Genomic DNA, 72089 nt, shown 5'->3' with positions numbered 1-72089 from the left:
GATGGATGGACGTGCCGCAAATCCCTGGCGTCTCCGGCCACTTCAGACAGAGCCATTGAGCGGGCGGAGAGGCTGCGCATTGTGCCCCTTCCCAGAGGGCTGCCTCCTCTCCATTTGTTTACCACACATCCTGTCTTCTTTTCTGTTTGCTTCACACATCATCGCCTTCATTAATCGTCCTCCCCGCTCCCCATTTGGGCCTTTGGATTTTCGGCTCGCCATGGGTAATTCTAATTACCTCAGACATAAAAAAAATAAAATAAAATAGGAGCTTAAGTAGGTGCACTTCATTCTTTAACTGCCTTTTACAAGCAGTTCAGTGCTGGCTACCAAGGGAATCTGATTAAACTAATTACCCTGATTGGCTTGTTTAATCAACTGCTTGGTTTAATTGGGCCTCGCTAATGCGGAGTGGTGAAGTCCGTGGTGCGTAATGTGAGAACCAGGAGACCCGTAACACCGGCGGTGACACCACTACAGAAACCAGCCCGCATTCCCAGCCTAACGGGGGGACTTTAATAAATGCAGACCTCAGCTGAGAGCCCAACTGTATTCTCAAGAGCCTGAATGGGCTGGAGGTTTTAGTGATAATTAAAATTGCTAGGGAAAAAAAAAAAAAAAAAGGAGAAAACCCTCAACCCTTTCTCATTAAAGGACTTGTCCTTTTCCCTTCCCCCTCCCAGCCTCCAAACTCGAAGCAATATCGGGAATCCTGTCTGCCTCTTTCAAACAACACTTCAATTCATCAGGGCAAAGAATCCCTCCTCCTTCGTCTCCCCCCATCCCTGAGATTTTTCACTCCCATTTACAGTGTGCATGGCCCAAAGTAAATACACAGACAACAGGGTTACAAATTACCTTGCACTAGGTAAATCCACCCTGAGTACCTAGGGAGTTTGTGGAGTACAAACAGCTTCTGTGTAAGCATCCTAGCAATAATGGGCATTGCTATAGCTCTAATTACTAGAACAATAACAACCTGCAGAGCGTCCTTTTCCTCCTCCCATCTCAGTGCTGACTCTCCTTCCCTGCCCTCCACTTGCTCTCACAGTGGGGAGGGATGAGGACGAAGAGCCAAACACACGGCTGGCTTAGCAAAGCTCCACTCATCTGGGTCCAGTATGTTTTATGGTGACATGCAAACTGAATTTGCTACTTCCTGAGGATTTTCTTAAAGCCAACGACAGCCTGGCAGACCAGTGAGTGCTGGCATGAGTGTGACACCCCTGCAATCCGCGCTATATTCCAGCACAGGTATTCCCTGTGCCATAGTGCATGCTACTTGGGCAAAAATCAGTGGCATACTCCATTGTCATAAATCTCCAATTGCCATCTGTAAAATGGAGACTGTAGCAGGAAAATACACCTAACTTTAGCCATGGAAAATATAAATGCATATACGTGATGTAAGAACTTTAGGCTGCCTCTGTACTTGATGAAGAGAAATGGGCATTTATGCCTATTTCAGATGTCCACCTTATCCTAGGACTGCTTTTTTCTTCTGCTTTGAGTGCTAAGAGACCTTCAGGTGATCTTGGAGTTACACCATGGCCGAATGACTCCTGCTGTGGCTGTTGGATGAGGACCTTAGGGAAGGCACCAGCGCTCCTTGCAGAGCCCATCCTGTGCTAGTGAGGTTGTTGGGGACCTGACATCTTGCCAGCCTGGCATCCTCCCCCTGCAAGCCAGCAGAGCAAACCTGGCCTGCTTCCCACTGTGGTCACTGCCTTATCTCTGAGCTCTGCCCACATGTTAGCCCAGCCTCCCCACTTGCGATGGGCAAGGGACTACCCACAGGCATGAACAGATTTACAGAAAGGGTCTGGTCTTACTTATGATCACAAACTGTGAGGAGAAGAAAAGACAGCTCCTCCAGAAGTGGTTAGGTGGACTCCTGTGTTGGCCCACATATCCCCTGCTTGCTGCCACCTCGTACCTCAGCACCATACACAGTGGGTTGCTTTCAAATGGTCCCCAATTGTCACATTTTTTTCTGAACAAAACACTGTAATGTTCTGCAGATTAGTAAAATATGTTCTTGAATTCTGTAAAAATTCAAATGTGCTGGGGTTTTTTTGTAAATCATATATTGTGGAAGTTTCCTTTTCACTGTCTCCCCCATAACCCACAGGAAATGAACACCATGGTTCTCAAACCCTGCTCTAATTGCTGTGGAGAGGTCTCTCCTTCTAATGTTTGATCTGAGCTGAAATATGTCTATATATAAGTGAGTAACCAGAGGGAAGCCCAATGTTGAGCTGGAAAGCAAATGAAAAATTTTCTTCATGGATGGGTTGTGGTTTTTTATCCCAGCTGACCATGCAGGAAAGGTCACCAGACGCTGCTCAACTGGGGTTATCTCATTGATCATCCCAAAAGTACTAGCTGCAGCATGCCTATGTTAAAGTCACAGCAAAAATCATTACCATTTTTATGAGGGACAGTGTGGCATTTTTCACCAGAATATACCCAGTCAGATATGCAGCAAACAGGGGGAAAAAAGCAATAACCATTTGCTAATATTTCAGCTCTTTTAGGGTCACTCAGGGTAGTGCTGTGGAGATCTCCCTCCCCGTCCTTCTGCCCGGCGGCATCCATCTGGGACACCTAATGAATGATTGGTAAACATAACTTTTCCCAGCAAGACAAAATCTGTTTCTAACTCATGACCTGCTGACACTCGTTCATTATGTAGCCTTCTTCTGAGAGACAGGCTGTTTAGGAAAACCATTGACCGGCTGCATGCCCCGTGCAGCCATCCCTTAATTACAGGACAGACCCTCTTAGTAACAGGGTGATACTGAAGGGCTGCTGAGCGGATGTTATAGAAAGGGTATCACGGCCACTTAGTGCTCCGCCGAGACGCTGCGGGGCCGTGGGACCCAGTGCAGAGCCTGTGGGGCTGGAGGAGACGTCCTGGCTGGCCCTCAGTGCTGCTGAAACAGGGCCATATTTCACCAACACTCTCCCACAGCCGCCCCTCACCTTGTGTGGGGATTTCACCTAACGCCTATGAAGATCGGTGCACAATTTTTACTGCTTTTCGTCGGCTTTGAGTGAGGCATTATTTGAAATTTTGGGATATGTATGAGTTCTTGTAAAATCCTTCATGTTCACAGCCCCTGCACTGTCCTTCATCCAGAGGCACTGGTTTTGTCAGGGACCTCCCTCTCCTGTAGGTAATGTCCCAGCCTCAGCTAAACATGGCATGCAGCAGTCTGTGGTGTTGCTCTCCTATTCCTTGGGGACAAGAAAAATTCTTCTAAAGCCTATCACTCCAGCCAGCTATTTCTTGCTGATGAATGAATTAATGGCATTGCAGAGAGAACTGATACTTAACAAACACTTCCCACTCTTCCCACTGACCTCTTAGGAATTGATGTGAGCTACAGAGAGTGCTGGTTTTTTCCTTCCTCACAGAGTCTTTGAGTTGTTCACCTGGCAAAGTAAACAACCTCATTGATCTTATGAGGGTTAGCTAAAGATCAGAGTAATTTGGGGATGCTCCAAGCTTTAGCATTTTGTTTTGTTGGGTTTTTTTAACTCTTGCCAGTTACATACCAGTTTTTTATCTTTTCTTCAATTCCAAAGAGCTGCATTAAAACACCTTATTGCCATTAGGAGGGTAATATCTCCGTTCCACCGAACTATGCCAAGTTATCATTACGTTCAAACTGCTTTTAACAGCCTGCACATTTTCAGGGCTTTTCACCTTTGCATTAGTCAACACTCAAAATCCAAGAGCTGTTGAGCTTCATACCTTTCCCTATATCCTCTGTGTGTTTCCTAGAGGCGTGACAGTGAGAGGGATTTGATCAAGGTCGAATTGAATCAAAACAATGGAAAGCCAGACAGTTGGCTCTGGAGCCTTGGCAGTGCCAGAAGCAAATAAAGCCGCTCTGTGTTTATCACTTCATTCAGTCCAGATGGGCCGTTTTCCCCATCCTGCAGTCATCATCCTGTATCCATACAAAGCTCTGAGTGGTATTTCTATAGCATGTTGCTTCAATGAAGCTGTCCTAGAGTGGCTGTACCAGTGGTTTTGAAGTTGCCTCTGTGTCTCTCATGTGGTTAGGCTTACAGATGTCTTCTGTGGTCTCTCTTTCTCTATCAGTCATCGTTTCATTCTCATGCCTTCCAGATTTCCAGAAACCTCCTGCCTGTGTCTGCTTGAAGAAAGGCACCCTGTAAAGCCTTCCCATGTATTACAAAAAGATCTGCTTCTGGTTTTGCTTCGCATAACGCAATGTATGTTTTGCAAAAACCTAGGAACTGACAATCAGATTATTGATCACAGCCAACAATTCTGGCTCCTCTGTGTCTAATCCTACACTCCCCCCTGGAAAGTGGGGTTAGATTTGTTAAATGAATTTGCAGCTGATGAAAAGCTAAGGTCAGACGTATGGGCCTTAAGGAGACGGAGTACAGGGAGGAACATCTTATGTCATTTGCCCTTTTAATTAGACTCAGTCGCATACTGTACCATTCCTCCAGCTCAGGCTATCAGTCTTCCTTGGAAGAAAGCTTTTATCTGCCCAACATTCTGCACCAAATCAAGTCAGATTTAGCTTATTTGCAAACCTGGCCCATATTTTGCACAGGAGAATTTCAAGGCATGGAGCACTCCTGCCCATCCATCGCTCCCATCTGCCAGCTGGAAAGGGTGTTCAGCAGAATAACTGCTGTCAGTTGTGTTGGCTCCCTCTGAAAACAGACTGCAAGAATGGGACAAGAAGGAAAGATTCAGGCAAGGTGCTGGGATTGGAAGACTCGAAGTTGAAGCTTACGTTCAGACATTCAGCCACAGTCCTCAGGATGAAATATGTGGGGCACATGCAAACCACAGAGTAGAAAATAATATACATACACCTCGAATCCATGAGTCTGGACCTACTAGAGTGAATCCAAGAAGCTCAGATCATGTAGAGAAGATAAGGTGCACCCATTTGGGGAGCTTTCAAGCTCAGCTGGCTCTGCTCCCAGGTATTGTGTCTCTGCATTAGCAATAAGACTCCTAACAATCGGCTTCGCTGCTTTTAACATAGACACAGCACTGCCCAGGTGTGTCCAGAGACCAGCTGAAACCAAGCAAGAACATGTATCTTCACTCGATTCCTGACACAAGCCCTTAGTGTTTCCCTAGCTTTACCCCTCTAACAGTACAGGCTTTGCAGGCACTTTTTGAAGCAGACCTGATTATTTGACCACTCCAAAAATCTAGCAGAAGACAAAACCACTGGGCAAAATCAGAAAAAACCCCAGTAGCATCACCATCCTCAAACCCCTGATACCACAAGGGAACCTATATCACAGGCTGGGTTCAAGGTGTTTCCTCTCCAAAACCCTTTTTAAAGAGCTGAGTAACCTCATGGGCTTTGCACTGGGCTCTGAGCTGGTGTGAGCAGGGCTGCAGAGGTATAACCAAGCACAAAATATGACCCTGGCTCAGCCCAGCCTGACTCTAGCAGGACTGTATGCAAAGCCACAGAGCCTGTGTGAGAATGCCCTCAGTCAGGCTCATAAAATGTTGTAGTTTGCAGCTGAGAAGGGATAAATTAAACTAACAAGCATGACAGCTATTTAAAAATAAGAAATCATGTTTCATGGGGTAAAACAACATCTGAGGCCCCAGAGAGTCTGTACTTTGTATTTTTAACAGTCCTCTCACTGCAACAACACTCTCCCCTCCACTTAGCCGGGCTGAAGACCCCAAGTGCAAACATTTCCCCACTGCTCTCTCCCTGGTTTACTGCAGCTCTCATCTTTACTATCACTCTGGATAACTCTCTTTTTGTGAGGACAAGGGCTCATTAGCCAGGAATTGATAAACAAAGAGGAGGGTGGAAGCAGAGGTCCCTGCTCCCCAAAGCAGGCTCCCCTGGGGTGGTGGTGGCCTCCCACCCAGGACGGCTCTGTGCAGACCCCAGCTGCAGCCTGTCTGAAACGTGCTGGAGGACAGGCTGTCAGGGGGCTGAGCCATCCCACGCTGGCCCTCTGGAGGAATCATGTGCTGAGGGTATGAAAAATCTGTGTCTCAGAAGACTCTGCAAAGGCAGAGCGAGGCTGGTTGCCTTGGGCCTGTGTGTGGCGGGTTCTGGCACCCAGGGAGTGGGCGGGTGCTGGTGGCTTTGGGTTACAGAGGTAGCAGAAGCTCATCCCCATTGCAGGGGAATTGAGGACTTGCCTTCAAAAGTCTGTTGCTTTTTTTTTTTTAAAACCATGACACCCATACTCATTGGTGTTGCCTACAGGCTCCTAGCACTCTGCTGCTTTAAGGGGAGCTAAAGACAATTGAATGAGAATGTAAATGCAGTTAAAAGTAGCTTTGAGGCAATTTGGCAATGATTGCTAATGGCCAGCTTCTTCAAAGGAGGATAAATTTCAGGATAAATTCCCCGTGAGAACAGATAATCTGTGACAAGATTACATTAATGAAAAGGATCATCGTGTAACAAACCAACTTCTTATACACAATCATTCGGTTGCCAGTTCTCCAGATGACAAAATAATACTGTTCTCTGTGGTCATTAAAATTGGCAAAGACAAAGACAGTGTGTTAAATTTACTTAAGGAAAAGCAGAACATTTTTCAACTTGACTTTTCACATGGTGACTGCTATATGAATGGGGAAGATGAGTCAGGGAAGTGCAGGGCTGGTTACAGGTAAGACCACAATTTATGCTTATGCCTGAAACTCTCAGAGGCTGTTATGATTTAAAACTCTCTGGAGAAGAGCTGGTCATCTTTTCCAAAGTTCTAACAGACCTTCAAAGAAGAGTATTTCTCTGTGAGACTTTTAACCAGGGCAGATAATGATGGGACAAGGAGGAAAGGTTTTAAACTGAAAGAGGAGAGATTTAGATAGATGTTAGTGAACAGTTCTCTGTTGTGAGGATAGTGAGCCACTGGCACAGGTTGCACTGAGAAGCTGTGGCTGCTCCATCCCTGGAAGTGTTCAAGGCCAGGTTGGATGGAGCTCTGAGCAACCTGGTCTAGTGGAAGGTGTCCCTGCCCATAACAGGGGGGTGAGAATGAGATGATTTTTAAGGTCCCTTCCAACCCAAACCATTCTGTGATTCTGCGATTCTGTGATCTGCCTTTTGAAAGCAATTCACAGAGACCCAAAGACATGGTTAAAATAAAAGTCTGGATGAGTATACAGCATTTACCTTGCCTGGTTCTCCAAGTGGTAGGAAAGAAGGGTGTTTGACTATATCTAAAGAAGACCTTAAGATGAGGAGTTCAACACCCTGTTTGCTATTACAGTTTTGTCCTCCAAAAGGACAAGAGGAACAGCAGGTCCCGAGTGCTCAGAATTGTCAGATTTGGCCTCAATATGGAGCAGGCAAGTTTTTCAGAAATGATCACTTGGTGAAGCTGAGCAGAAACAGAGCTATCCACAGCCAGCTGCTTTCAGCAAACACCCTCGCTCTTCCCATGGATTAAGAAATCACTTTTTGTGGGCAAAACCTGATTTTTGGGCTGATGACAATCTGCATGTGATCTGAAATAGAGATAAGCTGTGTGCTGTAAGTGTAAGCCAACTACAGAATGCCTTTCTGCAGAACTTGCTGGAACATTTGTCATTAACGATGTCTGCTTTCGATGAAAAATAGCTTCACAATTGTGATAGAATTTTTCACGGGAAATTTATCTCTTTTTTTCTATTTCTTGGATAAAAAGACTGAAAATAATGTGAAAGCCAAAGCTTTCTTCTGTAGCATTCTCAAATTTAAATGCTGACTTTCATTTTCCTTTCTTCAATTTTTTCTTTTTTTCTCCTTTCTTGCAAAGAAAATACACATTTCTTTTTTTCTTTTATACCTTTGTATAACTGTCCTTTTTCATTCTCTTAATTGAGAAAAGGCAAAAGAGAGGATAACAGTGGAGAAAAAGAAGACAAACTAGATCAAACACAAATATTTTAATTTTCTAAGAAACTGAAATCAAGCAAAATGTTCTATTCACAGCACGAGCATTTTCAAAGAACTACCACCATGTCCATCTTATTTAAAGGCTAAAAAGCTTTATTTCCTCATGCATGTCGATGACATTTGTTTCTTCTGTTTTTCTTTTTAGGACTGGTCTGACCCCTAACCCTTATCTTTTTCTTCACTTCTCCCACTTTGCACTGGATTTTCAAAAGTTTCCATGGGACTTGGAATAGTAAATCCTATTTTGAAGAGTAACACAGGCACTGGGGAGCTGCATCAGACCCAGCTGGTCTCTTCACTCACAGCTTGTGCCCATGTGCCAGGGCTGTGACCCACTGTCGTGTCACTGGACATTTCCCCATGGCATTAATCTAATGAACTGGGTTAACAGTAACAGTAAAGGACAAGAAATGAGGAATTAGGGGTGGCATCCCTTTACAGCTCTCCTCTCCCAGGCACATTAGAGGCAGCCAGAGGGTCACTTTGTCCATTCCAGGCAGGACCAGCAGCAGTGCAGATGATGACTCTGTAAAGGCTTTACTAATCCAGGATTCTGATCCACGGGACCAAAAATGGCCTTTGTTCCAAACAGAGAAGTCCATGAAAAATGGTCACAAGAAATAATTGGATCTAATGGGAAACAGCTCCATCAGAATCAGCTGTAGAAGCTTGTATGCCACGTAAGGCATGTGCAGCAAGCAAAGCACCTCTTGAAGGGAAAAAAAAAGGCAACTAATTCAAGCACTGACAAATACTTTCAGAACAAAGGAATAAAGAAGACTGTGTCTTGCAATATCTGGACACCCATTTAAACATCCCTTTTTGCAGAAACATTAGGCTTCTAGCTGCTCTCTTAGTGAGTGTGGATTTGGATATTTGTATCCATGTCGGTTCACCACAGCCTTGTGATGTGATGAGAAACAAATGTGCCTGAGCTGTGTGGACACTCACACATCACATTAAGCAGTGCTTGCTTTACACCTGCAGCCTTGCTGCCAAGAGGGATGTCTGCCAGGGGCCTGGATGTGCAGGTCTGGCTCAGAATTGTTCCTCTGCCCTCACTGTGCCTTTAAGTAGGGACCCTCAGGATGTGTATAAAATTTAGTACATACTTGCCTTAAGATACATTTCTGTACAGCAATGGTCAAATCTCAAGGAATAAAAGTATTTTTTAGCTTTACTTCATTCTTTTAGATGAAGTTTATAACATTTCTTTCCTTCTATGTTTTAAGATTTTTCTCTGCCTTGGTAGAGTGTGTGCATGATTTTCTTTTTGCTAAATGGAAGACTTTCTTTTGAATTAGGAATAAACAGACTCCTCCAAAGCTAAGGAAGTTGTAGTAGGTTTCATACTCATGTTGACACATGTTGCATTGTATGATGGGAATATTTATTTTTATGCTCATTTTTCTCTCTTCTCCATCTTCCAACCCTTTTTTGTAATTTTTCTTTACTCTTTATTTTTAATCCCTTCAAGGTAAAATGCTCCCCAGCATCTCATCCCCTAGTTTTCATGTGGGCTTGAATTTAGTCAAATTAATTCATGCATCCCAGCAAGAGGGAACATGCTCAAGTGGCTTTTGGGAATGCCATTGAACCCCTAGACTTTATCAGTCATCACTTTCAGTGATAGAAGCTGTTGGTTTCTTTAGTAAAACAGATGCAGGTCATGGAGGGTTACACCAAACATTGTGAGTTTGTCAGCCAAAAAACAGGTAAATACCCAAATGATGCAGCTCACCAAACACACCTGCCCTTTCATTTGAATTGCTTCATCAGATGTCACCAGCCAGTCAGTCTATAGCTTTGCCTCCTTTTCCTGCAGACCTCAATAAACACCAGGCATGGACAACATGAATCCCTCACTATATCAGTAAGTAATTAATTCATAAGAATGGCAGAGAGGGATGCATTTAGTCTGGCTCTGACATTCCTCTTCCTGTTTTAATACAGAACAGTACCCCCTTCTCAGAAATACAGTGGTAACACTTGGTATCAAAATGAACTGTCTCGGTTGTGCAGACAACTCCAAAAGCTGCTAAAAGCCAGCACTCAGGAATATGATCCCACAGCACTTTCACAATGAGAATTGCTGTTCTGTTTGTGAGACAGGGGTGTGGGAATTCCCCTTATCAAAATGAGTTAACAAGCTTTTACCGAAAGTTGGCCAGCTTGAATGATAAAAAGAATGGGGGAAAAAAAGGCCGATTCTTCTGTTATTAAGCATTAGAAAATGAATTCTGACCCAAAGAAAAACCTGATACTCATATAAGTGATGGCAGCTTTATATTATCCCAGTTTTTCATAGCTGTCCTAAATTTCCTGGGGAATCCACGTTGCACTGAAGAAGTCTCAATGCTCAGGAGTCTCTGAGCCTTTTCCCATCCTACAGGGCAAGGCCAGGGTATCCTTCTGTCTTAGAAAACATTGTGCTTTGTTAACTTTTGAAGGACTTTTGCATTCAGGGCCTGTTAGAGCACCTCTTGATCTACTCTATTTCATGCCCACAAATTAAAGCATTATGGGAAAAATCCCAGGATCTACAAAAGCATGAGATTATCTTTTGGCCACTAAAGTGAGTGGTGAATACGCCTCTGGATCTGGCCCTGAAATTTCAATGTGCTTGGTGTTTGGGCTTTCATTTTACCCTTCATGTCTGGAACAAGACCTGTCAGAAACATCATGAAATAATTTTTTTATTTCTAGAGGCTCCTGGAACCATTTTAGTTCACACAGACACCTCACCCTTCAGTGTATACTCAACCATGCCCCCAAAGCTTTGCAGATTGCAGATTCACCGTCACTGGTGCCATAGAGAAGGCAGGACCCCAAGCAACATAGCTAAAAGTGGTTTTAAGTCGAGTGTTCATATGTGTCATGTAACTTCAGCTGAGGAGGGGACAGTGGATGCTGCTGAGAATGCAATGAGTTTACAAAAAAACAGTGCTGAGGTGGCCTGTCCCACATGGTCTGCTGCAGGTCAGCCCTTCCTCCTCAGTGTGGTTGCTGAGCAAGCCATGAATCCTGAGGGCCATGGCAGAGCCACCTCTCCAGGGCTCCCCTTGGGAGTGCTCAGCTCATGCTGCCACCCAGACAGACCCACGGAGAGCTTGGAAAGTCAAAGTGTGAGACACGTGCGCGCAGGCACACGCACACTCTGCAGGCATCTGTGAATTACGAGGTGCTAAACCCCGCACAGAGCCCTGCTGACTTCATAAACCACAAAAATGATGAAATTATTGCCACATTATGAGAAGTGATCCCATCTTTTAGTTTTATACCCTATGTGAGGCAGGACCCCTGACTATTTCTCATGTGCTCTTTAGAGGTTTCCAGGAGTTTCTCTGCTTTCTGAAGTGCAGGTTGTCTCACACTTTCTGCTGGCAATTTTTCTTGCAGCAGGACCCCTCTCTGTTGCCACCAGTACAGTCATATATACCCTGTGGCTGTTCCTGAACAAGTCCCTCCAGGAAGAAAGTTGCAGCCAAGTGAGAATATGATTCCCTTATATTGCCTCTGGCATTTCCTCATCTTGTAGTAATATTCATGCAGAAGACTTGCACGTTAAACTGAAATCAAAACAGAAGAGAAGCAGCACTAACAGAAAGAGATCCAGTCATGAGAGGAGAGAGGTTACTTCCATCCTCAGGGACTGTTCCAATATCTAATTATGCTCAGGATAATAAATTTACTTTTTATTTCCTATTCAGCTTTTTCCTGACTTCAGCTTGCAACCACTAGACCCTGTCGTGCTTATGTCTGTGTAATTAAAGGGGACTGAACCTTCACTACCCATTGCCTTTACAGGCAGCCATGGCCCATGACCAAGACACCTCTTTATCTCATCCTGACCAGCTAACTAAAAAAATTTAAAATATCCTAGAAATGCATGCTTTAAGTAGAGCAAAATCAAACCATAGGGAATTTGGAGCTGTATTGCTGAGGTAGCATAACATTGGATCTCAATTTGTACATAAATATGTACATTTTAAAGCTTCAGCAATTAAAGTACCATGCACACAGAAACTGTGGAGTAAATGTAATAGCAGAGACTTTTGTTTTGTTATGCTATGACTCATTTCACTTTATGTTACTTTATGTTGCTTTATGTTGTTATGGTATATGTTACTTTATGGTACTTTATGTTGCTTCATTTTGTTTTGTTTGAGTATTTCCTTAAACCTTAAAAACTTAATTTTGGTCAGTGCTGTCAAACAAACCAGCACCACGCACAGTCTGGGTTCTCAGGTAGCACCCTGCTCCTGCATGGTTCAGGAAAAGGAAAGGGCTGCAGAAAAAATACAATTTTCCCCTTCTGCTTGTTATTTCTGAGGGCAGTGGTCTGTAACCTGAGCATCGGCACATGAAAGCTGTTGGTGTTCCACTCCCTCCTTACTGAAAATCCATAATGGCTCATGAAAACTTCACAGGAGGTATCAAGAGCTGTCCGTAATGAATAACTCTGCTTTCATGTAAACTACTTAAAGACAAGATTTCTCTGCCAAGATCAACAGATTACAAAAAAAAAAAAAAAAAAAAAGATGTTTACAGAACATATTGTTTCAAAGAGATAAAGAGCCAGAAGAAACACAGATCTTGTTTAAGAACCAAGGCCCGTTTAATTTCAGACTGCTCCACAGTCATTCTCTCCCCTCTTCTCTACTCTTACCAAAACCCCTCTGTGATTTTTTCAGTTTACAGTCTGCTTTTCTTTTATGCTGCTTCCACCTAAACGTGCCTGTTCTAAAGGTCCAGTTTGAATTGCACAAAGCAAGGAATGCCTCTGAAGGCTAAAGTGCTAAAAGGGCTTCCATCAGCCACAAACTGACCAGGCTGCACCTTGGCATAGAGTGATACCCATCCTTTAGCTTTGATGGCCTTTCAAAAATATCAGCTTTCAACCAAAAAGAAAAAAAGTGGCTAGAAATGCAAATGTCAAGGACCAGTTCTAGATCTACTGCTTTCAGAACTAGAAATTCCCAGAAGCGAGCATATTGCTCATATATTACTTCTTAGTATTATCATGAGGGTTGAGGTTTCTTACTTGATTTGCCATGTGTTCAACTCTGTAATTGGTTAATTGCATTTCTTTATTGGTTATTCCACAAACCACATCTAAAAATCCTAATGCCAGAAGCGGTAAGGTAATTTCCAAGTAAATTCTGGGAAGGAAAAGCAAAAAATTGGATAAAAATACTAGTACCAATCTAGTCCTATGTATTTTCAAGTACTACAGCTTCCCCTAGAGCCACTGCTATGACTGAAAAATTCATTAGGACACTGTAAGTCTTCTCTATGTGGCAGAATTCCTGTTTCTGACAGCATGGAAATATACAAAATACAGTGAAAGACATTCGTATCCAAGTTATGCAATTGTCAACGTGTTCATATTTTAGTCAAAATTCACTAAGTGACAGGAATGTGACATCCCTTTGAACTGATTTCCAGTTATTTTTGTTTGCAAATAGTTTGAGGTCATTAATCAACAGAACTTCCTTGAACCATTAACAGAACCGCTGCTTTGCTTGGTTGTTTCTCTTTGAAGGGGATTACAAAACCATTTGCTGTAGTTTCAATCCACATTGGTTCCTGCTCTGAATTGCATGTTAAGTTTTGGGATGGAGCAAATTCTTCATCTGGTTTCATGTCAAAACCATCTGAAGTCAGAGAATTCTGCACAGAACTGATGCAGAGCCATAAATTGTCTGAGTTCTCTGTGGATTGGCCCAACTGTGTTTTTTCAAGAAAGGGTGGGAACTGGAGCAAATCCTTGAGGGAAAATGAGCTGTTTAAAACAAAACTCAAGACTGTGCAAATTTTACATCATTTCAGGTTTCACAGCCAGCATATTTAGAACTCTTTCCCTATCCTTTTGTCCAGAAAATGGGACTTGGCCCACAGTGGTCAGAAAGGCTAGCAGGAGGTCAGCGGAGGAAAGAAAATTTGCCAAGTTGCTCTTGCACAAAGTTCCACGTATTTTTACTCCAAAGTATTCATACTTCTGTTAGGTTCACTTCCCTAAATGGACACATGTGCAAACTGGTGGACCTGACGTGTCATTTCCCACATTCAAATGTACAATCTACATTCAGTCACAAGTGGACACAGAAAACAAAGGATGCCATCATTTGTTTGGGCAAATGCAAAGCTAGCCAGCATGCATTGGGTGTTGAGGATCAAAGACTGAGAAAAAAAAATCCTCTGATATTTAAAAAAAGTATACACCTGAGGAAACCACAGTCTGATTCTGGTAGCAGGAAAAAAAATCCATACATTCTTGTAGGATAAATAAGCTTTGCCAGATTCTCAGTTAGCAAACCAGAGCACAGCTTGGTTGGAGCTAGCACTTTATAATACTAAAATTATTTTAAGAAAAATGTATTCTCAAAAATTATTTATTTCATGTTCTTTATGAGTTCCTTCTTCTCTTTCAGATGTTTTGTTGCAAAGCAGGAGCTGAAAGTTTTAGAGAGAATATTTAAATTCTATCTCATCTTCCTGAGCTGCTTCATGTGTGCAAAGCATCAATTTCAACTCAGCACAAGAAGCAAAACAAAGTTTTTAGTAGTACCTCCTGCGAGAATAATTGGTATAACTGGAAAAAATAGATAAGCTTTGGGGTGTACAAGAGGACCTTTAAGTGCCAAAAAGCATGTTTAACATTTTCCATTGATAAAAGCCATTAGTCACCAAAGTGTGTCCTTCTGCTTGATCAAAGCACCATAAATCTAAAAAAATAAATCCAGCTAACACTGTCTGGGAACAGACATGTTCAAACGCTGTTTGTTGTCCCTTCAAGGATGACAGAGCAACCCTGAAAACTGTGTCCGTGATTTGATTTTCCAAACATAATAATCCCGTGCTGACTGAGAGAGCCTCAGAGCTGTAAGACACCCACATGGGCTGGGGCTGTGTCACACAGGACCTACAAAGGGTCTGATGGGGACCAGGTGAGCAACAAGAGGTATCTCAAAGGCACTGGGTAACCACATTTAAGCAACTGAGTTCCATCTTGTGTGTCACAAGAAAAAACCATTGAAGCTGAAACCAGAGTTTATAAGAGAAGAGGCCTGCAGTGGTGGTCATTTACATTTTTTTACCTAGATTGATTTCATCTGGAATTAAGTTTTAAAATGGCATGAGAGAATGCATATAAGTCAAACGCCTCTCCCTTTTTCACAAACTTTCAATAATGGAAGATGTTACTGAGGTATTGGAAATATGATAGTTAAGGTTCCTAGAGAGAGACTTGTACAAGGCTGTGCATAAACCTGGCTATTGCTCTATCAAAAATAGCTGGAAATTAATTTGAAAGAAAACAGATCTCTTCTGAGTGCTGAGATCCAAACCCAATAGAGTACTTAGGCTCCCAGTGCTTATTTGGGCACCTGACTTGTATTGAGACCAAGAGGAATGAGCTGTTGGTCCCGTGCCCATGTGCTCTCTGGACAGCACCAGTGCACCTGGATATCTTCACTCAGTGGGAATGGCAACACAAAAAGTGTCAGTTCCATTTGGTTTTGGTGTTTTTTCAAAACCTCCTCTAAGACCTGACACTTCCAGGACTAGAAAATACAATCAACATTCTCCTGAAGTTTATAACTGTCCATGTTGAGTAGTCATGCCACTAGTGATGACCATCCTAAGCTTCTCCAGAGCTGATCCATGGCTCTGGGGGGCTTCTCCAGAGCATGAAATCTCATGGGTTCTTGTGGATTTGCAACTGTTTGAGCTTGAGGTGGAGAGTTTGATCTGAAGTGAGCTTCTGTTCAGCTTCATCTGCAGCTGCTGTCAAAATTGTGCAAAAGCACATAAGTTTTTGCATGATATTCATGGACACGGAAAAGGTACGTGTTACCTGCTTGAGCCTTAGCAACCCAAAGGGATGTTTTGGACTTAGGACAAATTCATTTTTGCAGGGTTTTTCTTTAAATTTCTGCTGCAACCAAGTCAGATCTTCTTGCACATCTGCAGGTCTCCCACTGAGCGGCTGTCAGGATTACACAGTATTAAACCAATCTTGGCATTTCACGGTGTCCACTAATTATAAGCACATCTGTTGAAGAGCAGTTAGAGGAATGAAAATCCCAGCATCAACGTGTTTGATGCATATGTTTGTATACCCTTGCAGTCAGGGTGGGAACACACTACTTTAAAAATCTGTAATCTTCGTTTCTCTTCCAAACAAATGTAAACGCTCCCTCAGCTCCCCTGGGGAACATCGCTGGAATATGGAAGATTCTTAGGGAAGATGAGCAAGCCTGAGGGCAAACTTTTTTTGTAAATGTCTTCGTGCCTGTTAAAACTGATTTAAGATGAAAATAAAATTTGGAGAAAGCAACCAAACTCAGGTCTGGCACCTGGGATCAGTGGGAAATAGCAGTCGCTGCAGCATCAGCAACTTTTGGATCATGGAGTCATAAAATATCCTAAGTTGGAAAGGACTCACAAGGATCATCAAGTCCAACTCCTGCCCTGCCTACAGCCACCCCAAGTATCCACCATGTACCTAAGACCATGTGCACATCCCTTGGCACTTTGTCCAGTTGAGAGCCATATGTGACTGTAGATGGTGCCTCCTCTCACCTCTTGAGCCCTGACTTGGGTCCAGCCTCATGTTTCTGGCATTGTGAGTTAACTGTCTTGCTCAGAAACAAGTTTGTGAGCTGAAATATTCTATTGTTTATCTATTTTAGCAAAGAAAGCAGTGACAGCAAAAAGGTTACCATTTCATTTACACAATTTTCCTCATTCACAGTAGATGATCTTGGCAACAAGACCTCTTATGTTATAAGACCGGTTTTCACATTCAAACAAATATCACATTACTACAGACAAAAGCATATTACTACTTGGTGGTCTGAAATCCTGTGTCCTGAACCTTTTGTATTAATGTGGATAAGGAATAATGATCCTGGAGTCAGTAGTGTCAGTCGGTGTCACAGTCAACTGAGAAGGGGATGCTTTGTCTCTGTTTTTGTTTGAACTTCCAGCTCTCACGGGAACTTTGCTCACACCAGGCCCTCCTTGACCCAAATACTTCTTGTCTCCCTTCACATGTCCCTTGTAGCCAGGAAAAAGCTATCAGCAAAAGAGTGGGCTCTCCAGACATAACGCTGTCTGTCAGCTTTTGGTCCTGTGAGCAACATCAGCCCAAATTGCATCCCACTGATCTGTCACTTTTTATCTTGCATTTAAATGTATTTAACAATCAACAGAAAGTGTTTCAGCCTGTGGTGTCCAGCAGCTATTTTTTGGGAGAGGATACAGCTGGTGCAGAGCAGGCAGTGGTTTTGCACCACGGATGGGTGAGCTGCAGAGTCCCAGCAGCCCATTCATCAGAGACATCAGCCCGCTGATGGCTCCAGTGCAACATCCAGCACTCAGTCAGACACTCTGGAGTCATCCTGTCTGCCTCACAGTGCCGAGAGTCCTGGCAAGCCAGTTTATCTCTCTGCATAGATACTTGCAGCTCTGCTTGGACTGAAGCTGTGGGGCACATCAGCACATTAGCAAAGCTGAGAAGGAAATCTTAAATCCTTCATGACCAGAGTCTGGTACTTGGGATGACCCGCGTGGGAGATGGGGGCAGAGGAGTCTGACCTTTGTGAGTCACCACCAGTATCAGCAGCATATTGCTCAATCCAGGGGATTTTGCCTGGCACCACTCATACTCCCCAGCTCTGCAGTGCTCACACTTTCCTGGGGAAGAAACCCAAGGTGGACTGACTGTATTTTACCATGCCCCTGAAGAAAGGCCTTGCACAGTTCAGGGACACAGCTGAAGTGAAATTCAAGCTGACCCCCACTGTGCAGGATAACCAAACCTTGGGCTTGGCTACCTGACAGCATAGACAGCAAAGACTGTTTATTTGCAGGGTTGTGATGAATATGTGGACAATGAAGTTTCCTGGGAAGTGGCACCAAGCCTGCCAGAGTTCGACAAACTTTTGGATAATGCTCTCAGGCACATGGTGTGATTCCTTGGTTTGACCTGGGTAGGGTCAGGAGTTAGACTCAATGATCCTTGTGGGTCTCTTCCAACTCAGGATATTCTATGATTCTACAAATCAAGGGCACTCTTGGCAGCAGCTGCCATGGTGGCAGAGGAGAGGAAAGGGAACAGGCTGCAAAGCTGGCACTGTTTCATACGCCATAAAACCAGCAGAATATCCTTCCCTGGGTCACTGCATTGAAATCAGCAGAGGGACAAACTGTCCTGCTAATGACTCAGGTGATGCCTCTGAGCAAGGAATGCTCTGCTCCTATGCTGAGACCATGAAGTTGGATGTGAGCAAAATTCCTGTCTGGTTAAAATAGGGTGAGCTAAAGGACAAAGAAACAGCTCTGTTATTGTCTAGACCTCCAGATCATATCCTTAGAGGCTATGATGCAGCTAATTCAGCAGAGGAAATAAAAATTACTTGGATAAAATCTTCTTGCACATTCCCATGCTCTACTCTCTTGTGGAAGTGTTTTTAGTGTAGAACTACACCACTTTAATAATATGCACTCCTTCAATAAAAAAGCATGACTCACACCTCTGCACAAGAGATAAAAGATGTGTGGAAACCGTAAAAACACTAATCCAGCATGTAAAGCCAGCAAAGCCACTTATCTTCATAGAATATTTTAATGTCTGTGTTGTTCTTCCAGGAGAGCTGTGGGACAATTTACACCTTCAAAAAGCCTCAGCTTGTAAATATATATCTAAAATATCTTTTCTAAAGCTGGTTCTGTAAAAGAGTTTTTAAAGGACTGATAGGGGGTTTAACAGGGCATTCTAGGTTTTAGCACCCTGAAGGTTATATTAGCCATACCCCTTTCATATATAAATATAATGGAAAGGAGGAAGAAGAGCCTCCAACAGAGATGGCAAACAGAGAGGTGCTGACAGGGTGTCTTGCTCAGCATGAATCCTAAATGATTAGTGGTGCCATAAGCAGAGCAATTAGACCCCAGCTCCCTGCTCCCACCTGCCTTGTCTCACCTTGCATGGAGGTCATGCCTGTTCCTTTGGGCCACCTTTCCCTCTGGTCACTAGCTGCACCCCAGCAAATCTTGTCTCCTACCCCAGGTGCTGTGGAGCCTCGTGGTTAGGGCTCAGCTTGGCAGACCCTGGGAAGCCTTTACCGCAAGCCCAGCAAGCAAAGTGAGACACATGTCACCATCTATCTTTGGTCTAAACTTGGTGCAAAGACAATCACAGTCACTTGAGCCCATCTTTGGGCTGCCTCCCAAGGCAGATACCTCCTTCCTCATCCTCAAGTCCCAGTGAGTTGGGGCTCCCGGAGCAGACACCTCAGTGGTAACCATTTTTGGTACTACTTGACATGATAAAAATTACCTGGGAGAATCATCAGAGTCTGCAGTGGACAGAGAGGAGCCTTTGTGGTCTGTCTGTCTGACAACACCACAGTTAGAGCATTTTGGGCTCTAACTGTCCAAAAGTTTGAGCTTCATTTCACGTATACACACACACACACACACACACACTCACAACAGTTGTTATATAGTCCATGCTCTGTGGCTGTGCTGAGGGTGACCTCAATTAAAATGTGTCTTTGTAGGCAAAGCGTGGTGATGCACAGAGGTCTACAGGTCAGGAACAGTTCCTGGACTCCCATGAGGTTCTTTACAGGCATCCATGCAGCTGACACAGAGTTTGTTATTAATCTTTGGCTGTAGCACTCTTAATTGCACATCCCACCAAACTGAGATTTAGTAGACATCATATCATCTAAGTTTAGTCTAATTTAAACTGCTTTAGAAATACCTGGTATATTTTACTGGTATCACCCCAAATCTGAGCAGGCAGCTGAGTCTGCAGACAAGGAGGGGAGGGTGATTTGCTGTGGCAGGACTCCTGTCCTGGCCAGCAGCAAATCAGTAGCCATGTGGAGCACGAGCATTTAATGGGGATATCACAAATTCCCTGAATGTTCTGATGGAACATAAAAATCATAGGCAGCCACCCAAGCTTGTGTGTGTAAATATCTTCTCGTTATGGAGCTGCTCCAGATCTGGGATCGCATAAGGAGATGTATGCACCACTGGTCAGAGGTGCCCAATTTGGATGCAAAAATTAGGATTTTATGCCAATGGTGGGAAGCAAGAATCTTCAGGAGGTCATTTAGGATGCTGAATTAGGAGGCTGAGAGGGACTGTAGCCAAAGTGGAGAAATTAGAGTCTCCAGACTGAGGTAAGCAGCCCCCATGAGGTCCCTACCCAGCTGATAAAAACCCTACAAGCCTCTAATAATCAGTGTTTGATAAGAGCTGTCAGGGAGGCAAGGCCACACAACTAAATCACTGTAGGATATTCACACTTTCATGGTTCATCAGCAGTGTAAATCCAAGCTAATTTTTGTTTTTGGAATAGCTAAAAAGTGGAGACTAAAATACATTTTTAAGATATTAAAGTAATAAATATCTCTTCAATTTGTCAAATGTCCATACTTTTCTGTCCTCTCTTGGTCAGTAAGTTCAGCTCTGCTCAGCTCCCACCCACCACCCCTTTATGGTGCATAGAAAAGGGAATTAATTGAGATTGTCATATAATTTTGTGCTTAAAAATTGCTTCTACTACTTGCTGCACTTTTCCACCTCGCTGCCAGACATGTGACCACTACTTTACACATCCCAAGAGATTCAAGCATGTTTCTAACTCCTTTTAAGTAAAGAGCAAGCAATGAAAAGCTTCCCCCTGCTCTGGATCATGCTATGGATCACGTCAGAGTGACTTCTGTGCATCTGGTGGTACACTGGAGAAGAGCTAGGAGCTCCTTTATGAGATTTTGTAAAGGCAACACAGAGGGATTAGCATGCTGTTGGTAATGCTGTTTGTTGCAGTATAATTTATTGAGGATCACTGGTAATTTCATCAGTCATTGCTGTTTTGCAACACTTAAAAATTTGCAGCATTACATGGAGAAGGCAGTTCAATGGGCCACAATATTTAGCAAGGGTAAAAGCAAGGGTAAAACTGTGTAAAATTGTGGGGCAGTTCTTGTCAGCATTAGAGAACAAGTGTGATTAAAAGCCATCTCTGCTGGTGAGGGTGCTGAAACACACTAAGAAACTTGAGCACATATTCTTGGTGAGCACAATACTGCCCTGTGCAGGAAAAAGGGAAAAATCACATGAGGGGAGTCGGAGTCAGGCCATGCAGGGAGGGGAAGTTTTTTGAAGGCTGCTTGCTGGTACTTGGTTCTCCAGCAGAAAGGCTGCTATGAAAATTTACTCACAGGAATAGTAATGGCACCTGTATTGGGATACTTCTTGAAATTAGCTATTTATTCTCTGCTCCCCCCTGCCTCCCCACAACCCTACTGGTATAACAAACCTCAGCTTCTTTCCAAAAGTATTTTAAGCTGCTCAATTTTCAAGCCTCAGAGGCTATGTGAGATAAGGATTTTATACTTGATGCCATAACTCTGAAGAAACTACCTTTCATGCACTGAGGAAATGATTAATCCCTGTCAGACTGCAGCTCACTGAGTTGTTCTTCTGCAAACGGTGTCATTGTGCCCAGAACATGGATACAGGAGAAGGAGGTGAAACCCACGAATAATGGCCTGGGGAATGGTCTGGCACCTCCCAGAATCTGTCAAAACTTTTAATATCTTGGCAGATTTTCCCCTTATAACAGATATCTTTCCATTTTTCTTTCTATCTTTCTTTTATCTTTTTCTCTTTTTGCTTTTTCCTTGTTTGTTTCCTTCTTTCTTCTGCCTCAGCACCTTGCCTTGCCTAGCCACCTTCCTAATTCAAACACACCCAGATTACAAAGTTTATATCTGTGAACAACATCTTCACATGCAGAAATAAAGCCAATTCCAAGATTTGGCATTTGCAGGAGTTGAGCCTGAAGTGTTAAAGTACAAACACTTTCTGATCAGTCATTCCCTTGATAACAGATGGCCCAATCTATGCTCCAAGATTGTCTTTAACTCTGTCTGACCCAACATAAAACCAAATGTTCATAAACTGCAGTTCTCCATACCCCAAGATGTCCATTTTTGGCTGTAAATCTGGAGCACATGCTGTTATCTGAGATTTGTAAGTCATGTGCGATACAGGGAGGTGCATTATCTTACTTGGGGGGTGTCTGATCAACACAGGCAGAGCAGTGCTTCCGCCAACAGCTCCGGCTTCTCCAGGGAAACTTTCTCTGCCAGTGTTCTCAGTGTGAGAAAGTCATTTGCTTATTTCCCTGGGTAATACCTCACCTTATACCTTGGGTAAATGTACCAAGCCTAAGCCACAGGAATCACACTGCGCTTGGATGGGAAGGGACCCCCTTGTACCTCACTAGAATTTTGGTACAAGATCTGCAAGGATGAGAGCTGCTTCTTTCCATTGGTATTAGTGTTGCCTCAAGGGCTGGAGAGCAGAGAAAAAAATGCCAGATGTAGAGCCCATGGAGGGGCTGAAATAACACCTTGAGGTTAATGAATTGTGAGGAATCAAATCATAGCTCAGATGTCTGGCTGGAAACATTCTTCCCCAGCATTCGTTCAGCTACTAATGGGTTGTGCCACACAGTGCTGCTGAGAAAGGAACTGGGAGATATCTCCAACTGGATGCTTGGCACACCCTCATTTAAGGAGGAAAAGGGTTGGATCTGCTGTTTCTGATAAAGTCACAAATTCTGTTAATCAAATGGATGCACAAGAAGTATCACCTTTCTTACAACACATTGAACTTTTGTCTCAGGCTTCAAAACAAGAAAATAAGAGAGAATTTGTTTTTAAGGTGTTCATAAAATAGACAAATGTTCAGGTTTCACTGATGCAAAAAAATGTGGTTTTTCACAGGCATTATTTTTTGCAGAGCAGGGGGAAGGGGAGCTCCTAATCTGTTTATACTAGGATTAATATTAGGAGCGAGTTAGTTTTTCCAAGGTTCAGCAGAGCATGAGGGGGAAAACAAAACAAAACTTATTTTCAGGAATGTTTACCAATGGGTTCTGGTCATGATTTGTGTTTTGAAACTTGGGAGGCCAGTTTTTGAGCTTCACTGTTAGTGTTTAACTTAAGGATTAGGAATTATTGAGTTAGGTTCATTAAAATAGCTGGGTTTTGTCCTTCGAAAATTTAAGAAAACACAGTGTAAGCCTTGGAAAGAAGATCTCTTTCTGGGTAACAACAGCCTCATTCAACTCTAAGCATATGGCTGTCTTTGTTTTAGAAACCTGTGTTAAAATAAGGGTAAGGCTCCCCATTCCAGCAGAATCATCAGCTCTGTTCTCAGGGATTTACGTAGCTCTCAATAATACTGGTTTAAGCCTTGAGAAATCTACTGAGATTCCAGCATATTAAAACTACTGTAAGTGTGATGGGAGTAATTTCTTCCCTAAATTTCATGTTCAGTTCCCGGTTTGAAGAAAGTGTGAAGCACCAACATCATAGACAGGATAAGACTGGCAACAGGCAGTTCTTAACTCTCTGTGTGAGTAGAGGATGAAGATACTGAAATATTAAAAGAAAACCCAAACCAAACCTTGAGGAGGGACTAGTTCCAGAACTCAGTATGAGGACATCCCCTTGGGAATGCATGAAGAGGCCAAAGGTGCTTGTCCTATTGCAATGGGCTATTCCACAAAGGGCAGAATGAATTCCCATGCCCTGGTGAAGGAGGAGGACAAGGCTCCTCCAGGGGCAAACCTCACTCCCTGAGCTTCACAAATGATTTACAGCAGTCTGTGTGGCTTTGTGCCTATGCGTGGCAGGATCTCTGCACTGCCATTCTCAGCAGGTCCAGTTCTGCCTTCAGCCACTTTAATGTACCAGAATTCAAAGCAGCTGTCCCCTTACAGCATGGACTAGGATCAGCCCCAACTTGTCTACGTGTGGTTGTGCTCACAAATGTCCCATTAATTGAGAACAGTCCTTAGTGGGTTCTCATTTCAAGAAGAGTTTTAGAAGTTTGGGTCACTGTAAACAGAATTGTGCTCTCCTCTGTTTTGGGTGTTTTACAGCAACTCGGCTCTTTTTTTCTGCAGCCCAACCAGCTGACTGTAGCTGGCAGGAAGACAGTGAATCCATTTTACAATGACGTTCAAAGTTTCAAAATGTGTTTTGGATCTGCCTTGGAGTGAAAACAAAACCTTTTGAACTTTTTTGTGCTGTGAAGTCATGGCAAGACCATTTTTGCCTGGGAAGACTCTAAGCTTCCCTCTGTGATGCAGTCTGCGAAGACAACCTTGGCATTGCTGCTGGGTGTCAGGTGGCAGCTCAGAGCTCTGGAAACAGCAGCTCAACAATGTATAGAAAAACCTGGAAACCTTCAGATATGGCTACAGATCTAGCTGATTCCTAGACCAGAGAAGTTGTGGATGCCCCTTCCTTGAAAGTGCTCAAAGCCAGGTTGGATGGGGACCTGAGCCACCTGTTTCAGTGGAAGGTGTCTCTGCCCATGGCACAGGGGCTGGAATGAGATGACCTTTAAGATTAATTCTGTGATTCTGTGATTCTGTGATTCTACTCTGGACAGCTTCTCCTAAGTGGGATGGTGCTGTGACTTTTCTCAGGAATGCTACAGCTCTTCCTAATGGTGTAAGATCACAGTGACATTGAATTTCTGTGACAACAAGCCAGCCACGGGCAAAGTGGATCTGAATCCCGATTCCCAGCTGCACCTTTCACTTTTACACATACCACCAGCTTGCTGATGTAGATACCACTCTGCTCATCTTTCCATGCTTAGCAGGGGGAGATACACTGTGCAATAACTAAATAAAAAAGAAGAACCAAAAAAAAGCCTTTTCAGACTTGAAACCACCTCTTTTCCTTCCTTGTGTTTTTATATTCTTCCAACATCTCTGCTTCTTTTGTTGTTTAAGTGCGATAAACTTACTGAAAAATGCAAGCCCTTGTCCAGAAAATACCAATTCTAAGTTGATTTTTCCAGGCAGAGACCCTGACTATGCCTTATTTGTACTCAGTGGTGTATGTCAGCTGTCACATACTTTCAGACCTGTGAGGAATTACACCAGCATTGGATTATAGTGTACTTGATTTTGAAGAGAGGAGAAGCTGTACTACTGTAATCATTATTTAAACCAAATCCTTTTGATTTCTTGGATGCCAGGCTCCCATTCACACGTAGCATATCATGCAGTCAAAAATAAGGGGCCTGCCTTTGAGGGGAAAAAAATAAACAACACTTTTTTTTCATACAAATTACTCACTCTTTGCATAAAAACATGATTTCAGCCAGAGAGGGGGAGAAAGAAAATTTGAAAATGTGATCTTTCAAACACAGGGGCTTCCTGTGAAACATGACTCCATGTGTCAGGTGCTGTGATAGCACAAAGCTTCTCCCTGAAGAACTTTCAATCTGAATAGAAAACAGTTAGAAAAACAACATATTTTTAGTATATAGCCTTGTATACTCCAAGTGGAGAAATAAACCAGTGAGAGAGTGGATATTTTATCAGAAACATGTCAGTTTGAAAAGGAAGCCTCTCTGGGAAGGCAGTCAGATGCACTAACCACAAGATTATCATTCTTAGTTATCATCTTTTCAAAAGATTTCACATCATAATTTCTGCCATTCTGGTTAATACCACATTAAATGGAAAAAGCAACCTACTTGTCACATAAATTACTAGAGCAGACCTGCCACCAGTTACCCATAAGTGTGCACTGCCTGTTTTACGTCCTTGATGATGCTGTGAGGCTTATGAAATCCACGTGGTTCACCCAGGTGTTACCTCCACACAACCTTTGCTATCTCTTTCTGCCTCACATACCAATTATTTCCACACATTGTTGTAGAGCTCATCTTACATGCTAGGATTAACTGAGAGTCAGATTCAAACACAGTACCCAATCAACTGGACATCAAGGCATTGTCCAAAGAGCTGGCAAACACCAAATGCCCAGCAGCCCTTCCAGATGGAGATTAGCTATTTTCCCCTTGCCCATCCATCTCCCTTTTCCCCCATCAAACATAACTGGGCACCTATGATTTCTTACCCCAAAGTACATGGTTTATATTTGAAGAAAGGCATTTGTAGAAGGATGACAGATTCACGTAAGCATCCAGTGAACTCATACTGTCTTCTTCAATGTTTATATTAACTTATTATGCTCTACTGTTCTCAAATAATTACATAACTCTTCACAGTCATTTCAAACAGCCCTTCAACCCACATCAGCCTCGTGTATAAACATCAGTGCTTTACACAGTCATTTTGTATGAAATTTGTCTGCAGGGCAGCAGTTTGCTGCACTGTATGCCTTTTGTGAGATGACTCAGGCAGCAGTTAAGACTCAAAGTGCTTTTGATTCCCTTGCAAACAATCTGTCTGCCTTCCCTTCTATCTGAAGCCCAAGATCTAAGAAGGGGTTGCCCAGTATAATCTGTGTCCAGAGTCCTGCTGATAAATCACTGAGCTGCAAATAACAGACACAAACAGATCCCAGGCATCTGGACCCCTTGCTCCACAACTGCAGGCACAAAGTCTTCCATTGTTTCTTCTAAACAGGTCCAATTTCAGCTCAAGCACCCATTGTTAATGGGTCAGATGCTGCAAGGTTGCAAGAATATGATTCTGTGCCCAAGCAGCATTAATTTGTGTCTCATTTGGGGTCATTAGCTTGGGCTCAGCCCTGCCCCAACCATAAATGAAGGAAAACACAGCCTATCTGGAAAGATTTGGTGGCTTTCTGCCCTTTGAGGAGCAGTCCCATGCAGTACGATAAAAAAGACTTGAAACTCCAGAAAATGATGCAAAACAACATAACTCTCAAAGAGACAAAGCTGCCTCTTTGGAAAAACTTCAGGCACTCTTAAAAGCAAGAGTGCATAGGATGAGTCACCGTCTGACTTCCCACCCTGCTTTTGAACAGAGAGGTGGTGAAACAGTCCAGCAGAAAAAAATGTGTCATCATGACAAGCCTGTTCTTCTCACAGTGTAAAAAGTGCTCAGGAGGCAGTGAATCCCAGCACCAGGAGCAATTAGGCACTGGGTGTAAGGACTGGCAGAAGGCATAAGCGTCATGTAATTCCAGTTTAAGACCTTTTTAAACACATAGGAGAAACCTGAGCCAACATCTTTGGCCTTGGGACAGATTGACATCCCTCCGCCTTCATCCTTAAGCATTGCAGTTTTCTCTCAAAGGGAAGGGGATTTTGCACAGCACTAGCCCTTTATTACTTGAAAAGAAAACAAGGAAGAAGAAAATTTCAGGAAATTTTCCTGATTTCCCTCCAAATTTGAAGAAATGGACACTTCTGCCTTTCCTCTCACTGGCAGGAGGGGTTGTGATCTTTGTTCTTTGAAAGGGAGAAAGATGAAAACCTCTGGGCTGAGTAAAAAATATTTTTCAGTTGTCTCTTTCTCAGTGACACATCCTCTTATTGTATGTACACACAAACACACATGAACACACAGACACACATTTTCTATTTCATTAAAAAACATTCTGGTAACAATCAGAGGCAGCTCATAAATGTCATATTTTGAAAAGCATAATGCACGATTCCCTCCTTAGAGCAGTTTTTATGACAAACAGTATACCAATGTTTGTGTATAATTTCTAGGACTATAAAATAACTTTTTATGGCTCTTGGGCTAATATCTGAAAAGTTGAGTACATTTTCGTATGAAATTCTTTCACAGTATTTAAAGAACAATATCCTCTGCCAGTCCACCCTCCCTCTCCTCGTTTCTCTTTCTGTGCAAAACCATGTGACAAAAAGCAAAGTGCTTTTAAGAAACATACCTCTGGCCTGGAGCCAGCCCCTCTTTTTCTTTTTTTTTTCTTTCTCTTTTTTTTGGTTTTGCCAGTTGAAGCTGACAGATATCTATAGCAAACAGTTAACATATATAAACATGTCAGCTGTAAAACAAATACACTTTGAAAGAAAACAGAGAGCTGGAGTGGTTCATGCTGCAAGACAATGTTGGTGCAATTATCAGAGGCAGGGTGTGGGGTCTTCAGGGCACGTTTGCCAGGTCTATTCAAGGTGGAAGTACCTTTCTTCTTCACTCTGTCAAGTCCTGTGTGGATGGCATGGAAAAAAGACAGGCCCCTGATGTCACGGCCACCATCTGGTGCAGATGAAAGGAAGACATAAGCAGTTTTTGATGCTGAGGAGGTGTGCGTGAGAGACAGCTGCAAGCACGCGTTCCAGGGATACATTTTGCAGGTCAAATGAGCTAAATCGTCACTGAATTGCAACCACTTAGAGGCTTGATCCTGCAAAGCTTCTGCCTGATGCTGAGCCCTCTGCCCCAGCAAGGCTTTCCTCTGCTGCTTATTATCGCCTGGCACTTAATGTGATCGTAAATGAGCGGGACTGAATTAGTTACAGATAGGAAAGAAAACCAGTTAGGAAAAGCAATTAGCACTGTGGGCTGCTGCAGTGCACTGTGGGCAGGCTCAGAGCATCCCACCAGTGAGCAGTCACCTCAGCACCAGAGTCACCTTTAAGGTCATGGGATGTTGACCACAGAGGGATACATGAGGATTGGGCAAAACCCGAAGGGTAATGAGCAGAGAGGGGGAGAAGGGTGTCTTGCTTGGATCTGCTCCCTGCTCTGCTGAAGGGCACATCCCCTCACTAAGCACTGCCTTCTATTGGGGCAGAGGTGTTCATGGGCCCAGACTTGTAATTTTTGGCACTGCTGTTATCAGACTGAATGAGGAAAATAACCATTTTAGCCTGCCTGTCAGTCAGTGAGTGGGACTGGCATCCTTCAACAGTAGTTCAGGGTGGGCTTTGGTGTCCAAGATGCCACGAGATAAATCCAGCCTCTGCTGAGCTCATGTCCAGAGGTTCTCCTTCCTGGTGGGCCCTACAAAGCAGTCTAGCACAGACCAGACACCAGGGTGGCTCCAGGCCATGAAACCCTAACAATAGGTTAAGAATAGACTAAACAGATAATTAAACAGATAATTAATTCAGCTCTCAAACAGGATAGGAGTGCAATTAAATGGACTCAGATTACCCAGGCTGGGAAAGACACCACCGAAGGGGATATGATAGAGATCGCAAGACTGGAAAATATGAATAGAAGATGACTGTTTGCTGTGTCTTCTAATACAAGAGCCAGGGGACATCAGATGAAACTAGTTAGTGGCAAGTTCAGAGAAAAAAAAAACAAAAGAAGAGCCATTTTCCCCAGTGTGTAGTTAAGAGGGGGAGCTCTTTGACATAGGGCTACCACATACAATCATGGAAAGAAAATCATTTAAAGGCTATTGAAGCCAGAAATGCCTCTGCTGGCTCAGGGCAGAGCTAAGACTGACAGGGTCTGGTGAGTGTGGTGCAGGACATCACCGGGCACTGGCCCTGCCCATGCCTCAGCATCTGTGGGGGCACAGGCCAGGTCTGCCTTGGGTGGAAGATCAGTGTAGGACCGGTGTCTGTGTGCCACTGAAACAGCGTGAAATTCGCATTTCAAATCGCAGCCCAAAAGGTTATTACCAGCGCAGATGCTGCCTGCAGCTGGAGGGGAAGGTACACACCTCAGAGTCCTTTGCACAGTCCAGCCAGCGATACCTGAGCGTCCTGGGAGCTGAATCTTCTCGAAAAATTAAATCGGGGGTAAGGAGGGGCTTCGTCTTTCGGATGCCTCCCAGGGACACAGATGAAACCTTTCTTCTTTTGTGATGGGAAGAAAAGAAGGATTAACAGCAGTGATGGGTGAAATTCAAACAGGTTTCGTTCAATTTGGGTAAGTCTGAAACAGATCTGGGATGGAATTTAAGCAATACACAGATTTCAGAAAATGCCTTCCATCAAAGTGATTTCCCACATCTCAGCTTGCTTTTATTTAATGCAGAAATAAATAAGGATGAAACCAAATGTTTTTGACTGCAAGAATACTTAAGATGTGATTCACCAATAAGGAAATATTTTGCAGAAAAGTAATTTTTAATTACCTTTTAATTTTTACCAGAAAGGTGAGGTTTTTGAAAAGCCATTTTAAATGAGTTAGATTTTTAATTCCCTTTTTTCTTTCCTTCCTTCCTTCCTCCCTTCCTTCCTTTCTAATGCACATTTTTATGCTCATTACTCCCTCACCCTACTCCCTCTACTGCTAAAAAAAGAATGAAGAAGATTTCTGAACCCTTTGAGAAAACTGTAGTTCACTTAAACCTACTGGAAAAAAAGTAGGAGAAAATATTTTAAATTTTGAAACTGCATGGAAAACAAAGCTTCTTTTTAAATGTCTTTCTACCTGAAATATGGGGGGAAAAAACATGTGCAGAAATACCTTGAAAAGTGGGATGCCTCTACTTTTGCCTTTCCCACTGCAGGCACAGGAGATTTGATAGGTCTCACCTCACTCATGGAGGGGCAAGTGAGATGTCACCTGCTAAAGGATAATATCAGAGGTGCCATGGTCCCTGGTTAGATCTGCTTTTACAGACACACAGGAAGTCTGCAGCAGAAAAGGGATTAAGAACGAGCCTTAAATGAGTGACCTCTCCCACCCCCAAACCAGCCTCTCTCATTTCTTTCTCTTTCCCAACAGAAAACACACGCTGCTGATGGGGACAGTGAAAGGGAAGGTGACCCCTGAGACCAGTGAGCTGTTCTGGGGAGATGAAGCAGACAATGCCATGCAAAGCTGAAGCAGCATTGTGATTTTCCTTTTCTTTTTGTTCCCCCCCCCCCCCTTTTTTTTTTTTGGCTCCTCAAATATCTTCAGCAATAAAAATGCACCTGATTTCCACCCAGCTCCAGTCTATCATGGGACCTGCTAATCCCCCCAGTAGCTCAGAGAGTCCCCATGGGAGCAGTGTCTCCTTTTCTGGGTCCTTTTCTGGTCCCTGCTGCACAGCAGTCTCCTCATCCTGGGGCCAAATCCTGAGCCAGCACACGGTGAGGTGATGCCGACTGACACTGGCTGAAGATTAGTCCCCTGAGATTAACTGCTAACTTTATAGCTCTGGTTTCAGGGTGGGATTTTCCAAAGCACCTGTGTGGTACATATATATGTAACAGAGCAGGAGAAACTGCATGGATGGCTTTATCCCCCTCCATGATGTAACATAAACAAGTTGAGTCTTTTATTTCAATTCATGAGAAAATCATCCTCCAAATAATAAAAATATCCAGAGAAGCTTTCTGCCAGTTCAGCAAAGCAGCATGCTGCTTGCACTAAGCTGCTTGAGAAAAAGCTTCAACCCCAAGGCAAACATCTGTGGAAGTTTTATGAGAGCCTAGACCAAGAGCCAGCAGTGGACATCTGTGGGCTTCTTTTGGGCCAAGCACAAGAGATCCCAGTATCTATTGTATGAGGAAGGATTGCTGGATGTCATGAGCTTCATAGCTAGAGGTGAGGAAACCCTCGGAGCTCCCTTAGCTGGAACACAACTGCCTGAGCTTTCTGACTTCTTCCAGATTTATCTTCTGTATGAAAACTCCTTAAAGAAGAAAATAAAGGGATGGTCAATTTATAGATAGATGAACTTGGCATGATTTTCAATAACCTGCCTCTATCTTAATGCCTTAAGCCTTAGCAATCCTGGACTGGTAATAGCAGTTTGGACTGGCCATTTGACACCTTCAATAAAGCAGGGCACTATTTGGAATTGCATCTCAACTGCTCTCAGACTTCCCTGACTTAATAGAATCATAGAATTACAGAATGGCTTGGGTTGCAAGGCACCTTAAAGGTCATCTTGTTCCATCTCCCTGTCATGGGCAGGGACACCTTTCCCTAGGCCACTGTTAACTGGAGGAGATGTCATACAGCCTCTGGGTCGTGGGCAGCTACAGCCCTGCCCCTAAATGTGTGGTACTTGCATGGGTTGTTGTAGGATTTTTTCAGGAAGATACTGGTTTGTTTTCTCTCGGGGCAAATCCATTGCCTTTTAGGATTGAGTTCTGAGACTCTGAGATTAGAATCTCACTTGGGGCCACCAGCGTAATAATTTGTCCATGAGCTTGTGGGTGATATTGACAACATGCTGTAAGACACTGGGATGGTTCAGAAAGCTGAAGGGTGAGTGCAAGAGAGAAGAGGGACATGTAGCTGTTTGGTACCTCTGGGTCCACCAAGCATGATAGCTTGGGCAGCTGAGGAGCCATCATTCCCAAGAAACCCTGGAGAAACCCAGCTGACATTGTCTCCCCGGCGCCAGTCGCTGTGCCTGGGCCAAAATATAAAGTGGGCTAGGACAAGAAGACAAACCATTCTGTGTTCTTGTTTACTTTACAAGCAGAGATGTGACCAACATGTCTCACCACAGCCCTGAACTCCAGTTCAGCTGAACTGGAGACTGCGACAGCTGTGGAGAGGAAATGAGCTTGCACGAGTATTCGGCTGCCAGTGTCCCCTTTCAGCTGAAATTAGTGTCAATGTTTGTTGATGCTACAGGTCATTTCCTGTCTCTCCTGTTAAATCTGGAACTTCAGTGGATTTCCCAATGGTAAAGAGAGTTCTGGCCAGCTTTCCAGCCAGTTTTTTAGGCTTAGAAGTGTTCTCACGAGCACTGGAGAGTAATTATGAAGCAGGATGTGACCCATGTCCCACAGAAGTTCATAGCAGAGATTGACAGAGGTAGGAAAACATGCTGCTGTTTGTGTGGGGCTCTCCCTGCATAGCAAGCAGCAAATGTCACGTACAGATAGGCAAACAGATATACAGCAAAACTCTGTCAGCTGGAAATCTTAATGCCAGGGATCATAATCCCGGATTGCTGCCAAAGAGTTATTCCAATGCCATTACCTTAGAGGCTGGACTTTGTCCTCTGGGTTATCTTTCAAAGCTGTTCAGGCACCTATGGACACAGTCACCACCACTACAAGGTGAGCCATGCCTTCAGTTTGTGGGTGTCAGCTCTGGCCTTGATGCACATGTTTTGTCTCAGTGCAAGCAGCAGAACAGTGAGTGGCCATGGAAGAACTCATGGTAGCTTGGCTTCTTTTTGTAGTCAATTACCTGTTTTCTGGGACTGTCTCCTCATTCAAAACAGGTGGGCCTTTGAAGCATCAGCTGTCATCCTGGGATCTCCAAATACTGCACTCAGGAGTTAACTGAAGATCTCATAAGACAGCCAGGATGCTGGGGCTGGGAGCTCTCTGCAGGAGTGCCCAGTGTTGCATGGAGGTTGTCTGCTGGTGTGGGGCACTAAGCTGTAGTTTTGGGGTAGGAAGACCAAAGGCTGCATCCCAGCACCCCCATAAATGTGGAGTGGCCACTCACTGAGCACATGAGCAGCCATGGAGCTACTCACTGCCTGAAGACTCAGCTAGTCCAACTGGATATTAACCTTTGCTTAGTTCAACTTTCATGATTTTGCTCCATGCAAATTTGAGGCATGTTCTCTTCTCACTGCTTTTCTGCTGCCTTCTTCCTCTTTTTTCAAAATAAAATTTCCTCTGTGTTAGGGGAAAGTGTCCATGGGTGTATTTGGAAATACAACCTGAGGCACTTAACTGCAGGAAGACCAATCCTGTGGCTCTCAGGCTTGCTGGGGAGAAGGTTTGTGGTTTCTGCTCTGAATTTTCTCTCGTATCTCTAGACGAGCCCATTTCTCCCAGGTTTCTGTGAAGAAGCCCTCTGAGAGCAGCTGGCTAAATTTGGTTCCTAAATTTGGGTGGGGTGAAAACTGTTTCCCTGCAGGTGTGACAGGGAATTCAGTTTGCCTGGGACAGGGAGGCACTTGTGAAAGAACAACACTTTCTGCTGAATTCTTTCTTTGCTGTGCCATGGCCCCACAATGAAGGCTGGGTCTCTCTGTGCCAGGCACCACATAAAAAAACAGAGGGAGAAACTTTTCTCACCCCAGAGTTTGCAGTCTAAACAGATGAATACTGCAGAAGAGTGAGCAGAGTTTGGCTTGCAAATATTATGTTAGCTCCCTGATTTCTTCATGGATGGCTGGGCGGCAGATGTATTGCTTTCTTTGAATGGTTTGGAGGGGTATCCATGCAAGCCTGGGAGTGGAACAGGATCTTGTCTTTATGGCAAATTTGGCATGAGGAGATGTTTCCAATTAAATTTGGGCATAATCAGATGAGCATTTGGTAAATCCTAGCAGAAGGATTTCAAACGGAGCTTGTTTAATTTGCTGCATACAAAGCATTGTGTTCATTTGAAAATGCTTTTATTCCAGAATTAGGGCATCTCTGTGTGGAGTTTTTAAGGGAGAACTATTCTTTCTTAAATCTATCCCTTCCCTTAATCTAAATTAACTTCCTTGGATAGAAAAGTGTGTGTATGTAACACAGAAGGGGCCAGGGGAAAAGCAGGAAGGGATTAGCTGAAAGGAAAAACAAAGGAAAGGGCAGAGACTTGAAGCAGGGGAGATAAACTGACAGTGAGAGGGAAGGAAAATGAAGAGCAGCTGAAGGGACAAACCCATTGGACCAGGACCTGAGCTGGGGGATCCCCCAGCATGTAGAGTGCCAGGCAGCCTCCCATGCCAGGCAGGGAGCAAGGGCTGTGGGGTCCCCCAGGATTTGCATCATGGAGCCCTCAGCTTCTGGAGACGCCATTTGCTGGGGACCTCAGCTCTGGATTTGTTGTTTGTTTTCTTCAAGGAAAGGAAGTGTTTGCATTGAAGGAAAACATTTTTTCCATAGAAGTTGTAAGGAACCACAGCATATTTGATGCACTAGTGCAAGTTGTTGCTTATTACAAATTGTTGCTCATCACACTTTTGGAATCAAAGGCAGTGAAGCCAAAACCTTCTTAAGGCTTAAGTTACTGAAAGAAAAAATTTAAAAAAGAAAAAAGAAAGAAAAAAAGAAAGACGTAAAGAAAAAAGGACAAATTTCTTCCTTGTTAAGCCAAGTTTGTCATTACTACTAAATAGGGCAGGGGAGAGGAAATTCTCCACATTTTGCCCACAACAAGCTGACAATGCCATATGAAACCTGTATCTCATGAGCAAGAGCCATCCTTCCCCCAACAGTGATGGAGGGGTGATTATATCACCTGCACATATTTATCTGTCTAAATAAACAATACTGCTTGCCAGACTGAATTTCTTATGAGCAGGAATTGTGTTTGGTGTGATGCAAAAGCACAGCCAAAGTTCAGTTAAAAAAAGAAAAAAAATAGATGGTAAGGAATAATAACATTTTATGCATGAATTCACTGAGAAATACAACAAGAACACTGAGGGCACCAGTCTTCTCCAAAAGCTTTACAACACCCTCTTCCCAATAACATGCTCTATGGCTCCTGAATCCTTCAATTTGTTTATGTCCCAAGCCATAAGGGTGAGTCTGGTGAAATTCCTTATTGGCAGGAATTTCACCATTAATCTTAATAAAACCAGGCTTGAAAAGGGAGAAACCCGTCCGGGTGCATGTCATACAGTAAGAGCTGTCATACACAGAATCATAGAAAGACTTGGATTGGAAGGGACCTTACAGGTCACCTGGTTTCAACCACCCTGCCTTGGGCCACCCACAAGACCTTGTTGTTCCAAGCCCCATCCAGCCTGGCCTCGAACACTTCCAGGGATGGGGCATCCACAGCTTCTCTGGGCAGCAGTTTCAGTCCCCACCACCCTTTGAGGAATGCATTTCACCCACATTTAAGCGAATTTAAATCTCCCCTCTTTTAGTTTGAAATCATTTCCCCCTGTCCTATCACTGTCTGCCCATGCAAGGAGTCACTCTCCCTCTTTTTAATTAGCCTCCTTCAAGTACTGGAATGCCTCAGTGGGCAGGGAAGTCTCCCAGTACTTAAAGTACATATAGGGTCTCCATTTCTTTAAGCGTAAATTAGGTGAGGAAAATCTCAGAGGTTGTTGTGATTCCCTGTACAGTTTGACTGGAAGGAAGGGTGATACTTTAGATCTGTTCCAGGAATGCAGTTCCTCCTCGTTGGTGCTGCACATCCATGACCAGGACTTGATCCCAGGGCCACAGGAGCTGTTACAGCTGTGGAACTTCTCTTTCCAGGTACAGAAGGTTTGTATTCCTCTATGGAGTGGCTCATTCTCCTGCACTGTCAGGTAGCACGTGGTCTCCTGGGGCTCCTAATTCATGTTATGTGCAACCATTCAGACGAGGCTCTTTGAACTTGATCTTGCACTTGGCAAACCCGGGTCTGCTCCAGCTCTCCTGCAGGCTTCCTGTGTGGCATTTGGAAATGTGTTTATCCATCCTACACTTCAGTTCTCCCCACTGAAAAAAAAAAAAAAGGAATTGTGTTCTTACCTCCCAAGGGACCGGGAGGTGAAATTGTTACGGACTGGGAAATGCTGGATCTGAGGGGCAGTGAGGTATAGAGATGTCCTCTTGGTCTGTCTGTGATTAGAGTGAGCTGCATGGATTCAGGTGCTGTTGTCAGCCTAATACAAAAGCAGATGTGTAAGATGTGCAGCTACATTTTTTTAATGTTACTTTTTACCCTGCCTGCATTTTTCTTTTCTTTGTGTAAAATTATGACCTTTTAAATATCAAATGGACTGTATATTATTACAGAACAGTTGCTCAGTTTTGTGAGGGTAACAAATACATTTTCCATTATATTCTCCAGGTGCATTCTATAAAAGGGGCGTTTATGGTAGAATCATATATATTTCAATAAAGGCTTAGTAGTTTTATGTCAGAGAGAGGCAGCCCTGAAACCAAAACCATACATTTCAACTTCACTGAGATTGCTTTTTTGTTTGAAATAATGTAAACCCTCAAATAGGAACAAAACATATTGGGTATTACACAGGGTTTTGAGAGAGTCACTTAGGAGTTAGGGCTGAAAAAAAATATCGATCATTTAGATGGGAAAGTTGGAAAACGTAATAAAACCCCACAGAAGTAGGCAGATGGTTACATAATACTACAAAACCTGGAAACTGATATCCATAGCCTTCACTTTTACTATTTGGAATCTTACTTGGGAAAATGGTTAATTAAAACTAAGCCATTGAAATGGTAATTTACAGCCCCATTTGGAGCAGAAGCCTGGAACAGTGAATTCTGGAACAAGGCTGTGCATCACAGAGTTTCAGCACAAAACTGCTGTATAGACATTGCTGGAAAAGCTTAGCTTTTGCTGTCTTGTGTCCATTAATCAGCATCTCTGTGTATACACAATAGTTTGAACCGTTTTACAAATATTTGTCATTTGTAGGAGGAGATGGTGCCAAGACTTATCTTGATACTGCAACCACAAATAAAGTGTCTCAACACAGAGCTCTGAATTTAAAACAAACTGCTTGAAGAAGGTGAGGACAAACATTTTTTATTAAATATGAACAAGCCTTCAATCTTAAGCCAAACACAGAAGGAGTCTTTGATACTGAGAAATCTAAAGAACAAGTGGAGATTTTGGGTTCTATCCATCTTCTGTGACTCCTGCAAGTGTTTCCACTATCACAGATTTATTCAAGTGTGTTTCATCATTTTATTAAATCTGCCTCATCCTCAGTATCCCAGAGATTTCCAGGACAATGTTAAAAAAGTGGTTAAGTTCTGTCAGGGCTGTTTTGTTCTCAGATCCTCTCCCATCAGGGGAAACAAGTGAAACTGCCTTTTTTCAGGCAAATTTTTTTAAAAAGTCATATCCATTGCTTATTCAGAACATCCCCAGCAGGTAAGACCAAAAACATTCCTTTTCAGAGAAGATTCAAACTCCTACAAATCTGAGAAAGAAAATTCCACTAGCAAAGAGACTTGAAGCCTTTCCTGTGCATCAATTATTTCATGTGCATATGCTGTGTGTTCATTGCATTTTCCCCTGCAGCTCCTGGAAGGGGCTGTTGTCAGACATGAGAGAACTCCAGAGGTATGATCAGGCACAGTGAATGTCTCTGGGTTCATTGATAGACAGACTCTTCAGGATGATCAAGCCAGTGAGCACACAGCATCAGTCTTGAAACAACTTAAGATACCGTCTTAGACTCGTGCCAAGTGGGAGATGAAGTGACCGCAGCAGTCACTACCTTACACGATTACCTCACCCTGGAGAATGAAAACCAGTGTCCCTACTGTTTATAAACCAGAGCCAGCCCTGGCACATCTGCACTGTCTGTAAGGAGCAGATCCTGAAATAAATTATTCCCTCAGTCACACTAAGCCTTTTTTTTTTTTTTTTTTTTTTAATTATTATTACGAAAAGTGCTGAGATCCTCTCCAAACAGAAGCCCAGGAGCAAGCCACAATGGATTTGGTGACAGTGAGAGCAAAGACCTGGAGGCAAATGAAACCAAGGCCATAAAAGTATATTTCTTAGCATACTGGCTTCTGATGCTTCCCTGTGCTCGTTCTCTCTCCTGATTTTGCTCTCTGCTGATCTGAGCACTGGCTTTCGGAATAGTTTGCTTTCCACATCTGCAGAAATCTTGCACAACATTAACTTTCAGCAGCCTTGAGCCAGCATGTCCTTTGTGTGCCTGGTGCGTTCTGCTGGCCTTGAACCGTGACAGCAAATAATGAAGTTCTGTTGACTCACTGTTTATTCCTGATAAATCTCAGCCCCCCTCCCCTGCTTTTCTTCATGCTGAATACCTAAATGTGTTCCCAAAACCTTTAGCCAAGTGACATCCAAACAAAACATCTCTTGCTGTCACAGTTGCCCCAATTCTCTGTGTATTTCTATGAGAGCAGCCACAAGTGTGTATGATTGCAAAAGGTAGGACATCTGCTCTGCTGGGTATCTTTCAGCACTGGACACACACCTGTGTGTCTCATCTTTGCCTTTTTCTTGATTTCCTCAAACACTGTTGAAATTGGCAGAACTTTCACTTCAAAGCTAGGGAAGTTACTCCGTCATTCAGTTCCTACTGAATTCACCTTCTGTATAGCTCTGAGTGATGAAAACGGGCGTTTTAGCATAAAAATCTATATTGCTAGATGATAAGGGTGGTCTTTGAAAGGGAGAGGCTGGGAGTCCTTGTGCTGCCTTGAGGCAGCTGGGGTGGGCTGCACAGCAGCAGGGCTGAAGGTGGGGGCAAGGGAGGAACACCCCGTGCTCACACCAGTGTAACTGGGACCAGTCTGGCCACCAGCAACCACTGAGACACAGGAACAGGGAAGTTCACATCTTATCTAAAGGATAAAAATAAGGATCAAAAGCCTTTCCTGGATTTTAGGCTTCGTGCTGGAGGTGCTGCACAAACCTGGTGACTTGGTCTGCTGGGGCTGCTTCAAAAATGTGACTTGAATAAGAAACGAGAACGGTCTGATGAGAGCTGATTCAAATTTCTGCACTATTTGACCATGACCAGCATTTTCTTCTGGGATCACCCCAAGTTAGGCAGGGCATGGATTAATCCTGATTCTCCACATTCCTTGTCAGCCTTTAATAGTTGAGTTCCTATCTGTCAGTCTGCCCCAAGCACTTCCAGCTATGAGCTGACATACTTCTGCAAGATGTTTCAGCTTTGACCAAGCCTCCTTTCTGTGAGCAGAGGAGAGGGATCATTACAGCCAGCACTGGCTGCAGTTTTTGACTCCCCACAGGACAAATGCTGATACCCTTTCCCCATGTTCTCTACCACCCTTGCAAAAATCAGCGTATGAATCAAGACACTGCTATTTTGGACTCACTCCGTTGCCTGAAATAGTCAGAATTATCAAAGTTATTTGAGTTTTTTTCCTTCCTCTTCTTTCCATGAAAAAGCTTGTTCCTCCCTTGAAATATGGGAGAAGATTCTGAGTCCAGCACAGATTTGCCTGGCTGTGATTTATATCAAGTGCTGTACATGCACTTTTTAAAGTAGGTTAAAAAATGACTTTCCCTAATAGAGATTAAATATTGATTACTTAAGTGATAGCTCTGTCTGCGATAGGAAATAGATGTGTAGCAACCTCCACGCATCAGTCACTCACATAATCTGAGGAAATAGCATACCAGATGAAATACAGGAATTTTGCAAATTCTTTTCTTAAGCCATCCTCTTCTTCTACATAGATGCATATAAATATATGCACATCGATCTTTATATATGTAGATATGTATATAACTCCTTTGAGTTTCCCTGGGGGGAAAAAAAAATCTAGCTCCTCACTTTTCATTTCACTTCCTCCTGATTATTTAGCATTTTAGTAGTGATGTTAGTGCACCTTCCCTCACAGCTTGTTATACTATGTGTCCTTATTGATTTTGAAAATGGGTGAGCCTCTGTCATGGAGAAGTGGGGCTTGCCCCTTGGTGTGCTGGTGGCATGACATGAGCATGTCCCCTGCCAGTGGCAGTGCTGCATCAGCAGTGTGGCAATGCCATCGGTCCCAGGTCATGCAAGGAAGGGGAGGGACACAGAGTATGTGGCGTGATATGACCACAGTGACCAGAAACAAATAGTCCTGGGGTGCAGCAGTGAGCCCTGTAGATGTGTCTGCTTTGTGGCATTGAAGAGTTGGAAAGAAGCACCTCGTTTTGCAGGGGAAGATGAAGACTTTCCTTCACCATTTCACTCAATTCTTCAATTTGGGGCAACCTGATCCAGTGAGTGGCATCCCTGCCCATGGCAGGGGGATTGGAACTAGATGATCTTTGGGGTTCCTTCCAACCCAATTCTGTCTATGATTCTAGGTATGACAGCTCTTACTGTGAGACATGCAGCTTGGGTGGGCTTCTGCCTTGGCTGCCACACTGAGCCTGAACCCCAAGGTCACTGACCACTCACAGCCTGGATGCCAGTGGGCAGAATGGGACCTTTGCCTCGTGTCTGCCACTGAGCTGCCTGGGTCATAGCCTTGGCTGCTATCAGCTCTGTGGCACCCAGAGCTGTTCAGCCCAGAGCTCCTCCTGAGCTTGTGTCCTTGCAGCACTGCCAACGCCAGTGCCTGACTTTAAACAGGCAGACTCCTTTGCCAACTTGTATTGCAGCATTTTGGTTATCTACTCAATTTGCTGGGAAAAGATAGCAATTTTCCCTGACCTTCCCCTCCTGAGATAGCATCAAAGCAAGGTTAGATGTCAGATAAAGCCCAGGGACACATGGAGCCCTGCCTGCAGACTGCACAGCATCTTTGGAGCACGTGAAGGTAGCACAGAAACTGGAAAAATGTCTGTAAGAGCAGCATCTGTTCTATTACTGTTCCGATTTCCTGAATCATGAGAAGGTAAGAGTCCTTTTTTACTCCTGTAGGACATCTCCTTTGACTATTGCTGCAGCCAGAGTATAATATGAGCTTAAACTGCTCAACCACATTTTTCTGTTGCAAATGTTTTATTTGAAGTTTTCCTCATTTAGATGGAGGCATGCAGAATACAACCACCACCCTCATTCCTGCAGAGATCCCACTTTGGGTTTCCAAGGTCTAACATCACTTTTCTAAGGCCAGGAAGTTGTTCAAAAGAGATACCCACTGCTGACTCTCTGCAAGGCCTCTCATGCCTGTCTTCCTACCAAAGAGTTGTGTATCCATTTCCAGAAGTTTGCTAATAATTAGCTCATCCTCATTGTTCCCCAATAGATTACCACTGTCTGCTGTCCTGCAGGCAAATAAGCCATAACAAGAAAATCATTCTAAATAAAACAAACACTGCAGGAGGCATCCAGGAGTGAAATATCTGCTTGGTACCTGGCTCCCTTTCACCTTCTACAGGAATGGAGCCTCCAGCTGGCACAAATCCACAGGCAGGCAACAGTGTGAGCATCCTGCCAGGAGACACTGAATTGCACTCAAATTGTGCAAGCCAGACCAGTGGGCTGAAAATCCTTCATTGTGCTGCCAAACGCTTTGGCCTGAGCTGGGGTAGTAACATGGTCCCTTTTAGCACTTGTCAAAAACAATCTATCTGGCAGCAAGGAGCTCAAAGCAGCTCAGAAATAGGAGTTAAGTTTCAGCAAGACCCTCTAAATTTGAGCGAGACCCAGGCTAAAGAAGGAGTTTGTCAAGGCTATACAGCAAATACATGTGATTGCATCAGAGGAGCTCTTTCTTAACCCTGACATACTTGGGGGGGAAAGACACAGAGAGAGACACCCCAAGACAACATGGAATATAGTGAAGTGTGAAATTAGCTGGGGGTTAAAATTATTCCTCTGCTCTCAGTGCCTGGGACTGTACCTACAAAACTCTCAGAGCGGCCAGAACTCTTAAAAACATTACATTGGCCTTTGTTTTGGCTGGCACATTTGAGACAAAAGTTTTTGAGGCTCTTGCTATGAGGATAGAATGGGACTGCAGCAGCGTCTACTAATTCAAGGATATTTTATATCACCAAAAGTCATTAATCATGTGATGCAAGTTCCCACAAACCAGATAAGGGCCTGTCTCTGTCCTGCAGGCATCCTACAGACCCCATGTGGAGGACTCTGACTGAGGCCATGAAAGGTCGAATGCTACAGAGGCTGCAAAATAATGCAAAAATCCATGTAAGCACAAACTTGTACATAATGGGTGTGTTTTCAAAAGCCAGGCACAAGAGTGTGAGCTGAAGATGAAATAACAGCCTTTCAGCTCAGTATGTCTGCGCATATGTTGACTTGCTGTGACTGTAGCAGTTTAATGTGGCACCGTTTGTGCCAGTGTGCATTTATGTCTAGGAAATTGTTATTTTTTCACACCCCTTAGAGCCATTGCAGACCCCTTAGGAGAGCTCCGAGCATGTAAAACAACCACCTTTGGAGCACCCATAGCATGTGCTGAGGTCAGTGGTCTTTGATGGTCTGCAGGAAAAAGTCACTGCACCAAATAGGCACATGGCAGTAGTGGTCCAAGAGATCCTCCTTTTGTTATCTAATGCTCTAAAGTGTCTGATAAACACCTCCAATTGAACTTTGATCCAAACTAGCAGGAGGAAGGAACTTCTCTCTGGTCAGATGTCTGAAAACTGATGTTTCATTAACATATTAGCTCTGTCCTAGCTCATTAAAAGCATGTATTCATCTTCATTTTATTAAACCCATCTGTGGCATTACATCTGGGTTATGAATCAGTCATCTGATCTGCCCATTTCCTTGCTTTTAATATTTCAAAACCACCATTAAAAAGTAATATAAGCAGAAATTTCAATCTCAGATAATTATCAGTATCTATTAATTGCTTTTCAGCTGGCATATTGTGCACCAGGTGAAACATTAATAAAAGAGTAATTTCTTGAACTGTCCTAAAAAGTACGCTTACTGGGGAAAATCTTGATATTTTCAGCAGGACTCAAACATCAGGTTTGTTAGCTGTTCCAAGGACTAGCTATAATACTGAGTTTTAAATTTTATTTCTGTTTTTAGTTAAAAAAGACAATTCTGTGAAAACCATGGATTATTGTGAAAAGGTTCTTAGTAGAAAACCAGATATTCTATCAAGGGAAATAGATTCATTGCAATGTTTTTAATATACCCCTTTATCCTTGCAGCAACTACTAACTGCTGTTGGAACTGATGAAAAATTTTTAAAAAAATAGTTGTATAGTTCATATTTTTAATTGGGATTTAGTCAGACTGAAAACATTGTTGGAAGAGGAAGTTCAGCATGAGAAGGAAACTGAGTTTTCTTTGTATTTTAAAGTGAACTCAAACAGTATCAAACACAAGCAAGCATAAACCATAAGGAGTGAACAGAAGTCTGACTTTTTAGAAGTATGGAAATTAATCAGGAGGAGGAAAATTGAAATTGTGACCAATCTGCAACTGCTGAAAATGCTTTTTTATTCTGATGTGTGTGTATCAGATGCCCTGATTCTCCTCTCCTTGACACAGTTGCAAATTGGAAGTGAGTTTTGTGGGAGTTCGCCTGTTACAGCCTGAGAACGAGACTCAGAGACCCCAACAGATTGCAGCAAATAGATCCTCTCGCATGTACACTGGTAGGAATTTTCTAAATGTGCTTCGTTTTGAAGCAATCTGTATTATCAGAAGCCTAGATTTGTGTTATCTAATTAGGTCCTATCTCACACTGAGGACCTGCTCAGCCCTGGGCACCTCTCTGAGGGTCACCCAGTGACAATTGCCCAAACTGGGCAAAAGCCAGTGCAACAAATCAGTGCAAGAAGACAGTGAGGGTTCAGCTGAAAACAGCAAAATGAAAGATGGATCAGGGATTTATCAATTCCACAGAGAGAGGGTTTTGACTGAAGGAAATATTGTGAGATAGAGAGATCCTGTCTGAAGGCAGCAGTCCTGTCTTCATTTATGTCTACTGATAATTTGGCCATTCTACATGTTGATTTTGGGGCCAGAATTCTGATGGCAATGCTCTACTCTTTAAATCATGGCAGTGACGAGTAGGAGCAGATTAAAGGCGTCAGGATTTGGCCCTTTGTAGATTAATAAAGGCACGCTGAATGGGAATTTTGTCTTTGTGATTTTCTTGGAAGTGGACGAATAAAGTGCTTTGATCTAGAAAGGGGAGTGTGAAAGGTCACTGGCTAAGCATGTGTGCTGAAGTGCCCTGAGCCATCCAACATGATTAGCATAAATTAGAATCTGACTGCCCAGCTTTATTCATCTTCATTGATGTCTATATAGTTGCAAAGGCACAGGGACTCTAACAATCCCAGCCAGCACAGAGAACCAACTGGGGCATGCAAAAATCCATAAAATGTTTAGTATTTCCAAGTGGAAGTGAATATATGAGGGTTAGTGATGCACAAGCCTCATAATTTTAGAGCTTGGGTTTTGTTTGGACCTGGATCCAGACCTTTGGAAGCTTATCTGAAGTTCCAAAACTTCTTGTGCTTGCAAAATTGCAGCCAAGTCTTGTGAGTTTATCATGAGATTTTTTCCCATTGTTTCTAGTCCTGGCTGAACCAGTGACAGTTGTTATCAATGCCCAGCTGCAGAGCTATCAATATAATATGTGCACATTCCCTCAGGCAAACTGACACACTGACTACAGCCCTAGGAAACCAGAAGCTGTATAAAATTGGGCAAAACAGGCTTATGCCATGTTCAAAATTTCTGCTTCAAGGTCACTTTGGGAAGCAAAGACATTTTACCCCCCCACATACCCCAAAATAAAAAAAACCCATTAGGTGTGTAGATTTGTACAGCAGGAAGAGGTAGATTCAGTTTTGTATTTGCTCAGAGCATCCATCTCAGTCCAGCAACCAGTTATACAAAATCCTCCATCACCCCTCCTACCTCTGTGTCTTTTTTAACACCAAGCTACCAGGACTTCTTGATGCAGTCCCCAGAAACACTGGTTGAGAGATCCCCAACGTGTTACTCAAGCTGGCGACAGTAATTTCACCCACTTGGAAAATGAAGGGTTTGTCTTCTGAAATTATTGCATAAGCAAGAGAGAATCTTTCATTTCTGACTACTTGATTATCTCTCTTGGACGAACAGCAGGTGATATTCAGGGTTCAGTGATTTGCAGAAAAATGCAGTCTTTGAAAGCAAAATATAAACAGAACAACATCCACATTACATATTTCTGTTAAGGAAGTTCCTATGGTCAAGGCTCAGCTATGTAAAAAACATGTCCCAAATGGCAATCCCTAAACCAGAAATCTCAATGTCAAACCCATCATTTTGATTATTCACCCTGACCTCCTAAGAAACAAACCTTAACAAGCAATTCCTGCCTCAAGCCTGTAATGCTTGGCATATATCCTCTGGAAAAAGCTATGATTCTGAGCTGAAGATCCCAAATGATGGCAGATTCCAACATTTATGTTGGCATTTTCTTCTAATGGCTAATAATTGTGATTGCTCAAACCAAGAATGTTCTTTCTGTAGTTGTACAATTAGGGAGCAAATGTTGTCACTGCTGTAAAGAGCTTGACACAGGAACAGTTATCTTGTAGCTGCCAGTTCTTCAATCACACTGATTTTCCTTTTCCCACTGGAGAAATTTTTCCTAAATGGACAGTGAAATAACATAGTTACTCTAGGTGCCGAATAGAACCTAAACCGAGTATTCAAATGGGCTTTTGTTTTTAAAAGTAAAGAAAAAAAATTATATTTACAACACATGCCTTTTGTTTGTCTTTAAACTGGAAACACAGTATATAATTTTCAAAAACCACAGTGCCTCTATTTTTTCCGACCACAAATTAACCATAGTTCAGTGCAGTGAAATGCAGTAAGACTGATGGAATGCTCTGCCTAAGGGGTGACTTACCCCTAACAAAAATTATGCTTTGCTTCCTATTTGTTGTGTTCAATAATATTGCCTCTCTAAATACTTTTGGTTCAGTACTGACACCAAATGAAGAGGAAAGCCTCCAGAATGTACAGACGTGCAGGATTATGTTTCGTTTGTCTTTGTTCGTTGTCCTAATTCAAACCAGTCACCCAACCACTGACTTATGACTTGAGGAGACATATTGTGGGGTTTTTTTCAAATGTATTTCACAAAACCACCCAAACTCAAAGGGCAACTTTCTGTCCTCAGCTACACCCCTGCAAGAGCAGCAAAGTTTGTAAGTTTGCACATGTGCAACAGAGCGGTTTGCGAAAAATTCTGCATGTTGCCTTTTTAGTTTGTTATGTTTGAAAATACAAATTATTTACTCCAGACATGCCTGACCAGTTTTTGCAAGGGGCCAATAAACAATATAGATACTTTGTACATCTACCAGTAGATGAGCGGATTTTTTTGGCCCTGATTAGAAATGTACTCTTTGAGGATTTTTTTCCTCACCCAGTTGCTTTAGTGTCAAAATTATCTCGTTAAACATGGAGAAGTGCAATAAAATTCAGCTTTTCTCCTACACTCTCCACCATAAATTGCATATATGCAATGAAAAATAGTTCAAAATTCTTTCCAGATGTTAATTAAAAATATCAATATCCATTAGAAATAGCCCTTGGTACATATTTATACCCATAGCAGATGAGCGTGTGAGAACACACTTACTAACAAAGTACTGAAAAAAATCCATATTCTCCATCAGAAGATCTGCCCCAATTCCCTTGGCAGAATTAGTGGCTGAATGCATCAAATGCCTGCCATGTTTCTGAAGGCTGGTGTGAACCTGTAATTCTGCTGCATGTAAATAGCTTCCCTGAGATTAATGGGAGTATTCAAGCAGGCAAATATCGTGCACACTGGGTGGCAGGATCAGGCCAGCAGTTAGCACATCCCTCACAGTTACAGTGACTTTTCTTCAGATTTAGCAACTGTGATTGCTACAGAATTTCCGTTAAATTTTCTCACTTGCATCCCAAAAGAACAGAGACTTAATATTACAGCAACCATAATTAGGAAGGATTTAAGAAAACTAAGTCCTACTATGTGCAATGCCCCATCACTGGCAAAAAGAATGGTGCATATTATCATTTTATCACTGTCTGGTTTTAGCCATTTTATTTAAAATTTGATTGAGACTCTAATAAGGATTTGTTTTATATATCCTTACCTGCTCAAGTCTCCACTAAGTCAGAACAGTGAGGTTTTTTCCCTTAAACAGTAAAGAATGAAAGTTTGCAGGGAAATATTTCAGCTGTCAGCAATAGGTTTGAAGAAGGAATTAAAATTCAAGAACCCTTGTCCCTTGTGAGGAATTTATCTAATGTTAATCATCCAAAAGTAGGAATCCAGTTTAAACTTGATGACTTAGATGCCTCAGTGTCCAGAAGATGAAAAATTCCATCTCAAAACAACTGTCAGAGTTAAGTGAAATAATTATTCCCAGAAATGCATTTTTTTGTTGTTGGTTTTTCTTTTTCCCTGCAGAAAGCTCCGAAATGAACAGATAGTACCAGGCATCTAAGTTTTAGATGACCAACATCCAGCTAGGGCAAACTTCTGGTCAGTGTCCATTTAGTATCTCAAGCCTTTCCTGGATTTTTGATCACAGAAGCAGCTCTCTCAGCAAGAAATGCAATTTGCATCAATAACAAGGCCTGGCATGCTGGGATGAGCTATGCTGATATAGATCTTGCTGTAGATATGTTGTACCTCTGTACCCACACAGTCAAGATTCTGAGTGCTGAGGTCTCAGCCTGTCTCCTTGATTAGCCCTAATAAAATGTATGTTTTTGTGATGAAATCCAGACTAACCTCTGTTCGATATTCAACTTTCATTGTAATCTCGAAGATTCAGGCTGATTTTGCTCCCAGACAGTGCATTTTGATAATGCCTCAGCTGCAGAGCTGGCCCATTCCCAAGTAAAAACACAGTGGTTGTGGTCAAGTTGTGTCTGGATTGTTGGATTCATCCTGATTATAAATTAGAGGAGACTCCAGCTCTTAGTTCTCTCTTCTGCGTGAATAGCTGCTGAAATCCCTGTAACAGGTAACATAATATCAGGAAGTCTTCCATAAAACTTCAGGAGAATCTCAGTTTAGACCTAAACTCTAAAATTCACGCAGATCTCAACCCTGATGCCAGCCCTCAGCTCCCAGGCAGCACAGTCAGGATTACAGAGTTACAGAGTCAGGACATCACATGGTCCTCAGAAAAATTCACTGAGTTACTGCTGTGGCATTTTCTTTAGGTGCTGGGCCACTGCCCTGCAAAAATATGGAGTCCCTACCCTGTCTGACAATATTTACTGGTGTACTTCGGTTGAGATATCCATGCAGAATGGAGTTTTACTATGTTTCCCACCAGCCTGGCTCCATTCCCCAGATACCTGTGTTTCTGAAATGCAAGAAGTTGGCATTGCCTCTGTTTTCCTATTCCTTCGTATCTGAGTTTTTCTCTGTATCCATCAGGACTAGAAACATTTGTTTTATTTTTTTTAATGCCTATGCCAAGCTCAAATTAAGGCAGAAGTGTCCACTTGCACTGGGAAAAACAGATGTGAACCCTACCCTTTACAAGGGATTCCACAGACATCCATGTCCTGACCCAAGGACTGCACTGCTGAGTCAAACCAGATTGATCTGACAGAGTGTCACAGACTGGACAAGATATGCCTAGGAGTAAACAAAAAGCAGGCAAAAATATAGTGATACTTTATTCCAAACACTTTCCAAGCAATGAAGCATTTGTGGTTCTTGAGCCCAGTGTAAGTCCTCTGGCATTTCATAGTCCTCTTTGCCATGGTGCTGCCCAGCAAAATATTGATCAGTGTCTTGAAGCAAAAATAAAACAACACCCAGTGTCCTCTGATACTGCAGAACTTCACAACCCACGAATGATGGACCACCTCAGCCTGCTTCAAACATGTCCCAGGTGGTTTCATGTGGTCCCCTTGTGGGAGGGGATGGATGACAAACTAGTTTCCTCATCTTCTCCGTCACACTTTTTGACTTAATATCCACTGACTGTTTTGTCTTCTACTTTTTTTTTCTGGATAAAAAGTCCTATTCTAATTATCCTTTGCACAGACACTAATCCAGACTTCTGACAATATCTATTACCCTCTCTGTATCTTCTCCAGCTTGGCTGTGGCTTTTTTTCTGAGGCAGGGAAACCAACACTGTGTGAAGGTGCTGGCACACTGTGGATTGGTCAAGGAAAAATAATACTTTCCTTTCTGCTCTCTATTCCCTCCATAATAATCAAACATTGAGCCAATATTTCTCATTGAGCTAGCTCTTACAACCCCAGCTATCATACCTGTGTCATAACTCAGCTTTGACATCACTGAATATATGATGCTGAGCCTGTGGATAGCAGCCTAGAATACACAGGGTTATTTAAGAATGGGCAATGTGACATTGCCTTTAATTGGCCTTTAATTGCCCTCCATGAGTATTAAGGACAACTGCAGCCTTTTGCTCTGAAGTGCAATCAAAGCAAACCTGCTCTGAGAGAAATATTTCCCCTGGCCAGACATGGAGGAAAGACTGAAAAGTTATTGGGGTCTCCTCTGCTCTCTTGTACCTCCACAACTTTCACCTGCAGTTGTGCTGCAGTGGATCCACTGGCTGCTGAGCCCTGGGAAGCAACCTCAGTCCTGACTGCATCCACGCACAGCTCTGGTCCCTACGGGCCAGAGACAAGAGGGTGTAGCTCAGGGAAACTAGCTGTCTGGGATAGAAGCTCTCAAAGCCTATAGGCTGCATTAATACATCAGCTAAGACCATCAGCTGTGGAGGAAAGAGAAGCAGAGGTCTGGGTGCAAGGTCCAACCCCTCACCGGTCAGATTTGTTGGAGCACTGTACTGGAGGGAGCTGCCTGCCATCTCAGCCAGTGGGGTTCATGCCCCTCTTCTGCAGCCAGATCCTACATAACCCATAACTCCCTTTATTCCCCTCCCTGTGCTGCAGTCTCACTCTTTTTAAGTGCTTCTATGAACTCACTTGCTGCTTTAACCAGGAGCCCCACCAGGCTCCTGCATCATGCTTCTGCTCTGCTGAGGGAGGGAGGTGGGAGCTGGGAGGAGAACAGCAGAGCAGTGCTTCTCTGTTTTTCCTGGATGTCTTTCATTCACCCTCAGCTGAGTTTTCTCCCCATTCAGAATAACTAGCATTCTTTGGGGCACATTTCTCCTCACAAATCTCGAGGAGGCGGAAGCACTGCAGAGCTGCCGCTTCACTAAGGAGCACGTTATTCCAAGGCTAAGATCTTATTACAATTCCCTTACTACAGCAACACATTTTTTCCGCTCCTTTTCGAAACCTCAAATGTTGTTATGGCGTCAATGGTAAAGAAGTTTCGGCTTGCTTGGATTTCAGTCTCCTGGCCTTGGATGGAGGGGAAACATTATTTCTCTAAATACACAAACCCTTGTGCACACACACACTTCCACCCTCCTAGACCCCAATCTTGCAGTAGGATCAGCTCCAGCATGGCCTTCTGCCCATCCAGAGTTGTGTTGAATGTAAATCAAGCACATCTGACAGCTCAGACTCTTTCAATGCAGTGCTTTGGTAAGGCTGCTACTGGTGTGATCTAGGAAAACAACAGCATGGATCAAACCCAGCCAGGCAACTGTCCCAGTGCTGCGGCAAAAAAGATAAAGTTAATAGAGACTCAAATGATGCTGCAGGGACCTGTACATATCCAGGTACTGTTGGGGGAAAATGTGGCTTGTGCTCCCCATTGCAAGGCAGAAGTGGTGGGAGGTGGGAACCCAGAGCTCTCACTGCTGCAGCTCTGGGCAAACAGGCCAGAATTCCACCACAGCACAGGGACACAGAAAAGCACCTGCTGGCAAGCTTCCTCAGCCCCCAGCCTTCTATTCTCTGCATATGTAAGATGGGAGGGAGCCGTGGGGCACAGAAATTGGTAGTGGATTTTGGGAGAGATTGTGGTGCTGCTGTTATCTCATTGGGCTCAGTTTTGTGCCCTGCACACAGCCTGCACACCCTGGCCACATTCCATGGTGACTAAATGGGTCTGTCCCATCTCACAAGACCAGCACAAAAAACCCAGCCCTCCTTGATGACTTGCTCAGCACCCAAGGCACTTGGTGCTGTCTCTGTCACCAAAGCATCTGGTTACCTTCTGGCCTTCAACACATTTTTTCCTTCAGCACCCCAGGGATAGGATGGTCTATTTATCACACTTGAAAACAAGGCAAGGAACATAGCCAGATTGCTAATGTTTAGGTGCCTGAAGATGCAGATATGGGTCTGGTGGAATTGTGAAGCATGTGGAGGCACTTCCCTACCACTGAGCTTGAGCCAGGTCTCACAGTGGGTCTGGGCTGTATGCAGGATGAATTGGGCAGAGTTTATAACAGACTCTGTTGATGAGACTGTCAAACCCCCCTACACACTCCAAGAACAGCTTGTTTCCCACCAGTGAAAATTGTTATTCTTGCACTGTTGTTTCACAAGTTCTGTTTCCAGCAATGCCTGAACACAGATAAGAGAAATGCAAACTCAATATGTATGTCTTGGGCTTTGTTTATCCAGGACCAGCTAGGCATTGTGGTGGGAAGAACAACATTTCACTTCTTTGTCCACAACTTCTTCATTTTCTTCCACTCAGACCTGAGTTCTCAACGACACTTCAAACCACTGGAACAGGATAATCCCCTGATCTGGAATCAGTTTCTGTCTTGCCACATGGGCAGGTACTGATATGATTCAAAAACAAATCCACTTTTCTTGCAGTTTGCACTCTACTAGTGGCTTCCTTCAGGCTCTTGGTATTGCTTAACACCTCTTACAGAAACAGTAATTGAGCCCAGGACTTCCATCTCAGCTTCAAAGCTTGCCAGATGCCTTGCCAGAGCAGAGGGGATGAATGAGATGCCTGGGAGTTGTCCTCTCCATGACTGCCACAACAATGATAATCTCACCAGAGGAATCAGTGGTGTGGCATCAAACCTGTGACTGGGCAAGACACTTTTGCTACCAACAGCCCTGGAGCCCTAAGTGATGAGTACTTGCAGAAGGAGCATCTGCATTTCTGAATCTCAATCAGAATTACCTTTTTGCAAATTAAATAAATGAGAATGACAGGACTCAGGTTCCCCCACTCTAAATAACAATGGTTCAGGAGATTGGCTGGAGCCTACAGAGAGGGGTGACTGTTTGGATCAGATCTGGATTTCATCTTCTACAGGTTAAACAGATTCTGGAGATGAAGGAAAGATAAACAGAAATCTTCTTTTGAGCTAATTTTCACTGTTCCTGTGAGCCTCACAGCTGGATGTAACACTCCAAAGTGATAGCTGGCAGAGTGATCTTCACAAGAATGGGAACTTTCTGGTGAATTAGAAGTCATTTACATGACTTGTAAAAATCTGGATATTATTTTCTGCCAGTGCCAACCTAAGATGTAATAACTTGGACACAGGATGGCAAGCCAGAGTTAAAATAAGCCCATGAGGCAGGCATAAACTGTCATCCAGCGTGGCCAAGAAGCTTCTGTGTCCTCCTCCCCACCACAAAAATTTACCTGATTAAAGGCAGCTCAGTGCGAAGCAAGAGAGTTAAGTTGCAGTTACCTTGGAAGAAAGGCTGGACAGGAATTGTTTAACGCAGCCCCTTGACCTGATTTCTAACAACAGGAGGCAAAAACTAGAGACAGCTGATATCCCTTTTATCATAGAAGACAGGGGCTCGTTTTTGCTTCTCTGATTTAGGTGCCGCAAACAGGAGGAGGTGGGAAGAAAGCAGCCTTTGTTCAGTTGCAGGTTGTGTAAGTCGCCCACAGGGAGCTGCTCTGTGCCTCCCTGGGACCAAAGCATGATGGTGACCCTGGGGTGGAGGTGCCTACCTCATGCCCCCCTTTCCTAGAAGGGCAGCATCCCCCAGCCTAGCTGCCTTTTTCTGGTTCTTTATTGTATGATCTCTAGGCACTTTTGGTGCCTACTCCCTTTGGTCAAGGGTCACGTTGTTAGTTCATGTGTCCTTTGGCTGCTCTAGGACCTCCTTCTAGCAGTGATGCCCCCTGGGGGAGTGCCAAGCCACCAAAACTTCTGCAGATATCCACCTCCGTGACAAAGCTTGCGTTTAGCCTGGAAGTAAACCTTGAACCCCTGTAATCTGGGAAGCTACAATGGTCCTCAGACCAGACTCAGAAGTCAGGGCATCCCTTCTCAAAACCTAAGGCTTTGACTGGGCAGAGCAGGCTAAAAGCAAGCCTGAGAAAGGGAAGAATGAAGTGAAGACCTTTAGAAAAAAAGCATATTTGAGTGTTTATGAGTGATATTCCCTCTTGTCCTCTTTTTAATTGATGCCAAAATTCTCTTAGTGACATCTCTTCTGCCAAGCTCATGCCTTGACATTGGTCTGCCATACCTGGCCATCTGCTCTCTCTGATCTCCTGCCATGCAGAGCATCCCTCTCTGAGCAAAGAAAACTATCTGTGCTGTCCTGCCAGGCACATTCTCACAAATCCAGCATACTAGGAGAGAATATCTCCTTATACCATGCAAAATACCTGAGAAATCTGCAAGCCTCAGGGGCCATCACACGGGGAGAAAAGAGAGGTTGGTTTCCCCAGCTGAATCTCAAAACTAATCCCCAGGGGAATAAAACCCCTCCGTAGTCCTCATGAGGGCTGTTGTTGGCAAACTTTGCATAAACAAGACTCCAGCGGGCACTGCCACAAGGGTCCTCAGTGTTTCCCTCAGCCCGTGTCTCTTGTCGGCTGAGGAGCCATGTGGTATTTGAATGTGAATGGCGGGCGCTTGCTGGCCAGAAACGGGCATTAATCACCAGCCTCTGAGCCGAAGCTCCAGCAGCTTCCAGGCTCTCTGCAGGAGCTGCTCAAGAACAAGGAGGGGAAAGTGGACTCAGAGGCCAGCCCTTGGCACAGCAGAGGTGATTGAGGCGTGGGGAAATGGCTGCAGCAATCAGCCGAGGGGAATTAGGTTCATAGGATCTCCAAGACGCTTAGGATTCCTCTCTTTCCTGTTATTGCTTATGACAGAGTTGATAAAACACCCCAGAAAAACCACCAGGCAGCCATTAGCAGACGTCAATCTTTCTAATCTTGGTTTTGGCCTTGAGTGATTGAGACCAGGTTGGCGATGAAATACAAATCAAGAACACGTGAGTTTTGGGAAAAACTAAATCCAGGCAGCAAGCTGTGTGTGTCAGAGGAATAGTAACTCAGCCAAACCAATGTGTATCAGACCTGGCTTCCACAGCACAGTCTCAAACTGGATTTCTAGTAAATATAAATCAGTGCAGCTCCACTTAAATATGGGGTTCTACGTACCAGACAAAGCTAGCCAGGATGTCAGAGATGGCGTAGTGCTTCTGCCACCAACGATGGCCCATGGATTTCAAATGCTGCTGGGGAAAGCAGGCATCCACCTGACAGTCAGATACCCAAAACCTCTTGTTAGTAAAGCCCTCTGGGTCTCAGATACCAGTTAACTTCCAGGCTTCTTTCTCCTGAGAAGAGTTTTCGTCATATGGCCCACTTCAGGGAGGGCCACTGGTCTCTCATCTCTGCCTCTCTGCTGTGGTCACACTATGATTTGGCGGTGGCTTCCATTTGGTCTTCCTGACAGAGACCACAGCTGCTTGGGTTTTAGAAAACTCACCTAAGCTCATATGCATCAATGAAAAATATGCAGGTGAATTAAGAGCTTGAAATGTTTCATCAGTTCATTATCAAATGTTACTAACCCTCCTTTAAAAATAGGTGATTCATGTAAGGTAAGGAAGCCCAACTCCTACCAGAGCAGGTTTTTATTACAGGCAGACTTAAAGCATAAGTCTTTAATAAGGCTGCATACAGCTAGGACTAATACAGTCATGTCTCAATGGAGCTGCTTCCCAGATGCTGACAAATCAGACAACTTCTTCTTTGGCTCAGTGATCCTATCGAAGTAGTAAAAGTGCTTCCACATGTTCATTATGCAGTGCAGGGTTGCTGTGTGGTTATTAATGTATTTGCTGTGCAGAGCAGAGACCCTGGCCTGCCTAAAACATGGATCTCCCCTCACTGCTCGGTGTCTGTCTCCAGCAGCATGTCCTCTGATGTGGAGAGAGAAAAGACACAATTTTCTACCCCATGAAATGAGTCAGATTCTTAAATCCTTCCAATCATTTTGTAATCCTTAGATTTAGGGCATACAATATTCTAAGTTAAGCAGAAAGGGTCTGCAAAGGTTAAAGACAATAAATCAGAAGACAGTAAAAAAAGACTAAAAAAATTTCAAAGGAAAGACAATATAGCACTTGAAATAACCATTTGATGGTGCTGAACAGAGTGGGTTTGGTGACAGTTTGATGGAAAGAAGTATTAGGTAAGAATGTGCATCTAAACTCACTCCTCTGTGGTTGGTTTTTTTTCTTCAGGTGTTTAGATTTGCAACAGAAATGTGGCAGTCACTCACCAGCAAATGTACGTTGTACAATGGTGATAACTCAGTCCCAGCTTATGGCTGGCTGGGCTTTGTTCATGGCTTGTGATAAAAAAACTGATAGGAAAGCTGACCTCAATGAATATGTTGCTGATTGCAACTTCCTTCATCAGCCCTGACAAGCTGGGCAACCTCTGCACCCCAGTTTCCTCCTAAGCTGCGCACCTGTGGCAATAATGAAGTTATAATGTGGACACTGCTGCACCAAGGTGAACTATGAGCATGAGAGATGGCAAAAGCATGGTCTGAGCCCAGGAAGGCTTTTCCACATAAAATATGTGAGGTACCTGCAGTGCTGGTGAGACCTCTTCTGTTGCAGCCGTGGCCATGGCTGGGGAGATGGGACACCACTATCTGAGGGGCTGGATATGTTCCTGATGGTTTGTGTAGCCTCTGTTCAAGCAGTGACTGCTAAGAGAGGGAAAAAGGCAGGTACAGAGGAGCCACGTGAAAAATAAACAAATCAGAGTCTGAACCCCTGTGATAGAGAGCAGGGTTTGCATGGAGGTCTGTTTGCCAGAGAGGCTCACCCTGTTCCCATCATGTTTATTTGCAAGGTAAAGGTGAAGCCATTGAAATAACAGCCTGATGTAGAGTGCACCAAAATCAGTGGAAAGACTCCCACAGTGCTCAGCAGTATTTGGCTAAAGTCATAAAAATGTCATGTTCACAGTGCCGTTTTCCTTCTGTGTTTTACAGCATTTCCCAGACAGGAGTGGTGTCCATCCTTCACACACCACTGGATGAGAGAGGGAAAGCTGTACATGGCTAAACAAAGGAATTTGTTAGGAGGGCAGAGAAGTGTTGCAGGCTGACCCAATTTGTAACTTCAGGTCAACACAGTGTGTAAAGAGTCAATGAATAGCTAGGCTGGGAAAAAGAAAATTAAAATATAGTTGTTCAGATATATTAAAAGTAAAATGTCTCATTTGAAAAGTATTATTTAGTTGAATACCTGTGTTTGCCTTACTTTAAAGGTTAAATATAACGTCAGGAAATTAACATTTAGTTTGGGGTCGGATTTTGAATCAGTTTCACTCTGCTTTGGATGAATTTCATCCAAATTTTTTTCAAGTGTTTCATTTCAATGTGAAAACTACAAAGCTAGTTCTGTTTCAGGACAACTCCAACTTATATTTTCTGTTCCGAGCTTTTAGTTCTGTGGCCACACTAGAAAAGCAGCTATTCAGAACATCTTAATTATAGATGAAACCACAGTCATCTCAGTGCCAGTAATGAGCAGATAACTTCTTGGACCATACTGACTGGCAGTACAGTAGGAAGCCAGTGCTGTGCATTTCAAATTTTATTTAACATTATCTTGTAAATCCACTTCTCCTGCTCCTCTGCTGTTTTTCCAAACATCACTATAGTGGAACAGAGCATCACAACAGTACAGAGAAGAACAGTGGAAGTTTTGGAAATACAACACACACAGCCCCTTCCAGGCACAAAGCAAAAGCCAAAGAGCACTGACTGAGCAGATTTATGTGTACATTCTTACTTAGAAACTCTTAATATCGAACAACAGCCCCTCATTTCCCAGCCATCAACTGCTTCTTTCAGGGTTTATGTTAACATGTTGATACACACACAAATCCTAGAAATGAAAACGATGCAATTGCTTTGCAAAACTTGTAATCCTGTACTCATCCTCAGCCTCCCAGCGTGTGTGCAAAGGTTTACTGCGCACAGTAATCAGCAGTACGAGCACATCGGGCACCTTCACTCAGAGCTGTCTCCTGGGTCTGTGATGCTCTCTGTGAAGGCAGGACCCTGCCAAACCCACCAGTAGTAGAGCCCATAAAGGATAAGTCACTTGTCAGCTGGCAAAGGCAGAACAGGTTTTCAGCTCTATTTTTCCACGCAAAAATAGCCATGGTTTTAAAAAATAAAAGATAAGCATGCTGACATGGGGAATGTGAGAACAGACTCTTTGGTAATCTCCATTGCATATATGGATGCTCAAAACACATGCTGGGACAGGATGACAGCACAGGGCTGCAGCAGTGGCTTGATTTTTTTAGTAGCTTCATTTGTAATCAGAAAAGGTATTATAGAATGAGATATTTATTCAACTGTGAAACTACTGCCATATAAAAACACTGACAGATCTATGTAGTGTCAATTTTTTTTTTTTTGTGTAGGTTTGTGGATATGTTGAACATGACTCTTGCCATCCATAACTGCTAGAGCAGTAAGGTCTGGATGCACAATGCGTTTTGGAAGAGATATGATCCTCTAGGCTCAGGAAGGTCTAATTACCAAGCTGAGAAAGACATTTTTTCCACAGCAGGTCAGCCCAAAATTGCTTTCTTTAGGAGCAGTCAGAGCTGGTTGCATTGGACCCAATGGCCAGATGCCCTGACCACTGGGCTAGCACAGCCATGTCTGACTCAGTCTGGCAGTGTGCCCACTGCATATGCTTAGCTCTTCTGGAGCAAAGTATCCCTTTTAATAAAAGTTTTTCTAAACATTTTATTGGGGGCAGTATTATTCTTTGGATTTTGCAGGAAAAAAAAAACAAATACCCTCCCTTCTGGCTGATTTTTTAAAGTTTAGTAAGAACATAATTGGAATCCTTCTATACTGAAAAATATTTTGCCAGAGATTGATAATGGTGTGCAGACTAAGGATAAAGGCAAATTTAATCACTGCTTTTATTATTCTGTTTTCCTGAGTAGGGTAATTTCCCATCATCCTGAGTGGCTTGAACAGCCACAAGCCTGAAATAGTGATGATGGAATTTCCTGGGAACAAATTAATGTGGAGGCACTGGGATATTGCAGTAATAGTGTGGTGAAGGAATGTGCCTTTTACCACACGCCTCCTTCGTATTGATGTATATTTTGGCTAACACCAAGTGTCACTTGCAAAATGTGCACCATGTTGTGGCCTGTGTTTTTCTGGCCTCTCCCAGACCAAAGCAGGGAGCCCTATTTCATGTTAGTCACTCCTGATCGTGGTCCTGCAGCTCTTTCCCATGCAGGCAGAGCTCCCACTGATTTCCAGACAGGCATGTACAAGTTAGGGCTGCTGGATCCGTCCCTAACATAGTAAAAATAGACAGTTACTTGGTTGTTTTCATGAAAAGGAGAGGAAGGAGAGCATTATATAACAGGAGGGTTTTTGGGGGGAGAGCTGGTTTATTTAAAACTTCCAGTGATAGCTGCTTTCCCTGACTGGAATTGGCTCTGCAGCAGGGCAGGAAAGCTGGGATCTTGCCATTGCTGGAGAGCAATGCTCTTTTCTTTATTAGAGGACAATAAGCCACATTCAAGACATGCTAAAGAGCTGGAAGACAAGCAGGCAAAGCAGAGAAATTCAAAGTGAGGGCTGGTGCTTGGGAGCCTGATGTTTGCATTTGCCTGCAAGGGAGAGGCAGACACCACTGAAGATGCAGCAGCTCTTTGCCGGTGCTCTCAGTGCTAGTGGGGATCTGGAGGCACCAGTGGGTTGGTTTAATGGACACCTGTGCAAATTGCTTGCCTGTAGTAGGTAGAAATTCTGCAGGACTGAGGCAACTTGGTGACTGCAGTAGGCAGGGCACACCTGGGGGGAGATGGCATTTTTTAAGGCTCTGAGGGAAATTTAAGGACCTCGCAGCAAGCAAAGAGAAGGGGTGCACAGGGGCTGGAGGTTCTGCTATTGGGAGTTTTGCCCTTGGGTGATGTGAGGAGGAGAGATCTCAATGCTTGCAGTCTCTGTCCTGGCTCTGGGCACCATCAGCTGTCCCCTCATGGACCACAGCCAGGTGTCACCTGCTCAAAGGACATGGCCACAGGGTTGCTGACAATACATGAGCAGCACAAAGGCTGTTGTCTTGTCTCTGGCAAGAGAAAATGCCTGAAGAGAGTGAGAGAAAAACTTATCTACTACGTCCCTAGATGTTCTCCTGGCTGGCTCCTGTCCTGATCCATGTCTTCTTGGGAGAAGCATGGCTCGGCATGGCTCTCCAAATACTTGGAGGAGGTTCCTCACCTGTGGCCTCACACCAGAGCTCCGTGTGCTGTGGGATATGGGAGCAGGTCTCAGGCATGGCCATGGAATGGTGCTGGCACACCCTGAGCTGGCTGCAGGCCTCCCAAAGGATGCCAGCGCTCTGATGACACCATGCTGGGTGTCCTCAAAAGTCCTCAGAGAGAAGTATTTTGCATTGTGCATGCATTGATCCCAAGCCCAGTTTTCCTATTGTTTTCAGTGGAATTTGTTTTGGGCCACAAGGCTCTGAATCAACATAGTGTTGAGCCTGACAAGTCAGGAGAACTAGAACACCTGATTAGGAATAGGCATTTCTTGAATTATTTCCTGCCTGTGAAACTTACACGTAGACTTGAGTTTAGAAGGACAAAATGTTGTCACTTCTGTGGGACTTCAGCAAATCCTGCTGTGCTTTGCAGAGCACCTGGCTGTGGGCTCTAAAAGTAGACCCACTTCCAAGTGAAATTCAGAATATTCTCACAGGCTGTGTTCATTCCTTGAGCCAGTTTTTTCACAATATTGGGGTTCACAACATGCAAAGGCAAGGAGAAGTGTCAGAGTCCTGGTGAAAAGCCTCATTTCAGAACAATCACTAAATAAAAAAACACAGCAACCTAACAAAAATGTATTTGAGCAGTGAGACATTAATTTTCAACATTGAGCCAAGGGGCATTTCTCACATGTAGTTTCAAATGAAAAAAAGAGAATTGTTGGCACAGCCTTTGCTACAGCGGTTCCAGAGGAGCAATTAAACAGGAGCCACTCGGAGCTGGCTCGGGGGAAAGCCTACGCCTTGGTCTTTCCACATACTAGGAAGTAGGAAGGACTTTGTGCCTGCCTGCTTGCCTCTGTGTGTGTGTGCACATTGGGGTTTTTTCATTTTTTAATCATATTTGTGCATTATTTTCCTGCATGTCCATGGCACCTTATTTCAATGAACAGTTTGAAAGGCATATGCTGTTCAGCAAAGGGGAGAGAAACTCTCCTGATCTTTTTTTCTCTTGTCTCAGTGAACATGCCATTCTTTGATGCTTTTCCTAGGGCTTCTGTGACCTATGCTTTACACCACCTGGCTGGTTTAATTCATGAATCCTCTATTAATATGACAGGCTCTGCAAAGGTGACTAAAATGTTAAGGAGACAGATGTCATCAATATCTCTCAAGGGTAAATATTCGAATTTTGCTCCCTTTTTCTGTGGCTGGTCTCTGTTCTGATCTTGGCACTGTGGCTGAGCCACAGAGACTAATTCATTTTTGTTTCTCCCTCAGATGCTCTGGATGAATGTTAATCATAATTTTAACAGTTCCCTGTGCTTTCCTCAAGTATCAAAGCCTTTCTTTTCTGCCACTCCTGCTGGAGAAACCCCATGTTACACAAATGAGGAATGTAGCTGTAAACATCCTTGCAACTCTTAAGAAGTTACAGGGTGCTTTCTGCTGCTACCAGGGCACATTTTGTCCTTCAGGCAAGAAAATATTTCTTTGCTAAGGGTATTGCTAGCTCCATGCTGAATCTGCTCAGTATCTTGCTCTCATAGAGATCTCACCTGGAAAAGTATCTCAGGATCTGATGTAGCTGTCCCAGTGGTGACTAAAGTGGAGGCTGGACTAAGCAGAAGTAGGTCTGGGGCAGATTCAGCACAGGGAAGGGAGAAAGGGTCCCAGTGACACAACCAGAGTGTTTAGACAACAAATGATCATCGCTGGAGGGGCTAAGGAGAGGATGGTGATCTCTGCGGTGGGCTCAGCATTAATGGGAGATACCACAAGTGAAATCAAAACTCTGCCTGTGCTTAGAAAGCAGCAAAAGCAAGGAAATGAGTAAATCTCTTCATTTCCTTGCAAGTTGTTTAGTGCTTTGGATCACAGCTAAACTGCCCAGATTAAGCCCATGTAAGAAACCAGACGCCAAGCCCAGATCCAGCCATGCTCTTGGGTACGGGACACAATTTGTATCTGAAGCTGCACATCGTGGGCCTGTTCTGGCCTGAGCACGCTGCACTTCTCCTCCTAGACAAAGCCCCATATCTACACTGTCCACATCATATTTATCCTTAGGAGACCTAACCAGGAAGATTGTTTCATCTTCGGAAAAAACCTCTTTTGCAAACGGGCATTGTGCTGGTCTCATCTCTCCTTTCACACTCCTTCCCAAGGCAGTTACTTGTCTGCTGTAATTTACTCTTTAATGCAGCACTTTCCTATTCTGTGAGACAACAATCATGAAGCATTTAAATTCCAATTGAGTAGGGCTGGAGTGCAGAGGGGCTGCGGCTTGTGCAGCGCGGACAATGGGAACCTGAGACAGGGGACACCAGTTCAAGGCCCCCCAGGAAGGAAGGCTACAAGCTTCTCCCTCACATTCCCATCTCCCTAGAGATGTAAATCAAGAAAATGAAGGGAGGGGAAGAGGAGGAGGGGGGTGTTTATAGAAAGAAAAGGGAAAATGGATTGAGTTGTGCTGAATTCTAAGACAAGGATCAGCTACACAAGAGAACTATTGAATAGCTGTGAAATCTGGAATTGAGCCATCAAAAAAGCTGCTGAGCTGCATGTGAATCAGGTTGATTGTTTTTGAGAAGCACCTGATTTTTTTTTTTTTTTTGCCCCCTCTCTCTCTCCCAGGCTCCGTGCTTAGCCTTGGAATTTGAACATGACTGCTGATGGGCTAAATTGCTTTTCCTCGAGATAGAGACATTTTAGGGAGTGGAAAAGGAGGGAGGGTGGGGGAGCATCTCTCTGGATGTGAAGGCTGTGGTACTCGGATTGTGAGCTGACAGGTTCCCCACTGCTCTGGGGAATGGCATCAAGGAGTTCCCACTGCTGGCAGAGACCAAGCAGGAAGAGCAAAGAGCTGCAGCTCTGGGACAAGGAGTTCCAAGGGCTACTGGCTGCCCTGTAGTACAAGTACGAGTACACTTTGCCACTCTTCACCAGGTTTGTGCTCTCAGGAATTCACATTTCCTATCTTGTCTCCCAGGACAGAGACAGCACCTATTTCCTGCTGAGGGGTCCCTGCTGGACCTTGGGGAAATGAATTGCAAAGCCCCAGTTTAATTCTACACGTATCAGCACAGTGTCTGATTCTCTCATGTGCAGTGGTAGACTTGTAATTCCCTCTGCAGCATTCACTAGTGAGGGAAGCAAAGCACAGGGATGCTACAATGCTGTTTTCCCAAAGAGGACTGTGATTCCAGAGTGGTCTAAAAAGGTACACTGAAAGAAAGAAAAAAAAAATTAGCAAGGCTGCTTTTAAAAATCTAGCAGTTTGCCTAGGGTTATGGAATGAGTTGGGATTGCAAGAGTGAAACCTTGCCTTTCCTCATTTGCTATGTCTGAGAACTGTCTCTGTTCTAATTTATTATTATTGTATTGCATTATTGTGTAATTTTATTGCATTAAAAATCATGTGAATAGCACCATGGTGCTCTGCAAACAGAGAGCAACACAGAGCCACTGCTCCAAGGAGCCTTGTTAAACTGCTTCCAGATTTGACTCGAGAGACCTACACTCTATTACCTTATGCAGAAAACATCTACATTGTTTTATTGTTGTTTATTTACTGATCACCGAGGGTAAGCACTGTGCTGGGAGAACTTGCACAGTCTGGACAGTTCTATCAAACTTGAGCTCTTCTGCAATAGGATGTGCTCATGTGGCCTCTTCCTCCTTCCCTCTGTTGTGGTACCCTAGCTCAGCCCAACCCCACAGCCTCTCTTCCTCTCCAAAAGGAGCTGACAAGACTCAGTTTCCCCCCAGGCCTTGGAGGGGTGTTTAGACCCTGTAGACCATCTCTGCCTGTAGACCACCCTTCTCCTGCCCATGTTGGTCACACTGAGAAGCCCCAGGTACCTTGGAGCAGCCCTGGAGTCGGTCTCAATGCCACCTTCCCCCCACAAGAGCGTCTGTCTCTTCAGAGTCTGTGTAGCACCCACACACCAGACCAGCATTAGGACGAGCTTCAACAGCTGCTGGCTGCCACAGCAGCTCAAAGCAGCCAGGGTGCTGCCGTGCTGGTGTCCGCAATGACGCTGGACACACCCAAATGAGCCGGGCTTGGGTCTGGAGACAGGGAAGGCTTCGGGCAAGAGGGAGCCCAGCACACCCTGCTCATGCTGCCCCGACCCCAGGCACCAGATGGGAGAAGGCTCAGTCCACAGGGTGTTATTTCTTTCCTTTCAATGGAGAAGACCCTCTCATGGGATGAAATGTGCTCCTAGTAGGGGGGGGAGGGAAGGAAATGCCCCACCATCCCTTCTCAGCGCGCAATCTGCTTTTGTGCTCTCGATCCCTGGGCAGATCCCAGCATCCCAGCGCTGGTTACGCACAAGGTGCTGCCCTGAGAAAAAGCTCACACAATTACCAGCCATCCATCCCGCCGGCTGAGGGGACTCTGAAAGGTCCGTGGCGGCGGTGCCTCAGCTCCGGCGGGAGGTCAGGGGCAGCAGGAGGGCAGCGGGAGGGCAGGCTTTGTGCACCGGCCACCGCTGCCCGCTGCAGACCCCGGCCATTCACACGGGGCCCGACTATGGGCCCCTTGAAGTTAATGAAAAGACTCTCCAGGATGTCAGGGGGTTTGGGCTGAGCCTTCGGTGTGCGAAATTAGATCCACGTCCTCTTTAACTCAGCAGCGCTGTGAGCTCCAGGAGCACCCAGAGACGCCCAGGCTGAGCGCTCTCGGATAGGTGCAGGAAGCATCTTCCCATGGCAGCTGCTAAAGAACCTCAGGTTTTTTTCCCTTTTTTTTTAGCGGAGAAAAATAATTAACCTTCACCTCAGGTCCCAACTCGCATAACCACAGATGAGATTCTACTAATAATTTGCTTGCTTAAGTGACTCATAATAAACACTGTGAGTTTGCTTTTGCTTTGAGAGCAGCTGATCTTTGGAACAAACCACCCACAGGCGCAAAATCATGTCACCCATTTGCTGGTTTAACCCCCTGAGTGCTCACACATCTGCAGACCCGGCTAAACTGCTGCTTGCAGGAAAGCCTGGAGCCTGGCAAATTTTGTCATCGAATGTAAAATAATATCCAGGGAGGATAAGATCTTTTATTTACCTGTTTCAGACTGGGATGCCTTTGCTGAGGTCAGTGGCCCCCACATATGGATCCAGGGATGAGGGTGGAGGGAGAGACTTCCTGCCCCACCCAAAACTGCTGACCAGCTATTTATTTGCATTTTCTGAGGTGGCATATTTTCCATGTGACAAGTTCTCCTGAGGATCCTTTTCCATTAATTATAGATGAGCATGCTCAGCCTTGATTCCCCCTCAGGGCAGCCTGAATCTTAGCAGGGCTGATAGGGGGCTTGGAAGGCACCAAGGCTCACTGTGACCTCACGCTGAGCACAGGATCCTAATGGGACACCACAGAACTCATGGGCTAATGCTAGTCTCAGGAGGATACATTGCTGCTGTAAATAAAAAGAGGCAGAGTCTGTTTTCATAGAGCTAACCTCTTTTGCCTCCAAAGCACAGGATGGGGTGCCCACCCTCACTGCCTGCACAGAGAGCCCTGGCTTTGAGGTACACAGACCATGTTTAGGAGGAGCCCAGTGGAAATATCATGACCCCTTGTGCAATGCAGAGATGACAAGTACGCACTGGCCTGGGTGTGCAGCTGCCTGTGCCAACAGCGAAACACCCTCCCATCTGCACACTGTGACCTGGGCACACCTGGTGTCACGGCCGTGGTGCAGGAGGGACTGTGCCCTGTTCTGCAGGTGGAGATAACTGAGTCTGAACCAACAGAAGGGCTTCCCCAAGGTCATAAAGAAAGCCCTGCCAGAGCATGCCCTGTAATGTAATTTAAACATCAAAACCCAGTTTGTGGAGCAGCAATTGCTCCTATGCTGTGCACATGTTCCTTTGCCCTCTGCTTGGCACTCGATGCAAGGAAGGTTTGCAAGAGAAGCAAATTGGCCTCAGGCTGCTGAACAGCAGTTTTTCGTGGAGCTCTCAGACTAATACATCTTTTGGAAGAGAATTTTATTTCTCTTCATCCCCAGCTTATGATTTCAGCTAAGCAAAAACCTGCTTGACCTAATTTCTCCACCTTGAGATCAAAGGTCGTGTTTACCAGGATTATTTCAGTCTTCATTGTAGGCACAGCTGGTAAACAACATGGAGATTTTACAGTATTTAACTTTCTGATAGATTTATGGAGGCTCCCTGCTTGACTTCCTTTGCTTCTTTCAAAGCTATTGCACTCACCCTTCAGATGATACCATGCACTGTGTACCTTCAGGCCCAAAACCCAAGCTGAGCAAGAGAAAAGACCAGTGTGTCAGCAATTATTCACCCTCCCTCCCCAAAGCCTGCCTCAAACCTCCACTCTGGATCATCTGTCTCCCAAAGAGTGCTCATGTTAGGTCAGGAACAGCCCAGCCGTGCTCAGGTGCAGCGATGGGCATTGCCAGGCTGCCAGCTGCAACCAAAGCAGAGGCAAGGCCTACCACCTTCCCTGGGCTGGAAGCTGCATAACCTCCACAAGCCAGTGTGGAAAAGCTCTTCCTCCATAGGGAAAATGTTGAGGGCTGGGGCTGGCTCACCAGCCCTCACTGCCTTTTGGCTTCAATCTGAGGGGAAAAGAAAAGAAACAAAAAAAAGAGGTCTGCTGGTCCAGCAGTTGCCTGAAGAGTTTTGCACCCTTGGGAGCCATAGCATGCTGCTGGCAGAACACAGGAATGTATCTCCATCCAACACTTGTCCTTCTTGCAGTGCAGTGGTGGTTGGAAGGGCTCAGGCTGGATTTTCCAAGTTGCAAAGCCTCCCACTCTTTGGATTTGAGAGACAATTTCTTCTGTCCCGCAGTTAAACAGCTCCAGTAGTGACAGCAGAGAGCAACTGTCCAGATCCAGAACTCCAGCCCTGCATGTGCCTGGTAACACCTGGTGGCAGAAGGAGCAGAGGATGTCCCTGTGGGCACCAGGTGTGCTCTGGAGTTGCTTAGCAGAGGACAGGGACCATCCAGCTTCCCAGATAAGGATGCTTTCCCCATCCTTCCCCAAATAAAACTCTGGCTTCTGCAGCACCTTTCTCAAAGCAGTGTTTGCATCACCAGTTACTCAGCGAGGGCAGTTTGGGAGCTTCTGCTTTTGCCAGAGCATTCATGCCAGCAAAGAGATTATTCAAATCCTCTGCTGAGGAGTCATGTGGGGGAAACCTGTGCTACGTGCAGTTATTGCCTCTGTATCGCAGAATTGATCCTCAAGCAAAGTCAGTGACTCACAAGGAAATATTATTGCACCTACCAAACAATGGCCTAAATATATAGTATTCAGTATATTTTATCTTCTTTCCATCAGCATCCACAGGGTAACGTATCTTATTCAAACACCATGAAGTCATACTTCCCTGGTACAACCATTTTCAATTATTTATTGAACAATGGAGGTTGGAATGGACTGAGTCCTGCTATGGTCAATCCTTTCTTCTTTTTCTAGTTGGGTCAGCAAAAGGTGGTTTAGGTGTATAGAGGCAACAACTTGTTAGTTACTGCTTTGGAATGGGTTTGGACCAGGCTCCCAAAAAAAGGGCATTGCTCCCTCTTCAGAGGTACTACCCTCACTAAAAGCAGTCAATGCAAGGCTTTACTTGCCCTCTTGCCCTGGGGAAAAGATGCAGGCCTGTAGTTTTTTATATGTTTTAAGTCTGAGCTGTTTTATTTCATTTATATCATGAGGTAGTCAAAGAATATGCAGAAAAGCTCTGGAAATATCAGCCTGTCTGCTTGAGTTTTCCAGGAACCTCAAAGCAAGCTCTAACCAGAGCATAAAGCAAAGCCCAAACCCACCTGTGAGTCTCTTAACTCTAGACTTCCTAAAAGTGCCACAGCAAATAAGCTGGGTAAGAAGTTACTCTGCACTACCTGAGACAATCTTGTCACCCTCCCATGCCTTCATGCATCCCCCAGCAGCTGCGGAATAGCTGCTCTGGCAGCTCAGGTGGTAGATATTTGCAAGGACCAGATCTCCAGCTTCAGAGAGAAAGCTTAAATGAGACATGAAAAAATGTTTGTCTTTTAAAAAAAAAAAAAAATCCCCTCAGAAAATTTTGGCCACTGATTAAAAAAAACAGGCTTTTTTATTAGAAAATTCTGAAGCTTTCTGAACAGCATAGCAGTCAAAAAGCATTGCCATTACTACAAGATAGGAGGAAAGCCTTTTAAAGCAAAAATATTTATTAGTGTGAGTTAAATTCTTGGCTTTCAATAATCTACTGATTGCAATGGTACCACAGGAGATGGGGCCTATTTGCTTCAGGGGACTGCCCCGGCTTTTACACGGAAATGGTGTAAATGAAGTTAAGCTGTAATTTGTGGATAATTGAGTGATCAGTGACAAATGTCCCTGTGACACACAACAAGCTGTCACGGAAAAAGTATGCTGCTACAGCAACATGTCACATGTGGTCTTAAACTGATTATTCTAAATCATCCAGTGTCTCTGCTCAGTGTTTGCTTAAATAAAAAAAAATCCCCCAATTTGACCTTTACAAAGTTTAATTTAAAATAAAAAAATAAATAAAGGACATCCAGAGATAAGTCAGAGAAGATTTTTCTGCCAATTTTTCTAGCCAGGCTGGTGAATGGACCACTAACACGGGTAAAGTGAGATGCTCACCCTCTTTGCTTGCAGAAATGTCATGCAAACAAACATTTTCAGGCCAAAAACCCAGAGGTGTAAAATAATAACCTGGTGTGGAGAGCTGGTTTCGCAGCTCCAGTTTGCACAGATAGGCTGAGGGTAGCCTATAATCACAAACCTGAGCCTCCCCAAATATGCTCTTTCTGGAACATTGTTCCACAGAAAATTAATTGCATTCCAGCTCCAGGGAGCATTAGCACTTCTCTGAATTCAGGGCCAGCCTAAGGAGCAGCCGTGCCCTAGGCAAAGAATCCAGCCCCCTCCTGGCCTTTGCCCCTTCCTCTGCAGGACTGAAAAGGAAAAATTATAATAAATCACAGCCTTTAGAGACACCTACTAAACACTGACTGGAATATAAATGTATAAATAAAATAGGAACTGAACACACTCATTTCAGCCCTTGATTGTGGCTTTTCTTCCCTTCTCACTTTCATTGCTTCTTCCTTTTCTTTCACCTTTGTTTCACACATTCTCCTCTCCCTACCCCCTCCCCCTCGCCTCCCTCAGTTTTTCCCCTCCTTTGTTGTCTTTTACTTTCTAGCCCCTTTCCAAGACTGTCCTTTCTCACCCTTTCTGTTCATCATACCCTATTGGTAGTTAGATCTCTTTCCTTCTTCCTCAGCACTTTTTTTTGACTCTTTTCTCTTCCCCAAGAATGTCCTGAAGATAAGAAAACAGCCCTCTGCAGAACAATCTGTATCTCCCAGAGATTTCATCCTTATCATTATTTTCCTTACAAAGAGCAGTTCCCATTTAAGATACCTTGTAAGTTTTCTCAGGGCTGGCATTTAGGTATAAAAGAATCCAGAATCTTTGGTTTCCTTTGGAAAGTTTGGCATATATGTGGTGCTTTCTTTAGATAATATGTTACTTAGGAGCAAACCTGTTTCCCTTGCACAAGATTTCTGTGTCTGTGGAAGGTTCAACCATGCAGGTAGTTAAAAACTGATCTGTCTTGGTAAAGGGGCTTAGATCTGGCCAATTTACACACTGTTATTCTTACAAGTTTGAGTTACTGTGAGTCATGTAGAGTGCAAGGAGTAAAAAAACTAATTCATGATCCTACCAGCTTCTCTATTCACAAGTTTTATCACATTAACCATCTAAATCTCTCTAACATGATATAACACCCCCACTGGGGATGACTTATGTCGATATAAAGTTGCTTATGCTGCTCCAGTTACTCTGTCAGGGGAAGGGAAGGAAATACGTACAGAAGGTCCCTTTATGTTGAGGTGCTTGATTCTGCCTGAGCAGCTGCAGCTATGAAAAGTCTCACACTGCTGGTCAGTGGAGCTCTGGCAGTACAGAAACTATCTGTAACAACCTGCATATAGTGAAGAAAAACTATTTTTGTGAATGAACAGTTCTGCAGCAGAGAAGCTGTGTGGTTTTTCTGGGATCCTGTGGTATCCTGTTGACATCTGAAGCATTTTATCTTTTAACATCACCTTTCCAAGGGATCTCTGTTACAACACCTTTCCAAGGGAAGCATTTTTCTTACTGTGTTTCCCATGAACTCCCTCCTCCCCAGTATATCCTTTTCTCATCTGCTGACTCCAGCTTGCTCCATATGTCCTCAGGATTTGTGTTGTAGAGGCACTGCTGGAAATGAAGAGGCAATTTCTACTGCAGTTGGTGTTTGGGTTAGCCCATCTCAGCTGGGCTGCCATGCTCAGCTCCTGCATCCCTGTCTGTGTTGAGAGGGGTCTCCATGGAGGGGTATATGGAGTTCTGGGAAGTGTGACACTGGTGTTTCCCCTTGCTCTATAACCAGATACACAAAACACTGACATTGTTGATTTTTCTGCACCAACTCTCCCTCAAACTTCCCAGGATGATAACTTGGACATGGGGAAGTATGATCCTGTAGCTGTAAATTCCACAGCTGTGTGTACCATAGCTGTGACCCTCAAATGCTGGCTCAGGGGTCTGGCCAGCGTCCACCAGGGCTCCTTCCAGCCCATGGAGAGCCCACAGTGGTGAGCACTGATGCATGGCCACACTTCATCCCAACAGGCAATAAGGCAAGTGTGGGCACTCCTGGTCATGGAAGCTGAGAAACATTCCAGGAGCTGCTGTGGGAATATATCAGAGGTCTCAAAAAGAGAAATAAAGGCTTCAGACTTAAATATTGATCAAGGTTTGCCCTGGTAGTATGAGGCATGATAAGCATCTGAGCTCAATGTCATGGAGCTCAGTGCAAACTGATCCTGCCAGGAATGGGGCTGTGACTGAGCTTCAGACATATTTCTGCAGCTTCTGTTAGCTATGGTCAGCTGCACTTGAAGAACTGATGGAGATCCATTCCCTCGTTTACTAATTTTTATGGATAGTGTATCAGATGTATGTTCCTGACAGGTTGCAGGCACATGGACAAAGATCCAGCGTGATATGCTGTGCCTCTCTAACTCCCAGCATGACTGACCATACATCCCTGCTTCCTTAAACTGCTCCACAGAACCTTTTCTCTGGCTCCAAATGAACTTCTTGAGGGTGGTGGTGGTGGTGCACCTCCAAAAATTTGCCACAGATTAGTAGTGCGTTCAGACAAACCAGTGCAACACCACCTGGCCCATACACATACTGGATGTCTCAGATGTATCAGGGATAAAAAGTATGATCTTATCAACTTCACAGCATCACAAAGTTGGAAGGGATTTCTAAAGGTCATCCAATCCAACTCTCCTGGCATGAGCAGGGACATCTTCATCTCAGTTAGTTTCATCTTCCAGGGTTGCCCTGCTGTCTCTGATCCCTGTTCCATTCAAGTCAACTGGACGTTTTGCTATCACTCTCAATGAGCAGAGCTGGGAGTGCTCTTCTCACCAGAGTTAAATCCAAATACAGCATTGCTATTGAAAACAGGGAGACTTGTTTAAAGTATTGAAAGCATCTTAATTCCTGATCTCTGTTCCTCAGATGGAATTTAATGTTCTGAGAAAATGTGCATATTTTCTCACCAGAAGAATAAACTTAATTGATCCTTTCATTTTTAACTCTCTGCCCGGTGGCAATCGGTCACCTCTTTGCAATAATAGCTGCAAAGAAAATAATCTTTGCTGGATCAGATGAAAAGGTGGAGAAAAAGTCACAGAATTAACTGGCAGAGCAATCTGGTTGTTGCCCTAACATATGGAAATAATAAGTGCCAGCCAGATAGAGCCTGAACACTGAGCTTTCATTTTGTTATTCTAAGCACAAAAATAAATATTTTTATGGCTACATGTAAAGAGTAAAAGCAAATAGAGTTAATATGTAAAAATATACATTTTGCTTCATTATGTGTAATAATACATATTGATTTCATTACAATATTTTTGTTAAGATCAGTTTGCCTGGGAATAGTGGTCTATTCCTAAAGCATAGCCTGCCTTTTTCAACCCATCTTTCTGAGGTGTCGTGCTAGTATAAAATGAAAGGGAAATATTAACTAGGCTGTATTATAAAGAGTTATACACTGGTTTGGGGGGGAGGGGGGAAAGGCATTTGGAAAAATGTGAACTAAAAACATTTTTATTTTTATAGTTGAACGTGTCTGTCTGATTTTCAGTCATGGACTGCTATGGGCATGAAAGAAGAAATAGAGAGGGAAATGGCAGCAGTGCTCCAACTGTGAAACGTTCCAAGCAGTAACACACCAGGCTGCTTTGTGGCATCTCTGCAGCCCCTGTAAGATGAGGGCAAGGGCACTGCTACAAACCTGGAGCTCAGACCCAGCAGAAACTTGGAGCCAGGACAACCACAGAAAAGTACATTTTGCAGCACTGCCCAGGCACAAGCAGAAGTGGAGTCACTCTTCCCCAGCATTGGCATTGTAGGGATTCTGCCAGTCCTGCCCAGCACCTCCATTCACCCAAACACTGGGTGTCCTACCCTTGCCCTGTGTATCTCTTGTGATGCCTGAGGACCATAAAGATCTGAATTTTGGCAAACAGGTGCCTTCTGGAGCCCAGCACTGGAGGATGATCTCACATGCAGCTGTGTCATTGGGAGTCCCATTTTATGTCATCTCTG

General features: G+C 44.0%; 1 long non-coding RNA gene across 1 annotated transcript; it reads left to right on the top strand.

Moving 5' to 3' along the window:
* Positions 1-29140: 29140 nt before the first annotated feature.
* Positions 29141-30633, top strand: LOC121676785. The gene is made up of 2 exons (XR_006020593.1): positions 29141-29628; positions 30433-30633. It is a non-coding gene; the product is annotated as an uncharacterized LOC121676785 (long non-coding RNA).
* Positions 30634-72089: the final 41456 nt, after the last annotated feature.

Source organism: Corvus kubaryi, unplaced genomic scaffold (assembly GCF_017639235.1).
Source record: "Corvus kubaryi isolate FWS band 111438036 unplaced genomic scaffold, C.kubaryi_AGA036_p1.0 split1-131, whole genome shotgun sequence".
NCBI lineage: Eukaryota > Metazoa > Chordata > Aves > Passeriformes > Corvidae > Corvus > Corvus kubaryi.
This window is presented reverse-complemented; position numbering and strand designations above follow the sequence as displayed.